Source organism: Drosophila suzukii, chromosome Y (genome assembly GCF_043229965.1).
Source record: "Drosophila suzukii chromosome Y, CBGP_Dsuzu_IsoJpt1.0, whole genome shotgun sequence".
Taxonomy (NCBI): domain Eukaryota; kingdom Metazoa; phylum Arthropoda; class Insecta; order Diptera; family Drosophilidae; genus Drosophila; species Drosophila suzukii.
Window position 1 is genome coordinate 13,059,524 of NC_092085.1, and position 72,089 is coordinate 13,131,612.

Here is a 72,089-nt window from a genome sequence, read left to right on the forward strand (position 1 = left end):
AAATGTTGCAATATTTCTGAAATTTTGGTTTCTATGTTGAGTTTATTTTGAATCTCCTTTACAACTAAGTATTTTGATTATAAATCAATTCAAGTAATGAACATTAAATTCTGAGCGTAAAAAATGTCGATATGCAAATTTTCTCCTTCTTTATTTGGGATGGGTGCTTGACCAATAGGAATTAGTACAGGGTGTCTATTATATTTGTTACTGTTACAAATTGTACAGTTCTTTATGTACTCCTGAAGTTTTTTGTTCAAATTTGGCCAATAGTATAGTCCTTTAATTTGCTTGTAATTTTCGTCCAGTCCCCTGTGTGCTCTACAATGAGTTTCTTCTATTATTAATGCTCTGTCTTCAGGGTTTTCTACATCTTGGACGAATATTTTTGTATATAGGAATTTATTCGTGAAATTTTCTTTAAGTGGATTTTGAATTTTATATAAGTCTTCTAAAGTACAGTGAATACCTATTGTTATGTTAGGAGGGATATATTCCCTTAAGATTGATACCAAATTTTCCGGGGTATCAAATTCTATTATATGTCTGGTATTTCCGAATATATTGACCATCTCATGTATTGTATACCTCCCCGTTGGAATTAGCAATTGTTGCTTAAACCAATTTAGGGGTTTTGCGGGTTTCTTGTATAACATTCTCAAAACTACTCTCTGCAGAATGGTGAGTGTTTTGATCTGAGACCGACTCGTTACTGTCCGTTATGTTGTTAATTTGAATTCTTGATAGGGCGTCAGCAACTACGTTGGTAGATCCTGGTTTATAAATTATTTTGGGAGAGTAGCTTTCAATGAATGAGTACCATCTTTTCATCTCGATGTTTGGATTTTTTTGAGATATCGAGAAAGACACTGGTTGGTGATCTGTATAGATTTCTATGTTATTAACGCCGTATAAATAGTTTCGCAAATTTTTAAATGCCCAAACTATTGCTAAAAGTTCTTTCTTATTGGTGGCATATACTTGTTCGGCTTTAGTTAGAGTTTTTGAAATGAAGGTTATTGGTTTTCCTTCCTGAGAAAGAACAGCACCAATAGCTAGATCGGACGCATCGGTCGTTAAAGTGAATTTTTTATTATAATCAGGTTGTACCAATTCGATTTGTGCAATTAAATTATCTTTGAGCTCGTTAAAAGCTCTTACAGCCGAATCGTCCAACTGTATGGACGTTTTACGGGACATTTTTTTGGATACTTTACCATTTTGACCTTCCAAATACTTTGTTAACGCTTTTGCAATTTTTGCGTAGCTTTGTAAAAATTTTCTGTAATAGCCGTTAAGGCCTAGGAAGCTTCTAAGCTCTCGAAAGTTTTTTGGAATTGGATACTTTACTTTTGTAGATATTTTTTCGTGTTCTGTTTTGATTACATTGTGGGAAACAACGTAACCAAGAAAAGTGGTTTCTAATTTGAAGAACTTTTTTTCAATTGAAATTTTCATATTTGCGTTCAGCATTATATTAATTATGACGATTAAGTCCTTGTAGTGTTGTTCTATTGTTTTAGAAAATATAATAATGTCATCCATATATACGTGACATGTTTTACCTACTTGTTCTCTCAAAATATCATCCATTGCACGTTGGAATATTCTGGGAGCGTTCATTAGTCCAAATGGCATTTTCAAGAATTCATATTTCCCGTTATTTATAGATAATGAGGTTTTTTTATTGTCTGTTTCTTTCATAAGAATCTGGTGAAACCCAGACTCCAAGTCGATCGTGGAAAAGTACTTAGCCTTTCCAAGATTTGACAAAATCACTGAAGGATCTTGCATTGGATATCTGTCGGGAATGGTGTTTTCATTTAGTTTCTTATAGTCTATAACTAATCTTAGTTTTGCAGTACCATCTTCATTAAATCCCTTTTTTGGTACCACTAAAACTGGGGATTTATAAGGGCTCTTGCTCGGTCTTATAATTTGGTTTGGAATTAATTCGCTCATATTGTTTATTTCATTGTTGTCGGATAAATCAACGAAGGCTTGTTCAGGACTCTTTAATCCCAAACTTGAATTTTTGTCGGATACTTCAACGACGGCGCGCTCAGGATTTTTGAATCCCAAACTAGAATTTTTGTCGGATACTTCAACGACGGCGTGTACAGGATATTTGAATCCCGAACTTGTTTTGCTTTGATTTGCCTCTTCAGACTCAGTTCTGATTTTGGCTTTTTCATCAAAGTATTTTCGTATAATAAATTCCTTTAATGGAAGAATTGTTTCTTTCTTCAGATAAGGAAAGTTGGTTAAAAGAACTGTCATTATCATATATTAATTTTTCTTCTTTGCCCCCATATTTTATTACTCCTTTTTCTGTGTCTATTACAGCTTCTATATTTTTTAGTAGGTTGTAACCTATTAGAAAATCTGATTTTAACCCGTCTATTTCATAAAATGTGTAACGCGTGTCAAAGATCGTTACCATGTGATAATGTTTAATTATAGAGTATCCATTAACCGTAGATACTCTTTTATATTGTAAAGAAGTCTCGTAGGCTGGGATATACTCAGTCCCGCCAGGGTCTCTTTACCGAAAATATTTGTAAGGATATGGGACAAAAAGGTCTAAGACGAAAATCGGTTGGCTGGCGTGAGATGTAGAGTGCCAGCCACCGGGGTACGGAGTGAGAGAAACAGTTTATTCGGTGTCTGTAGCAGAGTGAAAAGCGTCAGCGGTAACGCGCATTTGAGCCTGGCTCATAGCATTCGCTACGAGAAGGCCGAGAGAGAGGGGATCGATTATGAGGACAACTTTCCCCTAGGGCAGAATTTATGGCCTAAAATCTAGGCATTTGTCTGGAAATATTCATATTTATGCGTGGCCAGCTTGATTGGATTTTTTAATATCTGAGAAATATTTTTATTTAATTAATGAGCAACAGGTTTCCAAAAGTTGGGTCCACCCCTTTCTCTCGGTGTAGTCAGCTCGGAAATCAAATCAGAAATCAAAGTAGTCAAAGGGAAAAAAGAACAACATGGCAGCGGCAAATTTTGTGTTCAGATATGTAAGAAAATAATCTTTATTTAAATTCTTGGTTCATGTTTTTTTTCCCTCAGTGCTCGCAATTAACGGGTTAGGTTAGGTCATGGTTTATAAATTCTAGCCTACTCTGGGCGAAGCCGCATGGAGGCCTTCGAGAAATTTCTCATTGCACGGGACTCTCGCGGGCCAAAATGCGGTTCCCTCCACTCACTCACCCGTCTCGCTCTCACGCACACACACACGCGTGACTCCGGGTGCTCCGCCGCTGGTCCTGGGCCGGCACACTCTCCTCGAGGTCGTCTAGGTAAACTCCTTCCTGGGTCACTTGGCATCAGCCCGAAGGCAAACGATTCCTGTTGTCCACACAAATTTGCTCTGCTCGCACTTCTGATCCCGTGCGCCGCGTTTTCCAAAAGTCACCTGCTCGCACTTCTGGTCCGGTGCGCTACGTTTTCCAAAAGTCCCCTCCTCGCACTTCTGGTCCGGTGCGCTGCGTTTTCCAAAAAGAAGACCCCTGTTTCTGCTCCCGTGCACCGCCTTTGCAAAAATCACTTCTTATTCCGCGCACCGCCTTTTCCAAAAGAGAACTAGTCAAGCTTTGCCGCCGCGTTTTGTTCAAGTTTTCGGCTGCTCTGGGTTTTTTCCACTTGTCGAAGTTTCGGTACTCCTTTTCTCTCGCTCTTCCCTTGGCGCGTGCCAATTTTCGGGGGTTGTTTTCCTCCTCGATCGCATGTCCTCTCTCGCTTGCTCCTGTGCGGCGCTGCACTTATCGTAGTGAATATTTCGTTGCTCTCCTGGTGTGTGTGTGTGTGGCTACTGCTGATGCGAGAGCGGAGGGGGAAAGCTTAGCTTAAGATAATTCTTGGGTACTAATATAACTACAAATCTTACAATTATTGTTTAAGCTTACATATTAAGTGAACTGTACAAAGTTTTTACAAAGTTATGCGCGAGGGTTTTGTTTTGTTGTTAGCTGTTATTGTTGTTGTCGCTGGCTGCTGAGGTTGCTGGCGCTGGCGATGTTGTAACTGCTGGCTGGCGATGTTGTTGGCGCTAACTGGCGTTGTTGTTGGCGCTGGCGACCGATGTTGTTGGCGCTGTCGATGTTGTAGATGCTAGCTGGCGTTGTTGTTGGCGCTGGCGGCCGATGTTGTTGTCGCTGGCTGCCGATGCTGTTGGCGCTGTCGATGTTGTAGATGCTAGCTGGCGTTGTTGTTGGCGCTGGCGGCCGATGTTGTTGTCGCTGGCTGCCGATGTTGGGGGCGCTATTTGTTGTAGATGCTAGCTGGCGTTGTTGTTGGCGCTGGCGGCCGATGTTGTTGTCGCTGGCTGCCGATGTTGGGGGCGCTATTTGTTGTAGATGCTAGCTGGCGTTGTTGTTGGCGCAGGCGGCCGATGTTGTTGTCGCTGGCTGCCGATGTTGGGGGCGCTATTTGTGAGGGGTCAAACGACTCCTCACATCCCCCTCCTACTTCGGGGGGCGTTGAGAAATGTGGGTGGCCGTGGCTTGCGTGTTGTCATGCGCCACAGGTGGGACGGGTTGTGCGACGCCATGTCTGTAGGGGAGAACAAAAGGGTATTAGTGTTTCGTTTTAACGATTACTAACTGGGTTTTAATTGTTTAGTTAGTAATCATGGGGAAAATGGTTCGCTGCAGTGGCACTGGGAGCGTTGAGTTCCCACTAGGGGAAGTGGGACGTTGGGAAGGCGCACCCTCCAGCAAGTGGCCCCACTGACTCAAACATTGGCTCCTGTCGCAGTGTTCCTGGTTGGCTCTCGCCTCGGCCAGATCGAGTGTTACTCTCCGGCTTGTTTGTGGCAAGTTCGTTGCTATTGTGCCGTCTTCGTACGGGCTTTTGGCGCTGCTGCTGCGCTACTATCATCGTGTATGCTTCCGCCGTCTGCGGGCATCCTTGGATGTTTCTCTGCTGCTCTCGTCTTGATGTGTACATGTCTTCGTGTATGCTTCTCCGTTGCTTCCGCCTTGATGCGGGTATTCCTTGGTTTCTCTGCTGCTTTTGCTGTTGCTCTGCTACGGGTTTTTAGCGTCAATCGATCGCTAAACTTGCTCCGCCATCTGAATGTCTTCGTTGTCGTCCAGTCGTCTGGGTACCAGATTCTGGGTTTCTGGCTCGTTGACTGCCTCCTTTAAATCTCTAAGGGATGCCGTTCTGCGTTGCCTGCTCTGGGTATGTTGCAAACGCACTATGGTGGGAGAAAAGAACTTAATTACTTTGTACGGGCCCTCGTACTTGGGTGCTAGCTTAGCGGCAAAGTTATCCGCTGCCCTGGACAAATGATGCTGTTTTACGAAGACCAGCGATCCTATGGTCGGTCTCCACGCACGTCGCCTGAGATCGTAATGCTTCCGCTGCTCCAACGAAGCTCTCTGAGTGTTCTCCTTACTACCTTGAAAATGTCCCGTAGCAATTCCGCTTTCGCTTCGGGTGAACGTGGCGCTTGGCTTGGTCCTGGAGTCTCTTCATCATACAAGGCTCCTGGGAGTCGTGGCTCTCTGCCTTGGACGATGAACGCTGGACTGAATCCGGTTGAGTCTGAGATGCTGCTATTAATTGCCAGATTCAGTTCGGGCAGAAGTTCGTCCCACGTCGTCTGCTTGTCCTCGATATACTGGGCGACCATCGTTTTAATGGTGCGATTGGCCCTTTCTGTCGGGTTCTGCTGCGGAGTATAAGGTGCTGTATTTTGGATCTCCATTCCCGCCTGCTTGCAGAAGGCTTTGAATGAACGACTCGTAAACTGTGTCCCATTATCGCAGACAAATGTTCGGGGAATACCAAAGTGATTCAAAATCCTCTCCCGAAAGGATTTTTCTAAATGCGCCGTAGTAGCTTTTCTTAAGGGGACCAACTCAACCCATTTCGAAAAGGCGTCGAAGAATACAAGCAGCATCCTTTTCCCACTCTTGGATCGCGGAAGGGGCCCAATAAAATCGGCGCAGACAGTATCGAACGGCTCCTTAATCTGTCTGGTGAACATTTTACCCGCCGGTTTGGTTTGGCTGACTTTGAACCGTTGGCAAGTGTCACACTTGCGGACATACCTGGCAATATCGCGGAAAAGACCTGGCCAGTAATATCTCTGGGCGATCCGGGTGGTTGTCTTCCTGATTCCGAGATGTCCTGCCGTGGGCTGGTCATGGTATTCCGACAGTACTCGCTGTCGGTGTTTTTTGGCTATGCACAGTTTCCAGGGCACGGAGTCTTCGTCGTCAGGTCGGGATCCGATATGCCGATAGAGCTGTTGGTTCTCGTAAGCGTAGTCCGGGTAATCTTCAGGCCTGTCCTGAACAAGTTTCAGCATCCGCTGGTACCATGTGCATCCCGGCTTATCCTCCTGGATCATCTGAAGTACTTCCAAAGGCTGTCGAGAAAGTGCATATGCAACAATGTTCTGGCTCCCACGTCGATAGGTGACGTCGCGCTATGCGGCCGGTGGGATTATCAATCGAGTTGAGCCACTTCAAGGCGAGGTGGTCCGTTATCACCTCAAATCGATAACCTCCCAAGTAGCATCTGAGTTTCCTGATGGCCCATATGATAGCCAGACACTCCTTTTCCGTGGCGAAGTAGTTTTCCTCAGCGGCGATGAGGCGTCTGCTGGCGAATGCGATGACTCGTTCTTCTCCCTGGATTTTTTGCGTTAAAACTGCTCCTAGGCCGATATCGCTGGCGTCTGTTTGCAACACGAACTTCTCGTTGAAGTCGGGGCAGGCGAGAACCGGCGCCTCCGTGAGTTTTCTTTTGAGTTCCTCGAACGCATCTTGCTGCTCCCATTGCCATTTCTTTCCTTTCTTGAGTAGCAAAGACATGGGCTGCACTACGCTGGCAAAGTTGGGTACAAATCTCCTGTACCATGACGCGATCCCTAGACATCTCCTCAACTCCTTGCATGTGGTGGGCGGACTCAGTCGCCGTACTGCCGAAATCTTGTCGGGATCCGTGTGAATTCCCTCCTCACTGATGACGTGTCCCAAGTACACCAGGCTGCGCTTAAAGAAACTGCATTTCTTCGCGTTGAGACGAAGGTTCGCCTTTCGTAGCCGTCGAAATACTTCTTGTAGATGCTGCACATGCTCCTCCAGAGTGCGGCCGATGATGATGATGTCATCCAAATACGCAAACGCGTTGGGCTCCATGTCCGGTCCTATGACGCTGTCGAGCGCCCGCTGGAATGTGGCTGGTGCTGAGTGGAGGCCAAACGGCATCACTTTCCAGTGGTACAAGCCCCTCCCGGGGACTGTAAATGCTGTGCACTCGCGGCTGGACTCTGCTTCAGGGATTTGCCAATATCCGCTCTTCAAATCGAGCGTCGATATGTACTTGGCATGGCGCAGACGTTCCAAGATGTGTGTTATCCTTGGCAGCGGGTATGCATCTGGAATAGAATGGGCATTTAGATTTCTCCAGATTTCTTGCCCACGAGTACAATAGGGGCGCTGTGGGGGCTCCGTGAAGGCTCTATACAGTCGTTGCGTAGCAGTTCGTTGATCTCCTCATCGATAATCCTCTGCATCGCGGGATTCTTAGGAAAATACCTCTGTTTGATGGGCTTATCATCTCGCTCGTGATCGTATGCTCAGCGATATTTGACACTCCCGTCAATCCTTCGAATTTGGCCAATTCCTCCTGTAGGAATTTGTTTACCCAGGGTTCTAATTCTTCTTGCTCGGCGTTTGCGGTGATTGCGGCTAGTGCTCCTCCAGTGTCAGGCGTGTATCCTGGTCTGACTGGGAAAGGCGCTCGCCCTTCCTCTACTGGTTCCGCTGAAACAGTAGCATGATTCCGTCGAAATGGATTATTTCGCACGGCGTTGTCGTCTCGAGACCCTAAAATACTGCTGGTCGGGGTGGTTTGCACCTCGTTATCTTGAGCGTTGTTTGCTGGAGTGAACGCATTTGTCAAGAGAGGAGGCATAGCTAAGTCGTTAGTGGGGCTGCTTATTAGGAGAGGGTTCAGCTGCAGCGTAGCGCGGCCGCATTGGAGTGGCAGACACGCCACAGAGGAAGTCCATGCCCAATAGCACGTCTTCCATGATCGAAGGGAAAACTAGCAGTGGAAAGGTGACCCAACGTTGGTCCAACCGGACTTTGGCTACCAGAGACTTGGTTATCTCCTTGCGTGAGCCTTCCGCCAGGCTGACATGAGTGTGTACCGACCGTACGTTATGTGGCGTCCCTACACGTTGAACAACTCGTTCGCTCACGAAGCTTCTGCGATAATTCTGCTCGACTGAACCTGTAAGATTTCTCCTAATTCCGGGGATTCCTGTAGGCAGTCTCCGTCCGCTCCCCGAGGGGGCGAAGACTCCACTCGAGAGTGCGTACTCCTCTGCGACCACAATCCCAACAAAAGAGGACTCTGGGATTGCGACATGTAGCTAAACGGTGACCCTCCTGGGCACAATTCCTGCAAGCAAGACTGAAATTCGGCACCATTGACCTGTTCCCTACTCGAGGAACTGATTGTAAAACTGTGGCTTGTTGTGGTTCGGCCAACATTCTGGCATGGCTTCCTGTGCTCTGATCGCGGGTGACCTCGTAGTTTACCGCTAAAGTGGTAAGTTGCTCCAAAGTGGTGAAGTCGTGCCTCCTTGCGTACATCTGATACTCCGGTTGGAGATTTTCATAGATCCGGTCTAACTCCTGCTCCGCATTATACCCCGCTCTGTGCATCATGAGTCTGATGTTGACTAGGTATTGTTTGAAAGTCTCTCCCCGTCGCTGATCTCTGGTGCGGATCTCATCCTCGAGTCGCTGAAAGTACCTGGGTGGCAGAAAGAAGTCAAGAAACGCCTTCTTGAAGTTCGTCCAAGATTTTCCTAGCAGCTGGCTTGTCCGAAACCAGTGCTCAGCTGTATCCGTCAAAAGACCAGGGATGGCCTGCGTCATCTTCTCCACGTCAACTTCGTATGCGGTGGCTCGTTCCTCGAGTTGTTGGATGAAGGTTATGGGGTCCGTGGTCCCGTCAAAAGTGATTCCCCAATTCTTCAGCTTTTCCGCTAGCGTGGCTGCGGACATCTCTGATTTCCTGGGAAAAATATCCCGCTTGACCGGATGGATCTCCGTGTCTCCGACTACATCAGCAGCACCTCTGCCTTCCAGTGCTGGCACCTGAAGCTGTGTTGGACCCGGTGGGTGTGGGTTCGGAGTCGGTGAACGCTGCTTCCTATCCGTTAGGGCGGCTGTAATTTCCGCCTCGCATTCCTGCAGCCGCTCGGCTATCTCCAGCACGTGGTCGTCCCGATTATTAAAAGCAGCCAGCCGGCTCCTCATTTCCTCAACTGTTCCGGTTGCTTCCAAGGAAAACTCCTTCAGAATCGCCTCCAATTCCCGCTTTCGGAGATACGAAATCCAACGTGCCCCCCATATTGCTGTGAAATAATAGTTAACTGGCAAACGACAGGAAAAGTTTCGATAGGACGAGAGAAATTCTTGGACGAGGGTCAAACGATGTTCGAACTGGTTAAAATCTTCATTGAAAATTTTATTTTATTTGTCACCAAGAATTCACTGCACGTGGGAACGATGGTGACCACAATCCGATGTCAAACGACGATTTAATTCCTAAATTTCCTCGACGGTGATTGAATTTTGTTCGACGACGATGTAGTTTTAAATTTTCCCACGACGATGTTCTTGAGAGCTGCCGATGCACGTGTTGACTCGGCGATGGTTATCTGAGAAGCCCCCAACGATGTGATCCCGTTGCCTGTACTTGATCGACTCCTGCTCGTGTGAGAGGGACGACGATGAGAGTGAAAACAAAAAAACAAAATGGCTGCGCTGTGGGGAGTATACGTTAGCTTTTCCCTACCTCGTGCTTTCGAAACTCTCGTGACCTGAGTTGGCTAGCCTAGAGGGCTCTCGCTCTCTCTCTCTTTCCGATTATCTGCCTGTATGTGTTTCGTCCTCACTTGATTTGCTGGCCACGTGAGCTTGGAACAAAGAATCTCTGATTTTAGGTTATGTACTTTGCTCTGCCTAGAAATACATGTATGTGTGTCTGCGTGCGTTAGAAATTTCTCGCTGTGTGTGGGTATACTTTTGTATAAGTTCTCCCGAATGCCATGTGCTCAACTTAAATGCTTAGTTTTTTTTTCTTTTTTTTTTCTGAGGTTATGTTCGATGCATTGGTATATTTTTAAATATATATATATTTCCCTGTTTCCTGCCCTAGAAGTTTTTGTGTCCCTCGATATATGACTCTCCTTACGTTCCGACTTAAAAATTTCGCTTCTAAGTGACTGAACCGAAAATTTTCAAACTCTCTGTACACAGATGGGTCTTTAGGCCATATTTAGGTCGTCTAAAATTTCGTAAACCCCACGTCCCTGTTCGGGCGCCATTCTGTAAAGAAGTCTCGTAGGCTGGAATATACTCAGTCCCGCCAGGGTCTCTTTACCGAAAATATTTGTAAAGATATGGGACAAAAAAGTCTAAGACGAAAATCGGTTGGCTGGCGTGAGATGTAGAGTGCCAGCCACCGGGGTACGGAGTGAGAGAAACAGTTTATTCGGTGTCTGTAGCAGAGTGAAAAGCGTCAGCGGTAACGCGCATTTGAGCCTGGCTCATAGCATTCGCTACGAGAAGGCCGAGAGAGAGGGGATCGATTATGAGGACAACTTTCCCTTAGGGCAGAATTTATGGCCTAAAATCTAGGCATTTGTCTGGAAATATTCATATTTATGCGTGGCCAGCTTGATTGGATTTTTTAATATCTGAGAAATATTTTTATTTAATTAATGAGCAACAGGTTTCCAAAAGTTGGGTCCACCCCTTTCTCTCGGTGTAGTCAGCTCGGAAATCAAATCAGAAATCAAAGTAGTCAAAGGGAAAAAAGAACAACATGGCAGCGGCAAATTTTGTGTTCAGATATGTAAGAAAATATTCTTTTTTTTAATTCTTGGTTCATGTTTTTTTTTCCCTCAGTGCTCGCAATTAACGGGTTAGGTTAGGTCATGGTTTATAAATTCTAGCCTACTCTGGGCGAAGCCGCATGGAGGCCTTCGAGAAATTTCTCATTGCACGGGACTCTCGCGGGCCAAAATGCGGTTCCCTCCACTCACTCACCCGTCTCGCTCTCACGCACACACACACGCGTGACTCCGGGTGCTCCGCCGCTGGTCCTGGGCCGGCACACTCTTCTCGAGGTCGTCTAGGTAAACTCCTTCCTGGGTCACTTGGCATCAGCCCGAAGGCAAAAGATTCCTGTTGTCCACACAAATTTGCTCTGCTCGCACTTCTGATCCCGTGCGCTGCGTTTTCCAAAAGTCCCCTCCTCGCACTTCTGGTCCGGTGCGCTGCGTTTTCCAAAAAGAAGAGACCTGTTTCTGCTCCCGTGCACCGCCTTTGCAAAAATCACTTCTTATTCCGCGCACCGCCTTTTCCAAAAGAGAAGTAATCAAACTTTGCCGCCGCGATTTGTTCAAGTTTTCGGCTGCTCTGGGTTTTTTCCACTTGTCGAAGTTTCGGTACTCCTTTTCTCTCGCTCTTCCCTTGGTGCGTGCCAATTTTCGGGGGTTGTTTTCCTCCTCGATCGCATGTCCTCTCTCGCTTGCTCCTGTGCGGCGCTGCACTTATCGTGGTGAATATTTCGTTGCTCTCCTGGTGTGTGTGTGTGGCTACTGCTGATGCGAGAGCGGAGGGGGAAAGCTTAGCTTAAGATAATTCTTGGGTACTAATATAACTACAAATCTTACAATTATTGGTTAAGCTTACATATTAAGTGAACTGTACAAAGTTTTTACAAAGTTATGCGCGAGGGTTTTGTTTTGTTGTTAGCTGTTATTGTTGTTGTCGCTGGCTGCTGAGGTTGCTGGCGCTGGCAATGTTGTAACTGCTGGCTGGCGATGTTGTTGGCGCTAACTGGCGTTGTTGTTGGCGCTGGCGACCGATGTTGTTGGCGCTGTCGATGTTGTAGATGCTAGCTGGCGTTGTTGTTGGCGCTGGCGGCCGATGTTGTTGTCGCTGGCTGCCGATGCTGTTGGCGCTGTCGATGTTGTAGATGCTAGCTGGCGTTGTTGTTGGCGCTGGCGGCCGATGTTGTTGTCGCTGGCTGCCGATGTTGGGGGCGCTATTTGTTGTAGATGCTAGCTGGCGTTGTTGTTGGCGCTGGCGGCCGATGTTGTTGTCGCTGGCTGCCGATGTTGGGGGCGATATTTTTTGTAGATGCTAGCTGGCGTTGTTGTTGGCGCTGGCGGCCGATGTTGTTGTCGCTGGCTGCCGATGTTGGGGGCGCTATTTGTGAGGGGTCAAACGACTCCTCACATCCCCCTCCTACTTCGGGGGGCGTTGAGAAATGTGGGTGGCCGTGGCTTGCGTGTTGTCATGCGCCACAGGTGGGACGGGTTGTCCGACGCCATGTCTGTAGGGGAGAACAAAAGGGTATTAGTGTTTCGTTTTAACGATTACTAACTGGGTTTTAATTGTTTAGTTAGTAATCATGGGGAAAATGGTTCGCTGCAGTGGCACTGGGAGCGTTGAGTTCCCACTAGGGGAAGTGGGACGTTGGGAAGGCGCAAAAAAAAAAACGACTCCTCACAATATATAGGAAGCTCGTTTTTGTTTTTGTAAATTCCTGTTTTGATATAGCAGGAGGTTGCTCCTGTGTCAATTAAGATTTTAAGCTTTTTATTTATTTTGCTATCATATCGGATTAGGTAAGGTCATCCTACTCCGGATTCTGGCCTAAAAAATGGTCTTCCTCGATGTTATTTAATCGCATAGTTTTGTTTGCCGGTTGGTTAACCGTACCTGTTGGTTCTCTTTTGTTCTGAGGATTAGGATGCTTGTGTTTACATTAGCTGGAACCAGCTTAGTTTATGTTAGGAGGACTGCGGCGCAATTGAATCTTAATAATGAACTTTGATTGAAGTGGGGGAGCTAATTGGGATTCTGTGGGAACGCTGAGTAAGGGGATCCCAGCTAAGAATTGTTTATAAGAAATTGTTAACGACTTGGGTAAGGCGGCTGGGCGCCCGAGCTGGAAAGCGTTCTCAGCTAAGAATTGTATATGAAGAGTTTGTTTATAAATTGGGTAAAGAGGCTGGGATCATGAGCTGGATAACTTGCATGTGCTCCTCGAAACTTGCTAAGCTCACGCTATCCTTGTGGGAACAGTACCTGCACAACAAGGCCGAGATTCCGACGAGCCCGTCAGGCTCGAGTCAATCTCTGCCAAAAACATCCGTCCCCAGTGCAGGGCCTCGAAGAATAAATTCGTACGAGAGGGGTAGCGCACCCAAGCGCAAAAGATGTGACCTTCGTAAGAAGGAAAACTATCCTGTCAGCACATGTGCACGATTTCTCCAGATGACGGTCGACGAGCAGTCGGCATATAAAGAGAAAGAAGCTCTGTCTGAACTGCTTCGCACGAGGGAATCAGCTGCGTGATTGTGAAAGCACTCATAGTTGCTTTACGTGCCGCGGCCGCCATCACACCTTACTACACAGAGGCTACTCCTCCCCATCGCCATCGAATCCAGGCACCAGGCCGAACATTTGTGGCTCTCTCCTCGGTCAAGAAACCATTTCCGGGTAGATCCTAACAGGATCCGTTCCTTCTCCAAGGGAAAATCAGATTTCCGTGTTTTCCACGCGAATCTCTCACACTGTTGACACGTCCCTGGATAGGCCTCTCACCAAATTTCCGGACGACTATGAGAGACGATAACGGCAGGTATGTCGTAAGTCTTCCTTTTTCTTAATCCTGAAAACGTTAAACCCGCCCTCGGTCACTCCAGAGCCTCCGCGTTGTCGCAGTTCCTAAGAACCGAGCAACGCCTAAAGAGGGACAGTCAGCTGAAAACCAAATACGACTCCGTGGTTCAAGGGTATCTCGACCTCCATCACATGAGAGAAGTCCGTCCTACCCATAATTCTGCCAGTTATTATCTTCCCCATCAATCTGGAAAGTACAACTACCAAGCTGCGTGTGGTTTTAAATGCCTCCAGTCCTGCAGAGAGTGGGGTCAGTTTAAACGTTATCCTTCATGCTGGCCCAGTCTTGCAGTCCGATCTAACTATCCCGATCCTGAAGTGGCGATATTTCCAATACGTCTACAGTGCCGATATCGAGAAAATGTATCGACAGATGTGGGTAGATCCGAAGCATTCCCCGTTCCAGCGCATTTTATTGCGCAACAGCGAGGGGCACATTCGAGATTTCGAATTACAGATGGTGACTATTGGAGTCAATTGCGCGCCATTCCTGGCGATTCGATTCCTGCAACAGCTGGCAACTGACGTGCAGCTCAACAATCCAAGGCTGACGCCAGTTGAAAAACTGTATTACCTAAATGAAAAACAATGCGCGATGCACACACTATAGTTTCGAACTCCCCCCTTACTAACGATGGCTTTCGCTCAGCTTGGGCTAACCTAACTGAGCGTTTCGAAAACAAGCGGTTGTTAGTAGATAGCCAATTAAAAATACTTTTCAGTGTGCAGTCCGATCATGAAGTGGTGATATTTCCGATACGTCTACAGTGCCGATATCGAGAAAATGTATCGACAGATGTGGGTAGATCCGAAGCATTCCCCGTTCCAGCGCATTTTATTCCGCAATAGGGAGGGGCACATTCGATTGAAGTCAATTGCGCGCCATTCCTGGCGATTCGAGTCCTGCAACAGCTGGCAACTGACGTCCTTTCGGGAGCTGACTCCGCCGAGGACGCAAAATTCTCTAAATTCCGCGGGGTTTCCATTGAGTAACCACAACCACAACCAACCACAAAGAAATCTTAGCTCATATCCAAAGCGATCATCTTCTGACAACAGAGTTCCTCGAGATCGACACTGAGCACAGCCAAAACTCTCGGCGTACGATGGAAGGCGACGGGCGATAAGTTCTTCTTCGTCCCACCATATTCAGCAACGGAAATCTCCCCCACGAAACGCCAAGTCCTTTCCCAAATTGCTAAGCTGTTTCATCCAGAAGGCTGGCTCGCTCCATTTGTTGTGTGTGCCAAAATCTTTATGCAAGAGATTTGGCTTCAGGATCTAGGTTGGGACGATAACTTGCCAACTGAGCTGTGCCAAAGGTGGAACAGCTTTCTCCAGAGCTATTCGGTCATAGACCAGGTCAGAATACCCAAATGGGTTTCCTTCCGTCCAGAGATCCGCGTAGAGCATCACGGATTCTGTGACGCCTCGCCAATGGCATACGGAGCTTCGATTTATGTGCGCGTAGAGGTGGGGCATAAGACGATGGTGCACTTGCTCACGGCCAACACGCGTGTGGCGCCAGTCAAAACGGTGTCCCTTCCCAGGATGAAGTTATGAGGGGCTCTCCTTTTGTCCGAGATGGCCGAAGCCATCAGCCGAGGCTGACATCAAAACTCCATTGTTGGACCGATTCCACGATTGTGCTAGCATGGTTAGCCAAACCAGCGTGTCATTGGACAACGTTCATCGCCAACAGAGTGAAGAAGATCACCGAGTCCACAGAGGCAGCCAATTGGTCACACATTTGGCTAGTCGAGGTGTTCCCCTTCAAGAGCTTATGGATAACCCGCTTTGGTGGCATGGACCCACTTGGCTGCAACGGCCACGCGATCATTGGCTCAGACAGGGAACCGACCTGCCGGTGACCGAGATCGAAAAGCGTGCCGTCAAAGCCCATGTTGCGTCTTTGCCGTCCCTTCTAGAACAGAGAGGGCTAACTAGGGTATGCGGACGCGTAAGGTCCTCCGCTTAATCCTACCGTACGAATTGGCACTCTCGCGGCTTCTGGTAAAATTTACGCATCTGATTTCATTACATGTTGGTAATCAGATAGTGGTGCGTCTCACCCGTTCCAGTACTGGGCTCCGAAGGTAAAGAACTTGGTAAGGGCAGTTCTTAGCTCCTGCGTACACATGGATGGACCACGCCCTTTTGGCAAAGAATAACACTGGAAAAGCTTGATTCATCACGAAAACGTATTTGCTGGTTTTCGTCTGTTTCTCTACAAAGGCCATCCATCTAGAACCTACATCAGATTTGACGAGTCAAATTCTGTCTGACAATGGGAAAACCTTCGTCGGCAAGAAAGAGTCTGTAACTGTTGCGTATAGTCACCAACAGCTCAACGGGCAATTCCCTTTTCCTGGGGCACCCCATATGGAAGGCCTATGGTAAGGAGGTATCAAGAGCTTCAAAACCTTGAAACGCAAGTTCAACGCTACGCGGAAGTACACCTTTGAAGAGCTGTACACCCTCCTAGCGAAAATCGAAGCTTTTCTAAATTCCAGACCACTATCTCCCATATCCGAGGACCCAATTGACCTCTTGGCGTTGACACCAGCGCACTTTCTTGTCGGCGGAACCCGAATAAAAGGGAGAATCCGTGTCTATTTTGAACCGGTGGCAGCCCTTAAAGCCTCTCTATCACCAATTCCGTACTCGATGGAAGGATGAGTACCTTAAAGAGCTCCACTAAGAACGACAATTTGCTCTCAAATGAGTGGCGATTCGGGATAATAGACTCCTTTTTTCCGGGAGCCGATGGCAATGTCCGCTTAGTCGACATTGGTACGGCACACGGATTTGTCAAACGGCCAAAGTCCAAGGTGGTTGATCTTTCAGGAAAGCCTTCCAAAACTCCTTAGTAACGAGCCGAACTTCCCATAGTCCTCAGTCCGTAACCAATATCGACGTCAGTCTTAGCTAGCCCTGTTTATCTCTTTTATTATCCAGACTCTGATTAGAAAAATGGCTGGAAGGATGCGTAACAGAGCTCCACAAGCGCCACAACTGGCAATTTTCAACGGAAAGTCTCCGCGTCGGTAACAGGGTCATCAAGGACGATATTCTGCCCTCAAATGAGTGGGGACTATGCAGAATCGACTGTCTTTCCAGGAGCCAATGGCAACGTCCGCGTAGTCAACTAACCGGGATAACCTTCAACATCTCCTACCTAGTATTCCATAGCATGCACCAATCCAGTATAAACAAGGAAGAACGCTATAGTCGACTATCAAATACCCGTTGCTCAGCTAAAGGAACCATAGGGAAATGGAGATATGCAAGCAGTAAGGAGAGATTGACATGCGCCACCTACCCGCGATCTCAATATATGGTTATGTGGGCGGTAGGCAGATTTAAGCGTTATGGGCGTTCAAGTGGGCGTGGCAATCGTTTTTGTGTGGGGCGTGGCACGTAAGAAGCTCAGAAATCTGAAACCCAAATCTCAATAGCCTAGCTCTTATAGTTTCCGAGATCTCAGTGTTCATCCGGACGGATCCATATATACTTTATGGGGTCGGAAACGTTTCCTTCTGCATGTTACATATTTTCCGACGAATCTAGTATACCCTTTTACTAACGAATTCCCCTCCACAACTTTGTCAACTCTTGTAACCTGGTGAAGGCAGTGGTTACCTTCTGCAACGTCTGCGTTATCCACAAAAATAGATTGCAAGTTCAGATGATGGGAAGTTTTCCAAAAGAGCGAGGGTCTTTTTCTTGTCCGTTCACTTACACAGGGATGGACTTCGCTGGCCCGTTTTAACACGGAAGTACACCTTTGAAGAGCTGTCCACCCGCCTAGCGAGAATCGAAGCTTGTCTGAATTCCAGACCGCTATCTCCCATGTCCGAGGATCCAACTGATCTCTTAGCGTTGACACCAGGGCACTTTCTTGTTGGTGGACCTCTTCTATCCATAGTGGAACCTGAAGTAAAGGGCGAATCCAAGTCCATTCTGAACCGGTGGCAGCACTTAAAGTCTCTCCATCAACAATTCCGCTCTCGATGGAAGGATAAGTACCTTAAGGAGCTCCACAAGCGCAACGAGTGGAAAGTTCCTACAGACAATCTGCGCATCGGCGACATAGTAGTCATTAAGGATGACAACTTATCCTCAAACGAGTGGCGACTCGGAAGAATAGACTCCGTTTTTCCGGAAACCGATGGTAATGTCCGCGTAGTCGACATTCGTGCGACACGCGGCATTGTCAAACGTCCAGTAACCAAGGTGGTTCTTCTTCCAAGAGAGTCGAAAATTACATAGTAACGAGCCGCGTTTGCCAAAGTCCTCAGTCCGTCACCATTATCCACGTCATTGTTAATCAGCCCTGTTGGTTTTTTTCTTATCCACACTCTAACCGGGAAAATGGCTCCCCGTCCATGTAGCGCTCAGGCATTGAATAGCAGACGTACGTGAGGTACGCAGTCCTACCGATGCCTAGTCTGACGCGGAATCTATCGTCTTCGGAAGTGTCAGAGGTTCCTAAAGCTGAGCGCAGAGAAGCGGCTGCGGGCAGTTCCCATAAACAAGTACTGCGCAAACTGTCTCGCACACGAGCTCCCCACTGGAAGCTGTCGTCGGAAGTTGAGAGCATCTGCACGGCGAAGATTCGGTCGAAGGTCGACGAGGCGATCATGCTGGAGGTGGTCCTTAAGATCGAACCGAACGTGCGCATCCGCACCCCCGTCCGTGCGCTCAGTGAGAGAAGTTTAGGGAGCTACCGCTCGCGAATGATCGGTTCCATCGGCCAGCCACCATTTCCCTGATCCTGGGCGCGGACGTTTACCCGCAGGTGATACAGCCGGGCTTCCAGTCGCCAGTAGCCCAGAAGACGGTTTCGGTTGGATCCTCTCCGGCCGGGTTTCCATCTCTTTTTGCAACGCTAGCGATTGTTAGGGGGGCGGAATGTTTAGGGCCACACCTGCACCGCTGTCCAATTGCACCGCTCTCCAAGTGCACAGCTCTCCTAGTGCACCGCTCTTCTAGTGCACCGCTGTTCCTATCCTCCTTCGTGGAGTCTAAACTGCGCATTGGAGCGCGGAACTCTGATTAGCCTTAAGTAGTACGATTCTGTCACTCATATGAATAAGCCGCTAACGCACCGGACGCCAGCCGCACCAGCAGCAATCTGCCGCACCCGCCGAAGCCCAGCCCAGCAGCACCCGACGCCGCATGTTCCCGCCGCCTCTTCTCACGCCATCTACCAGCGCCAGCGTTCCCCCGCTGCCGCCGGCGTACACTACATAAGATGAAAGAATAAGAAAGAAGGAAATAGGAAAAGAATATACTAGGTAAAGTGGATGATATTATTATATGTTCTTAATATCTGTTAACATGAATTGAAATTTTCATCGAAACAGCTTCTAACAGCTCGTAAACAGCTATTGGGATTCGTTTGATTTCTTAATTAGTTTGTCAATCACAGGATACATCTTCCCCAACATAACATGTTCCTCTAAGATATCAATCTTCAGATATTTTGGTTGTGCGATCTGACATTGAAAATCAGAGTGTAAGTTTTTAGTTCACATCAAAAGTCTTCTAGAGGTCCAAAATTTTAGATCATTCTTAACAAAAGACGTAGAAGGTAATAACAGCTAGTAACCAGCTAATAACAACAAGTAGACATCTACTAAAAAGATAGTAACCATTTAATAACAGCTAGTATGCAGCTAGTAAACCGCTACTAAACATGTCGTAACCATCATGTAATAAAACAAGTACCTCGACTATCAGACACCCGTTACTCAGCTAAGGGAACCAAAGGGAAATGGAGATATTTAAGCAGCAAAGCGAGATTGAAATGCGCCACCTACCGGCGGTAGACTGATTAAAGCGTTATGGTCGTTAGAGTGGGTGTGGCAAATTTTTTTTGGATCAATCGATAGGTATTGACAAAACCAATACATTTTAGTTAAAATTTGTTATCTAGCATGAAAGTTGTGGGCGCCACAGGCTTTGGCGGTTTGTGGGCGTTAGAGTGGGCGTGGCAAACTTTTTTTGGTCAATCGATAGGTATTGACGAGAACAACACATTTCAGTTAAAATTTTTTATCTAGCATGAAAATTGTGGGCGTCACAGGTTTAGGCGGTTTGTGGGCGTGGCTTCCTGCTAAAACAAAATTGCGTTGCGTAAGAAGCTCTGGAATCTGCATGCATATAGTTTCCAAGATCTCAGCGTTCATCCGGACGGACGAACAAACGGACGAGACCAATACATTTCAGTTAAAATTTGATTTAAGATTTAAGCGTTATGGGCGTTATTTTCAGTTAAATTTTTTATCTAGCATGACAGCGCCACAGGTTTGGGCGGTTTGTGGGCGTTAGAGTGCGCGTGGCATATTCGCGTAACAAACTTGCACTTGCAAGGCTACGAAATCCAAATCTGAGATCCCAATTCTCTATCTTTGATAGTTACCGAGATATATACGTTCATACTTACGATTCTTTGACGTTTGTTGGCGTTAAAGTGGGCGTTAAAGTGGTCGTTAAAGTGGACGTGGCAATCTTTGTTTGGGTCAATCGATAGGTATTGACTAGAACAATAAATTTAAGTTAAAATTTTTATTCTAGCATTAAATCTGTATGAGCCACAGTTTTGGGCGGCTTGTGGGCGTGGCACATTGTTGAAACAAACTTGCGCTGCGTAAGAAGCTCAGGAATCTGCACGCCAAATCTCAATAGCCTAGCTCCCATAGTTTGTGGGCGTTAGAGTGGGCGTGGCATTATTGCGTAACAAACTTGCACTGCGTCAAGGCTGCGGAATCTAAATCTAAAATCCCAATTCTCTAACTCCTATAGTGGGCGTGGCAAACTTTTTTTTGGGTTAATCGATATTGATGAGGACAAAACATTTCAGTTAAAATTTTTATTCTAGCATCAAAACAGTAGGATCCACCGTTTTGGGCGGTTTGTGGGCGTTAGAGTGGGCGTGGCACATTGCTGAAACAAACTCAATAGCATAGCTCTTATAGTTTCCGAGATCTCAGCGTTCATCCGGACAGACAGACCGACAGACGGTCAGACGGACAGACGGTCAGACGGACATGGCTAGATTGACTCGGCTAGTGATCCTGATCAAGAACATATATACTTTATGGGGTCGGAAACGCTTCCTTCCGACTGTTACATACTTTCCGACGAATCTAGTATACCCTTTTACTCTACGAGTAAAAGCTAGTAGCCAGCAAACAACTAGTAAGTATCGACTAAACAGCTAGTAACCATCTAATAACAGCTATTGACCATTTAACAATTAGTAAAAAACTAGTAAACAGCTACAAAACGGATAGTAACCATATAATAATAGCTCACTACAGCTAATAACAGGTAGTAACCAATGTCTAAGCAGCTCAATCCCCATCAATCAGGAAAACCAGACAAATTTCGGCTGGTCCGTTATTTTTTTTGCGTCTCTCCGTTATGTTCGGCTAGCGACTAATATTTCGGCGGAAAAATTTTCGTGGAGCAGCGACATGTGAATGCCCTAATATTTTAGGAGCATTATTGTGTATCGAAAAAATCAACTAATATTGTTTTATAAAAGTAAACTATTTGATTATAGTAAAATTTAGTATATTGAATTTACTTATAATGTTATATTTACTTATTATACATTTTTATTACAATATAATTTTTTAGTTAAGTTATAGAAATTTAGTACGTTAAAATTTATTTAAGTATATAAAACATTTAAGTATTAACATTTAAAAAAAAATTCGTATTGTACTTTTTACTCAAGAAGTAAAAACTATATAGTCGGATATATAATTCACTTTAGAAAGGGTATAGGTGCAGTGGCACGCGCCAACAGCGAAGAGAAAACAAAAGAAATCTAGTAAAGGGGTGAGAAGACTTGGTGCATTCTGTTTGAGTGATTGAAAGGGAAGCATCCATTTTAACGGTGCGCAGCAGTGTTACTTTAATCGTTTAGTTAATATAATAAAGTCAGGTAAGTGCTACATTAAGTTTAAGATGTTGTGCATTGATCTTAGTTTAAAGTTTATTTTAAAGGTGTTCAATGGGTTCCGTTAGCCGAAAGTGGATGACGAAATGTTTTGTGCCAATAAAAATCCTGCAAAGGGTTAAACACAGCTATAAAAGGTAAATATACAAATAAACAAATAAAACGCATTTTTGAAACATGTTTTTTCAGGAGCGTTGGCCAAGGATTCAGATGACCCTGACAAAGGTTTAAGAACGGCGATGACTAACGTTAAAAATAAGCTTACGAAGCATAAAAACAGAAACAATAATTGTACAATTTTTGAAAATCTAAATAATACCATATAATTAAAATTAATTAAAATGAAATTAAATATGTATGTATTTTAAATTTTATATTTTTATAATTGAAAACTCAAGGAAAAATTCTGATTTTCACAAGTGATTCACTTGGGACGTGTCCCTTGCAAGTGATTTCACAAAAAAAAAATTCTGATTTTCCCAAGTGATTCACTTGGGACGAGTCACCGGCCCGTGACAGGCCATACGAAAAATGAGTATAAGGAACAAGTGAAATCCCGTAGGACTTCGAAAAATTTTCATTTGAATTTTCACTTGTGAAAATGCGGACATCCCATACAATTTTCATATGAAACTTTTTTTTTGGAACTGAAGGGTTGGTTCAAAGATCCGGCTTGAAGGACCAAAGTGTACACAGAGGGGCTGCGGGGGCTGCTCGTGCTCAGTGGTGACGCTGTAGGGCGGCGGCGTTGAGTTGCGCTGGCGTCTGGGCGATGCGGCTGGCTTCGTGATGGGTACGGCGGACTGCTGCTGTGCTGTATAAGAGAACGCACTCGACGCGCAAACTTCGATTAAGTAAATAGTGAGAAAAACGATAATAAAGAAAAAAATGAAGTAGACACACCTTTCGTCTTTTATTAATGTTGCTACTAAGACAATAAAAAAACGAAAACCTTTTGACACTATGAGTGCAATTAAAGTTGCACGTAAATCAATTCTTCAATCAATGGGTTCTAAGAAAAATGTTAAAATAACTAGTGTAATAAATGTACCCAAAATTTGAGGTTTTCTACCAATTGTGCCGATCCTGACGGCCCTCAGCGCTCTTGGTAGTTTAGTTAATAATGCGAGGAGGAGAAGAAACTTTACAACATGAAAATTTCAAGTGGTGCTGTAGGAGAAGGATTATATTACGAGTCTGTTCATGCCCACTATCCGGCGAATCGGGAACCCGGCTCCGATGTCCCATTGCACCGCTCTGCTACTGCACCGCTCTCTCCCTCTCTCGCTCTCCCGCTCTGTTTCCAGCTCCCCTCCGTGAAATTTCCGCTGCGCTTTGGAGCGCGGAACTCAGCTTAGTCTTAGGCAGTTTGATTCTGGCAGTACATGAGAATAAACCGCGGTTGCTCCCCCGCCTATTTCGTAAAGTTAACATTTTGCGTAATTACTTTCGGTCAGAGGGGCACTTCGAAACAGACGTACGCCAGCCGCACCAGCAGCAATCCGCCGAAGCCCAGCGCACCAGCCCGACGACGCCGCCTCCCACGCCATTCTACTACCCGGCGTACATTTTGGTCCTTCGAGCCGGATCTTGAAACAAAATAAGAAAAGCTTTTTCATCTTATTAGATGCGAGTCTGGAGTCAGCTACTCGAAAATAAATTTCGATTGACATCCTCTCCGATTTGTTTAAAATCCAAGTCCGATTAAATCCGTCAACGGAAATTAGTAAATTACTTCGCCATTTTTTCATCGAATTTCCTTTTGCTTCGTGCGGCCATATTGCCTATTTGCCCGACTCCTTTTTTAATTGCATTTGGCCGCTCATCCATACACTTATATAAAATCGAGAAAAAAATTCTAAGCTTAGAAAAGATGTTGTGCAAATATACGCCAAGCATACAGTGAGAATTATTTAATTTCCAGTGTTCTGCCAATTCAGGACCCCAAAACTTTCCCAGATTTTCTCACTGTATATCCGCAGCCGCTAAAATACTTGCACATATTTTTTCGTTTTTCCAAATACAGTCCACATACAATAAATCGAAAACGTCCACCATGTGTTTGATCGTTGCTATCATTGTAGACTCGAAGCCTGTCTCTTTAAATGGACCCTCGTATTTTGGTGCTAGCTTGGCTGCGAACCTAATAGCTGCTTTGGATAATGGTCTCCTATCTTAGGCCTTAACTGGAAAGCAACTAAAGCCATAGGCTTGTGCTATATGTGGTTAGAAAAGTATTTCTAAATTCCGTTCGCGTTTCGAGTGGTTTTCACCCCTACAGCCTAGACGATTTTAACCGCACCAGCAGCAAACCACGCCATTCTACCAGCGCCGACGTACCCCGCTACCCCCCGGCTCACATTTTGATCCATTCGAGCCGATAAGTTAAATAAAGCTTTTCTTCTTATTAATTGCTGAAGTGCAGTCAGCCACTCGAAAATATAGTTCGTTTGATTTTCTGTACGATTTGTCCAAAACCCAAGTCCGATTAAATCCGACAACGGCAATTAATAAATTACTTCGCCATTATTTTCTTCGATTTTCCTTTTGCTACGTGCGGCCATATTGCCAAATTTTCAGACTCCTTTTATAACTGCATTTGGCCGCTCATCCATACTTACATACACATATATAAAATCAAGAAAAAAAATTCCAAGCTTAGGAAATATATTGTGCAAATATAAGCCAAGCATACAGTGAGAACTATTTAATTTCCAGTGTTCTGCCAATTCAGGCCCCCAAAACTTTCCAAGATTTTCTCACTGTATATCCGCAGCCGCTAAAATACTTGCACATATTTTTTCGTTTTTCCAAATACAGTCCACATACAATAAATCGAAAACGTCCACCACAACACATATCCCACCGGCAATAATTATTTAATAAATTTGAAACCTGCGAACATTACATACACACATATCATACATACGAATATCTACATACATATGCAAATCTACATATACAAATATCTACATACATATCCAAATCTACATACACAAATATCTAAATACATATCCAAATCTACATACACAAATATCTACGTACACTCACATATAATTTTAACTCTACTATCCCGTTCCGACTAATTAAAGTTTTTTTTTTTTGGGCATTGTAATTACATTGTGTAATTACATTGTAATGACCTGCAAATTGCATTACATACTTACATTGTAATGACCTGCAAATTGCCCAATAATTACAATCCAACTGCACGCAATTACTAAGATATACAAACAATATTTATTATTTCTTCGGTGCGATCCGCACTTTACAAGTGTATAAAGAATACCAATACGAAATATAAAACCGGTTGAATAACTTGTAACTGGAGTAAAACTTACCGAAATTTCCTTCAGGAGAACCCGAGTATAAAATTGATGCAGGCAGTTCCATCTTTTTACGCAGTTCGACTTCAGAATATCAAAATATTCAAGCACTATATTTTCGTGAAAATGTAGCTTAAATAAAGTATTTGGTTTTAGGTAAGAAATATAGGTATGTTCTATCTTACGCTCATAAGCTTATCAAAAAGTTTCATAAAACGATCATTGGTCAGCGCAACATATCCATCCAAATCACGGGCTATTTCAACGCAAGAGGCACAAGTCCACGAAAAACCAACACGCAGATCAATAAAATCTTTTACTCTGCCAACAAGTCCAGTACATTTTGGATGAATGACTGTATTGCAGAGACGACAGTAAATAAAACAAGGAAGAACGCTATAGTCGAGTACCTCGACTATCAGATACCCGTTACTCAAAGGGAAATGGAGATATGCAAGCAGCAAAGCGAAATTAAAATGCGCCACCTACCGGCGGTAGACAGATTTAAGCGTTATGGGCGTTAGAGTGAGCGTGGAAAATTATTTTTGGATCAATCGATAGGTATTGACGACACCAATACATTTCAGTTAAATTTTTTTATCTAGCATGCAAAGTGTGGGCGTCACAGGTTTTCGCGGTTTGTGGGCGTTTAAGTAAGTAGCTACCTGCAATAAGTACATTATTGAAATCATTATCTGTAATTTGAAACAAATTATTTAATATTATCTTTATGAATCGTACGGTTTCTGTTATTTATAATAACTTTATTGGGGAGATTTTCCTTAACTACTTGTTTTGTATATCTAGAATTAAGCTTGTTTTTTCCCCGTGTTTCTTTTCGTAAATTACCACTCCTACGTGATAATTATTATTTGTCTATCTTTATTGTGGAAATGCATATGTTTGTCAAAAGGTCGTTGGTTGGTTATTGAGTGAATTGTTAAATTATATGTTTGTCCTGCTTTAATTATATTTTCGGAATAATCAATTAGATTAAGCTCATCTTTACTGCAGCGAGCAATTTATGTTAAATTAGAGTGTTCCCTTTCTTCGAGGATCTGAAAAGAATAGAGATATCCCATTTCTTTGAGAAAAAGACTTGAATTGGGATGAAGAGATACTTGGTATGTTATCTATCATCAAAGATTTGGCTAATGGAAATTGTTGTAAAATTAAAATTAAAATAAAGACATGCTTGGGAGTATTTGTACAGTCTGATGAAACTGAGCAAGCCTATTAAGCTAGAGGAAGAGAGTTTGGTATCTTACTTTATTGAAGGAGTCTTTGACATCAAATTAAACAAAGCTGGCTTGTATAGAGCCCGAGTATAAATTTGATGCAGGCAGTTCCATCTTTTTACGCAGTTCGACTTCACAATATCAAAATATTCAAGCACTATATTGTCGTGAAAATGTAGCTTAAATAAAGTATTTGGTTTTAGGTAAGAAATATAGGTATGTTCTGTAGCGCCGTTCGAGCTCTGGGGCCCTTGACAATTCGGGGTCCAAGGCTTAAGCAAGTCTTATTTCCAAGTGTACAAGTACTCCCGTGTTTTTTTGGGTACCATTCGATCTTGGGGCTTCAACTATTTTCAACGATCAAGCCACCCCGCCCCAACAGTGCTGATATACTTTATTTTATTCCTTATGTATAGCATTGCCTATAACTTTCACATAGATTTCAATCTAATCTAATCTAATCTTTTAAAAAACCCATGGATAAGATGAACACTGGTTCCACCTTCCATACCAGCACGGTCCAGAAAGGGCCGCATCCCAAGCTGGGGATGATGGGTAGCAAAAAGCCAGTCGCAAACGCCTCCGTCACGTGCGCATCTGCGCCGAAAGCAGCGGTAGGCACTGCCAAGCGGGCCACCCGCTGGTGCTAAATACACATACGCAGAAAGGCGGACTGCTGCCCATACTCTGCGCTCACACACTAGGAGCACCGTTGCCACACCTTCGCCTGAATGGATAAAGAAGGTAGAGTGGGCAAGGAAGGTGCTTCCAAACTACGGGCAGAAAAAGCCCACTCAAGAAGGGACTCAGCCGAAAAGGCAGCGATCCCTCGAACTACCCGGGCCATCGGCGAAGAGATCTAAGATCCAGCCATCGGTCTCTTTCGCCGAAATCACGAAGAATCGTGTATTACTTGGCCTGATTGACAGGGGAAATCCGGAGGGCAGGATCCCCAGAAACAAGTGGAAGGCAGTGGCGTCCCACCTTTCCCTCATTTGCCTGCGCATGGTATGAGAGAAGTCAGGCACCTCGCCCTGCTGCATGGCTACGGCTACTCTACCGATTCGTCGCTAAGCAGGGAGATGCGAGCGCTCGGACCGGCAATCGAGGACGTAGACCTCAGCGACACAGAGGAGGCCGACGTCACTGTGGTGGAGGTTGAAGCTGTAGATGTCATTAAGACTTCTACAAATAAGCCTTCACCACAGTAAAGCAGCGTCTGCTGCACTTCTGCTTCGCCTGACAGAAGGCGGAGCCGACCTAGTCCTCGTACAGTAACCTTGGGTAGTAGGAGGCAAGGTTGCTGGACTAGGAACAAAGGAATACAAGCTTCTGCTTGACCCCAAAGAAGGTAAAATTCGAACCTGCATATTAGCCAAAAGGCATCTTAGTATATTTCTACTTCGCCATTACAGCAACGGAGACAACACCGCAGTAAGCCTGGAGCTGCAGAGTGGCTCTATAAGGGTTCTATCGGCCTATTTGGCCTTTGAGAAGGAAAGCCCCCCAGATGCGCTGGTCAGAGGACTAGCAGAGGAATGCGAAAAGCTCAAGAACGGATTGGTAATAGGCTGTGACACCAACGCCCATCACACCCAACGACAGAGGTGAGTCTCTTTTTGATTTTATTCTAAATTCGAACCTATTCTTATGCAATAGGGGCAATGCCCCTACTTTCATAACTAAAGCTTGCCAAACGATCATAGATCAAACTTTGGTATCAGATTTACTCGTAGGCGCAGTCAAAAACTGGGCAGTCTCTGACGAGCCCTCCTTTTCGGACCATAGATTCATAGAAACCGTATTGTGCCTTGATTCGCCCTTGCCGGTCAGCTTCGCCAACCCCAGACGAGCGGACTGTCACAGGTACAAAGAAGTTCTGACAAATATCCTCCCCATGGAACCGTCAGAAAGCATCACAAATCCACATGAGCTGGACGAAACAGTATACAAATTCACAGAGGCATGCAACACTGCCTTCAAAGTGGCATGCCCCACAGAGAAACCAAGAGGAAGGAAAAAACCCCCCTGGTGGACCCAACAACTATCAATCCTCAGAACCAACTGCAGATGCCTGTTTAACAGAGCAAAGGCGGGAAATGAGGACACCAATTGGCTGAACTACAAGTTTGAACTAGCCTCCTACAAAAGGCCATTAGAAGATCAAAACGAACGGCATGGCAGACCTTCTGCTCTGACATAGAAAAAACAACTGATGCCGAAAGGCTCAGAAAAATACTCTCTAAGACAGCCGGCCTTTGGGCTATCTTCAAAAAGCAGTTGGATCATGGTCAGACTCCAGTAAAGAGTCCTTGGACCTGCTCCTAGACGATCACTTCCCGGGGAGCCAACAAGCAGGTCATCCACCTGAAAGAGGAGCAGGAGAGGGAATCGAAATAGGTCCACTCCTATCAGACCGCAACATGAAATTGTCCATTCACAGTTTCAAACCATACAAATAGCCGGGACACCGTCTCACATCCAGCAAGCAGGACAAATAGCCATAAACTGGTTGAAAAAAATCTTCCAATCCATCCTGGCGGTAGGAGAACTACCAACAGCATGGCAAGAAACAAAGGTGGTTTTCATTCCCAAGGCAGGGAAGGCCACTCACTCCACAGCAAAGGATTTTAGGCCAATAATAATATAAATATAAAACATTTTCGAATTTAATCCATTCGGACTCCCTATTAAACTTAGCATATTATTAGTTTTACCACAATTCGAAGGCCCAAAAATTAGAGCTCTTATTGTGTTCGGTAAGAGAGCACATTGTCGTGGCGGTAAATTTTTCTCGTTTTCATCGTTCATATTTGTAACTAAAATTTTTTTCTTTTTGACTTTTTAAACGCAACTTTCAATCTAATGTACCTCATTTAATGAGAAATCTTTGTTGATTAAACATTAATAAAATGGGGAAACGTTTTTATAATCGCATCAAACGTATTTTTAATTGTAAACACGGTGGTGGTCTTGTCGATAAGCTAATCAGTACATTACTGTTAGAAGCCCTTATTCCGAGATATAATTTTTGTGGACAAAAACCATTAGACATTATAAGTGCAATTAAAGTTGCACGTAAATTAATTCATTAAGCAATGGGTTATAGGAAAAATGTACATCGTGTAATAAATGTACCCAAAATTGGAGGTTTTCTACCAATCGTGCCGATCCTGACGGCCCTCAGAGCTCTTGGTAGCTTAGCAAGTGGTAACGCAGCAATTGCAAAAACAATTAATAATGCGAGAATGGCTAAAGAAGATATGGAGGAGAAGAAACTTCACAACATGAAAATTTTAAGTGGTGCTGTAGGAGAAGGATTATATATCGAGTCTGTTCAGGCCCACTATCCGGCGAATCGGGACCCCAGCCGCGCTATCCAATTGCACCGCTCTGCTACTGCACCGCTCTCTCCCTCTCTCGCTCTCCCGCTCTGTTTCCAGCTTCCCTCCGTAATAATTCCGCTGCCCATTGGAGCGCGGAACTAGCTTAGACTTAGGCAGTTTGATTCTGGCAGTACATGACAATAAACCGCGGTTGCTCCCCCGCCTATTTTGTAAAGTGAGCATTTTGCGTAATTACTTTTGGTCAAAGGGGCACTTCGCAACCGACGTACGCCAGCCGCACCAGCAGCAAACCGCCGAAGCCCGGCGCACCCGCCCGACGATGCTACCAGTTCCCGCCGCCGCCTCACACGCCATTCTACCAGCGCCGACGGTACCCCGCTACCCACTCGGCGTACATTTTGGTCCTTCGGGCCGGATCTTGAAACAAAATAAGAAAAGATTTTTGATCTTATTAATTGCACGTCTGGAGTCAGCTACTCGAAACTCCTCTCCGATCTGTTCAAAATCCAAGTCCGATTAAATCCGACAACGGCAATTAGTAAATTACTTCGCCATTTTTTCATCGAATTTCCTTTTGCTACGTGCGGCCATATTGCCCATTTCTCCGACTCCTTTTTATACCCGTTACTCGTAGAGTAAAAGGGTATACTAGATTCGTCGGAAAGTATGTAACAGGCAGAAGGAAGCGTTTCCGACCCCATAAAGTATATATATTCTTGATCAGGATCACTAGCCGAGTCGATCTAGCCATGTCCGTCTGTCCGTCTGTCCGTCTGCCCGTCTGACCGTCTGTCCGTCTGTCCGTCTGTCCGTCTGTCTGTCCGGATGAACGCTGAGATCTCGGAAACTATGAGAGTTAGGCTATTGAGATTTGGCGTACAGATTCCTGAGCTTCTTACGCAGCGCAAGTTTGTTTCAGTAGACTGCCACGCCCACTCTAACGCCCACAAACCGCCCAAAACTGTAACTCCTACAGTTTTGATGCTAGATAGAAAATTTTAACTGAAATGTATTGTTCTCAACAATACCTATCGATTGACCTAAAAAAAAGTTTGCCACGCCCACTTAAACGCCCACAAACCGCGAAAACCTGTGACGCCCACAATTTGCATGCTAGATAAGAAATTTTAACTGAAATGTATTGGTGTCGTCAATACCTATCGATTGATCCAAAAATAAATTCCACGCCCACTCTAACGCCTATAACGCTTAAATCTGTCTACAGCCGGTAGGTGGCGCATTCTAATCTCGCTTTGCTGCTTGCATATCTCCATTTCCCTTTGAGTAACGGGTATCTGATAGTCGAGGTACTCGACTATAGCGTTCTTCCTTGTTTTAATTACATATGGCCGCTCATCTCGGCTGAGGAACTTGTGAGATGGTTCCAAAGTCGACTAGCTGGGGCAACCGAGCGTGTCGCAGGTTGCGGATAGCGGACGACCTCTCTCGAGGTCAACTGTTAATAAGCTGGTGGGATAAGTCAAACACGGTATCGTGGACGGGAACCCCAGTAAATAAACAGTCCCGGACAGCCAGCGGGTATTTTGCAACGAAGCAATACCGACAATGCGAGTTGTTCAGCCGCATCTAAATAGTTGCTTTACACAAACCCACTTCCAACACAACACCTACCCGACTCCCCTCCCAAACAACATCTCACTCCGGGCCGGACTACGGTGTAATACGGACCGTGCCAAGAGTCAGCCTGGCTGGGGGCCCGGATCAAAACAAGCCCAGTCTCAAACGGTGCGCTCAGGGACATGGCAACCCCCTGTTCTAACTATCCCGGGCGGACTTTTCCCCTTCTCCGCAACTCGTGGGACCAAATTATGGAACAGAAAACAGAAGACAACAAAAAAAAACATAGAGACGGGTACTTTTAAAAAACCCATGGATAAGATGAACACTGGTTCCACCTTCCATACCAGCACGGTCCAGAAAGGGCCGCATCCCAAACTGGGGATGATGGGTAGCAGAAAGCCAGTCGCAAACACCTCCGCCACGTGCGCATCTGCGCCGAAAGCAGCGGTAGGCACTGCCAAGGCGCTCTGGCCACCCGCTGGTGCTAAATACACATACGCAGAAAGGCGGAGTGCTGCCCAGACTCTGCGCTCACACACTAGGAGCACCGTTGCCACACCTTCGCCTGAATGGCTAAAGAAGGTAGAGTGGGCAAGGAAGGTGCTTCCAAACTACGGGCAGAAAAAGCCCACTCAAGAAGGGACTCAGGCGAAAAGGCAGCGATCCCTCGAACTACCCGGGCCATCGGCGAAGAGATCTAAGATCCAGCCATCGGTCTCTTTCGCCGAAATCACGAAGAATCGTGTATTACTTGGCCTGATCGACAGGGGAAATCCGGAGGGCAGGATCCCCAGAAACAAGTGGACGGCAGTGGCGTCCCACCTTTCCCTCATTTGCCTGCGCATGGTATGAGAGAAGTCAGGCACCTCGCCCTGCTGCATGGACGCGGACTGGTACCAGGGCAGCGTCAAGGTGGTAGCATGCGACAGTCAGCGGTCGGCTGATATGTACAAAGAGGCGACAATCAAGCTCGGCGAGGTTTACGAAGGGGCGAACATCGTTGCGCTTGACTGGTGCGATGTCCCCAGTAGACCCCGAGCCAGGATCTGGCTTCCAGCAGCGATCAAGGCGCCGGAGGACATCCTCTTCATGTTGAAAGAATGCAACCCGCACCTCCCCACGAAGGACTGGAAAGTCGTCAAGGTGGAGGAGCATGAAGGGGATGTCAACCAGGTGGTTTTGGTCCTGAACAAGGAGTCAGTAGCTCCGATCGAGACTGCTCGAGGAGTGCTGAACTTCGGGTTCAGTGCGATACACATCAAAGTGTATAAGGGAGACTCCAACGCCGCTAGCAGCTCTGCCGGCAACCCAGCCGAGCAGGTGCTTGCTGAGGAGTTGGAGGCACCTGGTGGGCCGGAGGACGGCTACTCTACCGATTCGTCGCTAAGCTGAGAGATGCGAGCGCTCGGACCGGCAATCGAGGACGTAGACCTCAGCAACACAGAGGAGGCCGAAGTCACTGTGGTGGAGGTTCAAGCTGTAGATGTCATTGACTTCTACAAATAAGCCTTCACCACAGTAAAGCAGCGTCTGCTGCACTTCTGCTTCGCCTGACAGAAGGCGGAGCCGACCTAGTCCTCGTACAGGAACCTCGGGTAGTAGGAGGCAAGGTTGCTGGACTAGGAACAAAGGAATACAAGCTTATGCTTGACCCCAAAGAAGGTAAAATTCGAACCTGCATATTAGCCAAAAGGCATCTTAGTATATTTCTACTTCGCCATTACAGCAACGGAGACAACACCGCAGTAAGCCTGGAGCTGCAGAGTGGCTCTATAAGGGTTCTATCGGCCTATTTGGCCTTTGAGAAGGAAAGCCCCCCAGATGCGCTGGTCAGAGGACTAGCAGAGGAATGCGAAAAGCTAAAGAACGGATTGGTAATAGGCTGTGACACCAACGCCCATCACACCCAACGACAGAGGTGAGTCTCTTTTTGATTTTACTCTAAATTCGAACCTATTCTTATGCAATAGGGGCAATGCCCCTACTTTCATAACTAAAGCTTGCCAAACGATCATATATCTAACTTTGGTATCAGATTCACTCGTAGGCGCAGTCAAAAACTGGGCAGTCTCTGACGAGCCCTCCTTTTCGGACCATAGATTCATAGAAACCGTATTGTCCCTTGATTCGCCCTTGCCGGTCAGCTTCGCCAACCCCAAAGGAGCGGACTGGCACAGGTACAAAGAAGTTCTGACAAATATCCTCCCCATGGAACCGTCAGAAAGCATCACAAACCCACATGAGCTGGACGAAACAGTATACAAATTCACAGAGGCATGCAACACTGCCTTCAAAGTGGCATGCCCCACAGAGAAACCAAGAGGAAGGAAAAAACCCCCCTGGTGGACCCAACAACTATCTATCCTCAGAACAAACTGCAGATGCCTGTTTAACAGAGCAAAGGCGGGAAATGAGGACACCAATTGGCTGAACTACAAGTTTGACCTAGCCTCCTACAAAAGGCCATTAGAAGATCAAAACGAACGGCATGGCAGACCTTCTGCTCTGACATAGAAAAAACAACTGATGCCGCAAGGCTCAGAAAAATACTCTCTAAGACAGCCGCGACTTTGGGCTATCTTCAAAAAGCAGTTGGATCATGGTCAGACTCCAGTAAAGAGTCCTTGGACCTGCTCCTAGACGCTCACTTCCCGGGGAGCCAACAAGCAGGTCATCCACCTGAAAGAGGAGCAGGAGAGGGAATCGAAATAGGTCCACTCCTATCAGACCGCAACATGAAATGGTCCATTCACAGTTTCAAACCATACAAATAGCCGGGACACCGGCTCACATCCAGCAAGCAGGACAAATAGCCATAAACTGGTTGAAAAAAATCTTCCAATCCATCCTGGCGGTAGGAGAACTACCAACAGCATGGCAAGAAACAAAGGTGGTTTTCATTCCCAAGGCAGGGAAGGCCACTCACACCACAGCAAAGGATTTTAGGCCAATAATAATATAAATATAAAACATTTTCGAATTTAATCCATTCGGACTCCCTATTAAACTTAGCATATTATTAGTTTTACCACAACTCGAAGGCCCAAAAATTAGAGCTCTTATTGTGTTCGGTAAGAGAGCACATTGTCGTGGCGGTAAATTTTTCTCGTTTTCAACGTTCATATTTGTAACTAAAATTTTTTTCTTTTTGACTTTTTAAACACAACTTTCAATCTAATGTACCTCATTTAATGAGAAGTCTTTGTTGATTAAACATCAATAAAATGGGGAAACGTTTTTATAATCGCATCAGTCGTATTTTTAATTGTAAACACGGTGGTGGTCTTGTCGATAAGCTAATCAGTACATTACTGTTAGAAGCCCTTATTCCGAGATATAATTTTTGTGGACAAAAACCATTAGACATTATGAGTGCAATTAAAGTTGCACGTAAATTAATTCATTAATCAATGGGTTATAGGAAAAATGTACATCGTGTAATTAATGTACCCAAAATTGGAGGTTTTCTACCAATCGTGCCGATCCTGACGGCCCTCAGCGCTCTTGGTAGCTTAGCAAGTGGTAACGCAGCAATTGCAAAAACAATTAATAATGCGAGAATGGCTAAAGAAGATACGGAGGAGAAGAAACTTCACAACATGAAAATTTTAAGTGGTGCTGTAGGAGAAGGATTATATATCGAGTCTGTTCAGGCCCACTATCCGGCGAATAGGGACCCCAGCCGCGCTATCCAATTGCACCGCTCTGCTACTGCACCGCTCTCTCCCTCTGTCGCTCTCCCGACCTGTTTCCAGCTTCCCTCCGTAATAATTCCGCTGCGCTTTGGAGCGCGGAACTAGCTTAGACTTAGGCAGTTTGATTCTGGCATTACATGACAATAAACCGCGGTTGCTCCCCCGCCTATTTTGTAAAGTGAGCATTTTGCGTAATTACTTTAGGTCAAAGGGGCACTTCGCAACCGACGTACGCCAGCCGCACCAGCAGCAAACCGCCGAAGCCCGGCGCACCCGCCCGACGATGCTACCAGTTCCCGCCGCCGCCTCACACGCCATTCTACCAGCGCCGACGGTACCCCGCTACCCACCCGGCGTACATTTTGGTCCTTCGGACCGGATCTTGAAACAAAATAATGGCATGGCAGACCTTCTGCTCTGACATAGAAAAATCAACTGATGCCGCAAGGCTCAGAAAAATACTCTCTAAGACAGCCACGCCTTTGGGCTATCTTCAAAAAGCAGTTGGATCATGGTCAGACTCCAGTAAAGAGTCCTTGGACCTGCTCCTAGACGCTCACTTCCCGGGGAGCCAACAAGCAGGTCATCCTCCTGAAAGAGGAGCAGGAGAGGGAATCGAAATAGATCCACTCCTATCAGACCGCAACATGAAATTGTCCATTTACAGTTTCAAACCATACAAATAGCCGGGACACCGGCTCACATCCAGCAAGCAGGAAAAATAGCCATAAACTGGTTGAAAAAAATCTTCCAATCCATCCTGGCGGTAGGAGAACTACCAACAGCATGGCAAGAAACAAAGGTCGTTTTCATTCCCAAGGCAGGGAAGGCCAAAGGATTTTAGGCCAATAAGCCTAACATCATTCCTGCTTAAGAGCTTTGAAAGAATGATAAGCCTACACATAAGGGCCACCGAAAACCCGACACAAATATCAGAAGCACAACACGCTTACACCAAAGGTAAGTCAACCGAATCGGCGCTACACTTGGTGGTAAACAGCATCGAGGAATACAAACTGATCGCCTTCCTGGATATAGAGGGAGCCTTTAATAACGTGCTTCCCACCGCTATAACAGAATTTCTCACAGAACTAGGGGTTGAGCCGCCAATGGTGAGGCTAATCCATAAATTGCTGATAAGCAGAATGGTCACAGCCACACTAGGAACCTCAACCCAGACTAGACTAGTGAACAGAGGCACCCCGCAAGGAGGTGTACTATCACCCCTGTTGTGGAATATCGCAGTAAATAAACTACTGCGGATTCTGGAATAAGGAGGTTGTAAGGTCGTGGCATACGCAGACGACGTCGCCATCATCTTTAATGGAAAATATCCACAAACACTTTGCGATCTTATGACCGCTAAACTTAAAATACTATCGGAATGGACGATAGCGAACGGACTCGGGGTAAATCCCTCGAAAACAGAACTTGTTCTATTTACAAATAGGTGCAAAATTCCACAACTTAACCCACCCATTTTAAACAATTGTAATCTCTCCTTTAGCGACCACGCCAGGTACTTGGGGTTAGTACTACATAAACGCCTCAAATGGGGCTTAAACAACCAAGAGAGAACCAAAAAAGCGACCATTGCAATTTACTCCTGTAAAAAAGCAATCGGGCTAAGATGGGACATGTCCCCAAGAATAGTTAACTGGATATACACAGCGGTAGTCAAGCCAATCCTACTGTACGGAGTGGCTCTGTGGTGGACCGCCTTACACAAACAATGCATACTGACTCCTCTAAAAAAAGTACAGCGAATGGCGGCTTTGTGTATTAGTGGAGCCCTTCGAACCACCCCGAATGAAGCGCTGAATGCTATCTTGAACCTCCCTAGCCTGGACTTAGCAGGCATGGAAAGGGCCAAATCGGCAGCTATTCGACTGAGGGACACAGGGCAGTGGAAAGCCCATTTTAATGGCCATGCTAAAATTCTCCAGCATGATAAATCGATTCCGAAGATCACGGATCTATGCAAATCTATTGAATATAGTCACACAACCTTTGAGGCCCTGATTCCAGATAAGGAGGAATGGGAACAGGGTCGAACGGGCTCCAAATTAGAAAGAAACGTTGGCGGAGGTGTGTACTCCGAACAATTAGATATCAGGAAGTCTTTCAGACTCCGGACCACTATAGCGTCTTCCTAGCGGAGGTCCACGCTATAAAGGAATCACTTAACTGTTTAGGGAACACAAGCCTCCAGAGAGGACACCTAAAAATATATAGTGACAGCCAAGCGGCTATTAAGTCGATCTACGCGACAAACACCAACTCCCGTACAATAGCAGACTGTCGCAGATCTCTCCACGAGATTGCAAATCAGTTTACTATCAGCCTAATATGGGTTCCGGGTCGCCGGGACATCGTAGGCAACTGCATAGCGGACGAATTAGCCAGGCAGGGCACCACCAAGCCTGTCCTACCAGGAGAGGAAAATGTCGGTATGCCCATGGCTACTTGCAAGCTAAACATAAAAAACCACTAGCCAACACCCATTGGCAAAACGCACCACAGTGTCGCATCTCTCACCAGACATGGCCTGTGATAAACAACAAAAAAACCTCGGAGATACTCAAACTCAGCCGCACAGAGTGTGGCATGTTGATCCGAGCTCTTACAGGCCACTGGCTTGTTGGCGCACATGCCGGCAGGCTAAAAGCCCCGCAAAATGATTTCTGCAGAAGCTGTAGGGATGAGGAAGAAGTGGAAACGGTAGAACACCTTCTCTGCTTCTGCCCAGCCCTATGCAGACTCCGACTGAAACACTTAGGAAGCCCCTTCATCGACGATCTCACCGAAATGTCGGAGATTAATCTCAAAAACATAAGTGCCTTTATTAAATCTTCCGGGTGGAAGACATGCCGATCAGCTCAACACAGGCTGAAACTACTAGAAACTGGACCCTAGAGAAGGAAAAACGGGATCATGCGGTATCACAATGGACCCATTGAGGTCTAAGTGTGTCGGACTATAGTCCGACAGCAGCCCTAACCTAACCTAACCTAACCTTGGCCGCTCATCCATACATACATACACTTATATAAAATGGAGAAAAAAATTCCAAGTTTAGAAAAGATATTGTGCAAATATATGCCAAGGATACAGTGAGAATTATTTAATTTCCAGTGTTCTGCCAATTCAGGACCCCAAAACTTTCCCAGATTTTCTCACTGTATATCCGCAGCCGCTAAAATACTTGCACGTTTTTTCGTTTTTCCAAATACCGTCCACATACAAAAAAATCGAAAACGTCCACCAAAACACATAATTAACTAATAAATTTTAAACCTTGGAACATTACATACCTACAATCCGGCAATCCGGTTAAATATAATAAAATAAAAAAATTACATAAACCGACGTGAAATTTTTTTTGATCATTGTGTTTTATTTAAAATAACCAAACTTTTTGGTATTTTTTCGGTATTTGGTATTTACTCCGTAAAAATTATTTTATCCAGGGAAAATAATACTAGCACTCCACCGCATGCGTAGCATCTTCGGTCCACCAATTTTGTTCAGTTGTGAGGATGCGTGAAACACACCCTCCACATTTCGCCACTTTTATTCTATACGCCACGAAGGCGTACCATTGGATATTACGGCACGACGGCCATTTATTTATAAGTTAAGTTAGCCATAAGTCGTTACGCCACGAAGGCAATATATTTAAGTTCAAACTAGAAGCTAAGCTTATCAGATTTAAATATCGCGCGCACCAGGGCTGGAAAACCACCCAGTGTTGGTCAACCGGGGGCCAACAGCTGATAGTGCCGATAGCGATAGGCGGGGGATCGATAAGAAACTGTGTTGGGAAACGGAAAAACCCGGCAAACCGAGCTTACATGCGGCCGCAAGGGCGGAAGCTCGACCTCATTCTCGAATGGCAGCCAAGGCGATCAGACCTAGGAGCGGACTTCAACCCGGAGTGGTACAGCGGCACGAGCGTCGGCACGCCGGATCCAAGGAGTAAGTGGGACAGACAATAGCGATCAGACTGAGTGCGAGTAGAGGTAGTAGTAGTATTACTAGCGAATAATAAAGACAAGAGAGAATGAGAAAGTATGTGTCCGTGTGAATTTGTGCATTTTTCGGGAACCCACGTGCAGTGATTTGTGCTGGTCGGGAATCGTGTTGCGCCAGAGAAGCTTACTCAGTGCAAACGACCACCCGATCGCCCACAAGGAGCATAGGAAAGGATCGCCTCTGGCCACTTTCTCCTGGGAACCCCGCCCCAAATACGGTTTAGGTAGTCGCGAGCCACGTGCAGTGATCTGTGCCGGTCGGGAATCGTGTTGCGCCAGAGAAGCTTACTCAGTGCAAACGACCACCCGATCGCCCACAAGGAGCATAGGAAAGGATCGCCTCTGGCCACCCTCTCCTGGGAACCCCGCCCCAAATACGGTTTAGGTAGTCGCGAGCCACGTGCAGTGATCTGTGCCGGTCGGGAATCGTGTTGCGCCAGAGAAGCTTACTCAGTGCAAACGACCACTCGATCGACCACAGGGAGCACAGGGAAGGGTCGCCTCCGGCCATCCTCCCCTCGGATCCCTACCCCCTACCCCAGTAGCTTGTGAGTCGCACATCCAGGGGGAACGGCCACGCCGTCCAGTTTTGTTGGTATTTTCTCAGGGATCGGCTACGCCGCTCGTTTCGTTAGTATTTTCGCCGGGAGCAGCCCTCCTTCACTATACCTTTCGGGTGCCGTGTTGCGCTAGAGCTGCTTACTCGGTGCAACGCGGATACTCTGGCTTCCTTTCCCCACAAATCCGCGCGGCAACTCCCCGTCCAGTTTCGTTCCAATATTTTTCTACAAATTTAACTGTAGAGGACCCTGGCCGGACTGAGTTTTATCCCAGCCTATGAAAAATGTCCTTACAGTTTGGCGCCCGAACAGGGACGAATAAGGACGACTAGATATCCTTCAGGAGAATTGGGTTTTTACCACCAACAGCATGGCCTAAAGACCCATGTCCAGTAGACGAGATTTAGAGAAAGATAGGAGACCGCAGGAATAGTTAGAGTAGGGGATCCCGTAACGCTGCGCCCGCCAACGCCAACCCACTCCCGGAGCGCCACATAGCCTTCCACGAAGCCGTCAAGCGCATACCGCGCCCCGAGCAGCGCCCACAGAGCGGCCCAGCAGCGCCCAGCGAGCGACGTCAGTGCACCACCAGCGGCACCCACTCACGTGCCCACCAGGAGCACGCACAGCGCGGCCACCGCGCCCTCAGCAGCGTCACCCGCGCCGCCAGCCGCGTTATCAGCAGCGCAGACCCAGCAGCGTCCCGCGCCGTGCAGTGCCACCCACGTGGCCATCAGGTGCCCACAGAGCGCCACCAGCAGCGCCAACAGCAGCGCCAACCGCGCCGGACACGTGGTCACCAGCCACACAACGAGCGTCACCAGGAGCGCGCAACGAGCGGCCCCGCGCCCTCAGCAGCGTTCAGCGTCCATCGGGCGGCGTCATTTGCACCACCGAGCGCCACCAGCAGCGCCCACAGCAGCGTCCTCAGCGGCATCCGCGCCCAACGCACAGCCCCACGAGCGGCTACCACCGAGCGCCATCAAGCAGGGCAACAGCCGTGCCCACCGAGCGCTCACCACACCGATCAGCGCTGCCGCGCATCAGTCGCGCCACGGGAAGCGCCCACCACGTGCTCACCAGGAGTGCCCAACAGGCGCCCTCAGCAGCGCCAACCGAGCGCCAATCGCCGCTCACCAGCAGCGCCCACAGCAGCGCCCTCAGCGGCATCCGCGTCCAACGCACAGCCCTACGAGCGGCTACCACCGAGCGCCAACGATCAGCGCCGCCGCTCACCAGCCGCACTCACCGAGCGCCATCAGGAACGCCAGCCCAACAGTGCCCAACAGGCGCCCTCAGCAGCGCCAACCGAGCGCCAATCACCGCGCCCACAGCTGCGCCCATCAGCAGCGCCAACCGCGCCGGATACGTGGTCACTAGCCACGCTACGAGCGCCACCAGGAGCGCCCAACGATCAGCGCCGCCGCTCACGAGCCGCACTCACCGAGCGCCAACGGGAGCGCCAGCCGCAACCACATCGGTCAGCCACTGCCGCACGTCAGCAGCACCTGTCGTGCGCCCGCCGCATCACGCCCATGGTAGCGCCCAGCGCCCAGACACGCCACTAGGAGCGCTCACCGAGTGATCCCCAGCAGAGCCATCGGCAGCGCCACCGCTCGTATGCCCAGTAACTCGGGAAAGAAAACGTCAGAGGACGCAGAATCAAAGCCAGATCCGGCAGCTGCCGGACTGGAAGAGGACAGGTTTCTCACCGCATCCGGGGGTGATTCCACGACCGCAAACATGGGGGTCAGGTGGATCGCCTACCGCCGGAAGGACGAGCTGCAGGCTCTACTAAAAGAGTTTGGACTTGACCCGAACGGCCAAGTGGGCGAACTACGACCACGATTGGCATCCTTCATCGGAGGAGGAGACCACAGCCCGGCTCTACGAGAGCGCTTTGCCGCACTGGAGGCAATATACCCGGAAGCACCCACCCAGAGGACGTCCACCAGTCGGGCCACCTCACTGATGCCCGGAATTGAGGATCACACGCTTCCTGTGCCCTGCTTAGGGAAACTACGGAAAAGCCCTGGACGGGAGATACCGGCCGCCAACCCAGCCGCCCATCTTCCGCACAGCCCTATATCCGCGGCCGTGTTCGCCGAGAAACTGCGAGGATGGGGCGTACTGTTTGACGGACAGTCAGACCCCGTTCATTTTATAGAACGCATCGAGGAAGCTGCCACTGCCTACAATGTGAGAACGAGTGACATACCGAGGGCCGAAGGCTGGCACCGGGCATACCAAATGCACACCGAGCCATGGGAAACTTTCCGGAGAGAGTTTCTGGAGTTTTTCTTGCCTCCGCGGTACTACCAGAGCCTAGAAGATGCCATCAGGACCAGGCAACAACAAGTGGGCGAGCTCTTCAAAATATACGTAGTGGAATTACGCCTGATGATGCAACGCGCCAAGTACTCACTAGACCAGGAGCTCGAGCGGATCTACGAGAATTTGATGCCGGAGTACCAGCTTTTCATACGGCGACATGAGTTCTCCTCACTAGAGGGGCTTACCCAACTGGCAACTGCGTTCGAAATCGCACGGGATCGAGACCCTGTTCGACATGCAGCCCTAATTCCAACCGCAAGCTGGAATTCCGGCAGGAAGAGCAGCGAAAGACCCATACCTCAACCCCGGAACTTTCTCGCTCCAACGCCCTCTGGACCTAGGAGGCCGGCGATATCCAACGGGATGATCGCCCAGGAAGCGGAACCACCGGTTGACATCGGCCGAGCTTGTCACCGCTGCGGAGAAATTGGACACTTCACACGAGAATGCCGAAATCCACCGCTGATGTACTGCTGGGACTGTGGGAAACGAAGCATCCGCACCATCGCCTGCTGCCGCCGGACGGAAAACGGCCAGGGTCGCCGCCCACGACGGGAGCCCGCGGTGACCCACTCGGTGCTCCCCCATCACTAGATTCCCAACTCCGCCTGGCGGGGCGGATTGTTGCCAATGTTGCCATCGAGGGACAACCTTTCTCGGCAACAATTGACACAGGAGCCTCGCGAAGCTTTGTCAGCGAAGCGATCGCCAAGCGCCTAGACTCAGGAAGAAACAGCAGAGAAGTCCGCTCCCGCATCTCTCTGGCGGATGGATCCCAGGAAGAGGTGACCAAGGCCCTCCCGGCGCAAGTCGGCCTAAACGACCGACCGATCGGGCTGACGCTACTAGTCCTGCCAACGATCCTGGATGAAGTGATTTTGGGCATTGACTTTCTCTGCGCCATCAGCGCAACTCTAATCTGCGGGCAAGTCTGCTTGCAACTAGCCCCACCTGCCACCCGGAAGGTAGAACCAACCCCAGATACGCGGGCGGCTCCTACGGCCGCAACCGCGCAATCCCCAAGCAATCCCCAAAGCCTGCTCCGACGACTCACATAAAGCCAAACGCGCCAGTGCGGAAGACAAGTCCTGACCCCTCGGGACCCCCGTTGTCAAGGAACACGTCAGGCGACACCGCGGGAACCTGCAACACCACGGAGAAAAGGTACGGCCTACAGCCGCAGGCGGACGCCGCCACGGCAAAGGAGAAGAACCCGTTTCGACGCCCCTCCACGAGCGCCCTGCTGTCCACCACAACGGTGGAAACTCACACGCGCAAACCAGCCACCTCACCTGGGCCTCGGGAACCACAACGGAAAATCGGTGTATATCAGCTGCCAGCCCAGTCGGACGCAGACAGCGCACGGAAGCACAACCCGTTCCGGAGCCACTGTCCCCACGGACACCTGGCCACTGTAGCGAAGGACCCAACCAGGCTACAGGCGACCGAAGAAACTCACGCCGAGGAAACCGCCCACTTTCTGCAGGAGGAGCTACAGCTTTTCGACGAGCTAAGCGGGCCAACGGAGATCGCCGAGCATACCATCACTCTCCGGGATAATTAGCCACTAAAGCAGCGGTATTACCCAAAGAACCCCGCCATGCAGAGCATAATTAATCAGCAGTTGGACGAGCTACTACGAGACGACCGAGTCGAGCCCTCCCGTAGCCCGCCCAGTGCCCCGCTGGTGCTCGTGCGGAAGAAGACAGGGGATATGCGGATGTGCGTCGACTATCGACAACTCAACGCACATTCCATACCCGATGCGTACCCACTCCCACGAATCAACCACATATTGGAGCGGCTACGGAACGCCCGGTTCATCTCAACGCTGGATCTTAAGAATGGATACTGGCAGATCCCTATGGCGGAAGGAAGCCGCGAATGCACGGCTTTCACCGTCCCTGGGCGTGGACTCTTCCACTGGAAAGTCATGCCCTTTGGACTGCATTCTGCCCCAGCAACGTTCCAGCTAGCCCTTGACAGTGTCATCGGGCCGGATATGTAAACCCACGCCTTCGCCTACTTGGATGACATCATCGTCATCGGGGCGACGTGGGAGGAACATGCCAGGAATCTCAGGGAAGTCTTCCGACGACTGCGGGAAGCAAAGTTTCGGCTGAATCAAATCAAATGCAAGTTTTTCCAGAAAAAGCTGGTATACTTAGGCCACTTGATCAGCGAAGAAGGCATCTGGACGGACCCAGATAAGATAGCTGCTATCCAGGGCCTACGCCCGACTCCTCAGGAAGGGGGTCAAGTGGAGCTGGGAGGAGCCCCAACAGCAGGCATTTGAGGCACTCAAAGCCAGACTAACGGCCGCACCGGTACTGGCCTGCCCAAATTTTGAATACAAGTTCCACCTGGGCATCCGGAAGACTCGCAGACGGATTGCCCAACGATATTTCTGGCCGGGATTACATCGAGAAGTTGTGCGGTACGTCACCAGCAGCTTGGTCTGCCAACAATACAAGGTGAGTCAACGCAAACCGGCGGGCAAAATGCTCACCCGCCATCCCACGGAGCCATTCGCGCTCGTCGGAGCCGACTTCATTGGACCTCTACCTCGGACCCGACGAGGGAATACCATGCTGCTCGTATTTATAGATGTCTTTTCCAAATGGGTCGAGATCATCCCCCTAAAGAAGGCCACAGCCGCCCAACTGGAGTTTGGATTTCGGAAAAGGATAATATCCCGCTTTGATCTGCGACAACGGCACGCAGTTCACCAGCCGCGGTTTCAAGACATTCTGTCGCACTAACGGCATCAAACTGGAATACACAGCTCCCTATTCCCCGCAGCAGAACCCCACCGAACGGGCAAACCGGACCATCAAGACAATGATAGCCCAGTACGTGGACCAGGATCACAGGACATGGGATCAGCTACTGCCAGAGATCTCGCTGGCCATAAACACGAGCATCTCAGATAGCACCGGTTTCAGCCCCGCCTATCTGGTGCAGGGTAGGGAACCCAGATTGCCAGGAGCCCTCTTTGATGTGGTCACGCCTAGTCTACACTCGTCGCCGTTGGACCCCACTGAGCGAGCTAAACGACTTTAGGAAGCTTTCCGCACTGCGCTGGAAACCAACCAGGTGGCTTCTCAGGAACAAGGCCGCCACTACAATTTGCTACGTCGCGAGTGGAGACCCCAGCTCGGATCACAGGTTATGGTCCGCCTTCACCACCTGTCAAAGGCCAGCGAAGGCTTTAACGCGAAGCTTGCTCCTAAGTACTCGGGGCCATTTAAGGGAACGTTCTCTTTGTTTTGGTCGAAATGAAGGCAAAGTTCGTCAATTTTTTGTGGGATAATGAAAAGGCGTACGAACTTCGGGTTTTGCTTTTTGAATTCGTTTATTATTCAAGATTTTTTTAAAATTTATTTGATGGTGAAATTCAAAATGGCGGCTGCAAAATGGCGGCTTTCGTCTGCCTCCGCGCGGCAAACATCGTCCAAAAATTCCGAGCCTGCAGCCTCTTGTAGTCAACTCAAATAGAAAATTGTTATCATTAGTTAAAGTTAATATACTTTTGTAAGGCACTAACCTAATGGCATCAAATTGCGGCCATAAATTGACCGCGTAATGAATGTTCGAATTTTAAAGTTCGATTCTCGTACATTTTTTTTCAGTTAAACCACGTTGATGGATGGAGCCCTACTACCCAAACTTCGTCGCAGGGGTCTACCCAACGACGGCGCACCCCCCAGCCGAAACTCGGCCCTGTCAGACCGGAGCCCCACACCACCCAGCTTCAGCCCAATCCTCAGCCTCCAGTCACGCGAAGCTCGTAACGGCGACTCCATCTCCACCGTGCCGTGGTCGCCGGACGCAAGCACCGCAGTTAGCGCCGAGCCACCTGCGGCGTTTGCACCTGGAGCATGGGGGGACGAGCGAGGAACCGGACCTTCAATTATTCCTTAGCGGGGAAGAGGAGGAGGAGGTCCTGCAAGCCCTCCGGGAGTGTCCGGACGCTGGACAAGTCATGGAGGAGGCCCAGTGGATCGTCGCCCTAATCGGCTGGAGGGTAGACACCCACCAGCGACGACTGCCTACAGCCCTAGTCGCATCCATCGAGGAGCAGGATCGACGGAGGGTGCGCTACCTCCGCCAGATCGAGGGTCATCGGTTCCGAGTCACCATCACCGCCGGCTGGGAGGTGATCGTTTCCCTCCGCCATAATCACGCCGAAAAAAGGGGGGGGGGGGTGTCAGGATGCGTGAAACACACCCTCCACATTTCGCGACTTTTATTCTTTCCGCCAAGAAGGCATACAATTGGATATTACGGCACGATGGCCATTTATTTATAAGTTAAGTTAGCCATAAGTCGTTACGCCACGAAGGCAATTTATTTAAGTTCAAACTAGTAGGGGTAGTAGTAGTAGTACTAGCGAATAATAAAGACAAGAGAGAATGAGGAAGTATGTGTCCGTGTGAATTTGTGCATTTTTCGGGAACCCACGTGCAGTGATTTGTGCTGGTCGGGAATCGTGTTGCGCCAGAGAAGCTTACTCAGTGCAAACGACCACCCGATCGCCCACAAGGAGCATAGGAAAGGATCGCCTCTGGCCACTTTCTCCTGGGAACCCCGCCCCAAATACGGTTTAGGTAGTCGCGAGCCACGTGCAGTGATCTGTGCCGGTCGGGAATCGTGTTGCGCCAGAGAAGCTTACTCAGTGCAAACGACCACCCGATCGCCCACAAGGAGCATAGGAAAGGATCGCCTCTGGCCACCCTCTCCTGGGAACCCCGCCCCAAATACGGTTTAGGTAGTCCAGGGGAACGGCCACGCCGTCCAGTTTTGTTGGTATTTTCTCAGGGATCGGCTACGCCGCTCGTTTCGTTAGTATTTTCGCCGGGAGCAGCCCCGCCCTCCACTATACCCTTCGGGTGCCGTGTTGCGCTTGAGCTGCTTACTCGGTGCAACGCGGATACTCTGGCCTCCTTTCCCCACAAATCCCCGCGGCAACTCCCCGTGCACTTATATCGAATATCTACTGTACCAAGAGTACTTGAAACAAACACACTGTAACACTTTGTTGCAGTGTTTATATAAACAAAAGGCTCGGTCAAAAGCCCTAAGTGGCCGAAACATGAGTCGATCGGCGCGCTCAAAGAAAGTGCAAGTGTCAGCATTCTGTTGCACACGCCGGCCGCTCAGCCAAACTCAAGTACATACACATGCCCTCGCGCTCCAGCCAAAGAGAGCATAATTAAATACACTTTATATACATAAGGTATACATAGCCATCTCTCTGCCGCCCAACTGTAAGCAGCGCAGCTACGAGAATTAGGCTTACTTAGATCCTAAGGCAAATTGTAAAATCAGAAACAACTTGACGTTGGAAGCGGCATTAACGCTGCTCCTGCCAAGCAAACCAAATAAATAAAGAGTATAACAAAACAACCAAAGAGATGCGTTATCAATAAAAATGGATAAAGATTATTAACATTTCCAACACAAGGAGTTTCACACAACATGGCGACCGTGACATTGGTCCTAAAGGATCTGGACCTGGATCTGGACATGGATCGGGACTTCGAAAAATAAGAAGACAGCAACCAAGGCGACAGCAACAATCAACAGCAACAAAGACGACAGCAACAACAAAGGCAACAACAGCAAAAACGGCAACAACAACAAGAACAAGAGAAGAAACGCAGTGAGTAGAGTGTGATGTGTGCCAAAAGAAGTGGCGTGGTCAAAAGATTAAAAGCCAGAAAGGCTCATCTACTGAAGCTGCTCAACAGCGGCGAAGCAATACAGTGGAACGACTCGGTAAAAATACATGCCGAAGTCGAATACCTAAAAAATTTGCTATCAGAACGAAAAAATCAGACCACAGCTACAGCCACATCCACCTACCCTGTAATCCAAAATATTTCAAAAAATAAAAACACATTGCCTCCTCCAGATAAAGTTGCCATACAAAAACTAAAGAAGACGTGCCCAGATGACTGCGAGGGACCACTGTGCTCCCCGTTCTGCGAGTACACCTGTGTAGCCAGCACCGGTGCCCCAACATAAAGTACACCTGTGCAGCCAGCACCGGTACCAAGGAAGTGTGAACCGACAGCGCTACCAAGAGCGCATAATTTTTTTTATCTTTGCACTGCGTTGCAAAAATTTTTTTAATTGCACTGCGATGTATATTTTTTCATTTATATTATAAAAACAATTGTAAAAATTGAGCGACATAAAAGTTGCCCGATTAGAGTATGGCCTGAAAACCATACACAAAATAGGCAGGAAATTATATGTAAAATATGATAATAATTGGTCAAAAAGTAAAAGTAAAGTAAGATCAAAATTAATAATATTAAACTAGTTGTTTATGAATAACATTAACAACATTTACGAATTGATTCAAAAATCCAAAGAATTTAACAGACCAAGATATATTTTAAGAATACCAACCCCAAAGATGGGTTTAATTGATACAAAAACAGTGGATTCCACTGCAAATGTTATTAATAAGGTAGAATCAAACCCCATAGACTTAGAATTAATTCATACATTGCTTATAATAATTGTTGTAATAATGTGCGCAAACTGTTTTTATAAACTTTATAAATTGCACAATAAATGTCTTAAGAAAAAATATATGAGCCAGGCAAATGATCTGGACAAAATTTAAACATTTTGGCACAAACAACATTATTATAAAAATATTGCTGTATTTAAATTTAAAAAAAAAAAGTTAAAGAAAATGGAATAAAAAAAAAAAAAACAAATAAATAAATAAAAACAAATTAATTAAAAATGGCTACGCCAAAAGCAATTGCAAACACATTTGATAGGGACATCTATTTTAGAGAAAGAATTCTGCAATTAGTTGCACCAACTTCAGTAAGCATTTACGAGTTAGAAAACTTATATATTGAAACATTTAATTTAGATGCCTCTCCACTTATTCATTGCACAAGCACCCAAAAGGCAATTGTCCTATCAACCATCCCAGGGGTACAGGTTAGATCAGTAGTAGACGAACACCCAATACTAGGTAAAACAATAGTAATGATGGTCTCCAAGAAATAATTCATCTCCACAATATAATGGAATGGAATGAATTATATAAGCAGCTAAATAATATAAAAGTTGACTTTGACAAATCATACAAGTCACTTACTCAAAACAGGCCAATTCAAAAGAATACCATTAAAAAACATGTGGAAATTCTAGTAAAATGCTTTAATGAAGCACGAATACTAATATATGGCCAGAAGGAAAAATTAAATCAAGATCATTGGTCCCAAGTATCAAAATTTTTGATCAGACTACGATATAATTTAATATCAATTAAACAAAAGTTTAAGTTGGACATATCGGTACCAACTATACTTAACACCTCCCTAGCAGTTGAAACTGGTGATGAATCGGAATCAACAAAACAAACTGACAGTGACCAAATAGAATCAGAAGACCTTACAGAAACAAATCCTAAAATAGAAGAGCAAGATTTAAATAATCTTACTATTCCAGCTGTTTTAATGTCAGATCTGGATGATTCTACAGATTCTGATGATAATTCCTTAATAGAAAATAAAATAAGAAACAATATCACAATGGCACAATCTAATATTGATTTCATTAACACAGCATCCAAGCTTATACCAGTTTTCGATGGTAAATCTGAAAACTTAACAAGTTTTATGGATGCATTAGAAATAGTAGAATCAATAAAAGGCGAACACGAACAATTAGCAGTTTCAATTATAAAAACAAAGCTAAAAGGTGTCGCCAGAAATCTAATCGGAGATGAAACAACAATAGCTGAAGTCATTTCCAGATTAAAAAACAACGTCAAAGGCGAATCTGTAGAAGTGTTGTCAGCAAAACTGATGAGCCTACAACAACGCAATAAGACTGCCAACCAGTACACACAAGAGGTTGAGCAGATGACGAAATCCTTAGAAGGTGCATTTATAACAGATGGCTTATCCCTAGAGTTAGCCAAACGTTATTCCACTCAACATGCAGTGAAAGCAATGACTAAAAATTGCCAAATAGATAAGGTAAAAACTATAATGCAAGCCGGTACCTTCAATACAATGAATGAAGCCATATCCAAATTTGTAAGCAGTTGCACAGAAGCAACCGGACAGCCAAACACTGTCCTATATTACAAAAATTACCCGCAGCGCGGTGGAAATCGCGGACGAGGTAATAATCGAGGTAATAATCGAGGTAATTATAACAATACCAGATATTATCAGAATAACGGATATAATCAAAACAATGGTTATAACAGAAATAACCAAAATAACAATTATAACAGAAATAACAACCGTGGTGGAAACACCAGCGGCGGAAACAGCCGTGGGGGAAACAACAACCACAATAACAATGTTAGAGTGGCACAAACAAATTCGGGAAACTCCCAAACACCTTTACATACACGACAGTAAACAACATCAAAATTCACACTTTAAATCTCAGTCAAAATACATTTGTCACTTTCACGAACGTAGCAACAGGAAAAGAATTAGTTCTCTTACTAGACACAGGTGCGGAAATATCCTTATTGAAGGAGAATTCTGATAATTTTCAAAACATTCAAGATAATTACATCATAAACATACAGGGTATAAGTCAGGAAGTTACCAAATCAAAAGGCTTAACTTCTATTGAAATTCAAACTTCTAAGTACATAATTCAACATGATTTCCATATCGTAAATATGCAATTCGCTATTCCATGTGATGGAATACTAGGAATCGATTTTATCAAAAGATACAACTGTCAATTAGACTTCAAGCCGTCTGAGGACTGGCTTATAATAAGACCAAATAACCTAAAATATCCAATTTATGTTCCAATAGCATACAGTTCTGGCAACTCCCTAATTCTGCCAGCAAGATCCCAAGTCGTCCGAAAAATCGAAATAAATTCAGAAGAAGACAGTGTATTAATTCCGAATCAAGAAATTCAGCATGGTATCTATATCGCAAATACCATAGCAACAGTCCAAAATGCATATATAAGATTACTAAATACTACAAACACAGATCAAGTAGTCTATATCAAAAACATTCATCATGAACCACTTTCAAACTACGACATAGTAAAAACGGACTTAGAAGACAGACAAAAAATTGTATTATCCCAACTTGCAAAAAACATCCCGCCTCAATTCAATAAACAACTTACAGCATTATGCACCCAGTATAGTGATGTGTTCGGACTAGAAACCGAATCGATCACTACCAATAATTTTTATAAACAAAAGCTGAGATTAATTGATGATGAACCCGTATATATAAAAAAGACGAAATTCAAAAACAAGTCCAAAAACTCATCAATGATGAAATAGTGGAACCCTCTGTATCACCTTATAATAGCCCACTTCTGTTAGTACCAAAAAAGTCACTTCCAAATACGGAAAATAAAAAATGGCGATTAGTAATTGACTATCGTCAAATTAATAAAAAACTCTTGTCTGATAAATTTCCACTGCCTAGAATCGATGATATTTTAGATCAACTAGGTAGAGCAAAATACTTCTCATGCCTTGACTTAATGTCAGGTTTCCATCAAATTGAACTGGAAAAAAGTTCACGGGATATAACATCTTTTTCAACAAACAATGGTTCGTACCGCTTCACGCGATTACCATTCGGTTTAAAAATAGCGCCAAACTCTTTTCAAAGAATGATGACTATAGCTTTCTCTGGATTAGAACCTTCGCAAGCATTTCTTTATATGGATGACTTAATAGTCATAGGTTGTTCCGAAAAACATATGCTCAAGAACTTAACTGATGTTTTCGAGAAATGTAGGAAACACAACCTGAAGTTACATCCTGAAAAATGTTCATTTTTCATGCATGAAGTCACTTTCTTAGGACATAAATGCACAGATAAAGGAATCTTGCCCGACGACAAAAAATACGACGTCCTTCAAAATTATCCAGTCCCACATGATGCGGACGGCGCTAGAAGATTCGTTGCATTTTGCAATTATTACCGACGTTTTATAAAGAATTTTGCTGAATACTCCCGTCACATAACAAGATTATGTAAGAAAGATGTAAAATTCGAATGGACAACACAATGTCAAAACGCCTTCGAACATCTTAAATCAGCATTAATAAATCCTACTCTGTTGCAATATCCAGATTTTAGCAAAGAATTTTGCATAATCACAGATGCTAGCAAATACGCTTGTGGAGCAGTCCTAACTCAAAACAAAAATGGACTACAGCTTCCAGTGGCATACGCATCAAGATCCTTTACGAAAGGTGAAAGCAACAAGAGCACCACAGAACAAGAACTAGCAGCCATTCATTGGGCAATAACACACTTCAGACCATATATTTATGGTAGACACTTCACTGTCAAAACAGACCATAGAGCACTGACATACTTATTTTCAATGGTAAATCCAAGTTCCAAACTAACACGAATGAGACTTGAATTAGAGGAATATAATTTTACGGTGGAGTATCTAAAGGGTAAAGACAACTATGTAGCCGATGCGCTCTCCAGAATAACAATCACAGACCTAACAAATATACAAACAAGTAATAAAATTCTGAAAGTCACTACCAGAAACCAAAGTAGACAGAAATCCTGCGCAGGAAAAGATCAAATAGAATTGCATAAGCAACCTATAGAAAAAGCTTCAAAGCCCAACGTATATGAAGTCATAAACAATGATGAAGTACGTAAAGTAGTGACCTTGCATGTAAATAATAAAATGTGTTTATTTAAGCACGGAAAGAAAATTACAGCAAGTTATGATGTAAGCGATTTGTATACTAATGGAACCATTGACTTAGGTCAATTCTTTCAAAGGCTTGAAAAGCAGGCCGGTATTCACAAAGTCAGCCAACTCAAAGTGGCACCGTGGGAAAATATCTTTGAACTTGTTTCAATTGATAATTTTAAAATTATGGGCAATAAAATATTGAAATCATTGAGAGTAGCGCTACTCAACCCGGTGACCGTAATAAAACATAATAAAGAAAAAGAAGCTATATTGTCTACATTCCATGATGATCCAATACAAGGTGGTCATACAGGCATTACAAAAACCTTGGCCAAGGTCCAGAGACACTATTACTGGAAAAATATGTCCAAAGACATAAAAGAGTACATAAAGAAATGTTCTAAATGCCAAAAGTCGAAAACGACTAAACATACAAAGACCCCACTAACTATAACCGAAACTCCACAACGAGCTTTTGATAGAGTAATTGTAGATACTATTGGTCCACTTCCAAAATCGAATAATGGAAACGAATACGCAGTAAAACTCATCTGCGATTTAACTAAATACCTAGTAGCTATACCTATACCAAATAAAAGCGCAAATACAGTAGCAAAAGCTATATTTGAAGATTTTATTCTAAAGTACGGTCCAATGAAGACGTTCATTACGGACATGGGAACAGAATATAAAAATTCAATTATTGAAGATCTATGTAAATATTTACATATTAAAAACATAACTTCAACTGCACACCACCACCAGACAGTAGGTACCGTGGAGCGAAGCCACAGAACACTAAATGAGTTCATTCGTTCATACATCTCAGTTGACAAAACAGATTGGGATGTATGGCTACGATACTTCGTATATTCTTTTAATACAACCCCATCCATGGCACATGACTATTGTCCATATGAGCTAGTTTTCGGTAAAACTTCAAATCTACCAAAACACTTTAATAGCATAGATAAAATAAAACCCCTTTATAATATAGAAGATTATGCTAAGGAATCCAAATTTAGATTAGAACAGGCAATTAAGAGAGCTAGACTAATGCTAGAATCTCATAAGCTGAAACAGAAAATTAGTTACGACAAAACTAGTTTAGATTTCGATTTAAAAATAGGAGATCAGGTTTTATTGAAAAATGAAACAGGACATAAGTTAGATTCGAAATATACAGGTCCTTATAGGGTAGAACAAATAGGAGATAGAGATAACATAACTATAATAAATAACAAAAATAAAAAACAAATAGTACATAAAGATAGATTAAAAATGTTTATTTCATAATTGCATTTAACATAGCCATGTTTAGAAATACTTATGAGTGTAACCATGTTTAGAAATTCTTTTACACTCCATGTTAAAAAATACTTTTTCTTTTAATACATATATTATTACCAATTCCATTCTCTTTAAAAAAAAAAAGAAATTAAAAAAAAAAAAAAATTTTTTTAAACAAAAATAAATATTTCTTTAAGTAAAATATATTAACAAAATAACTTCATAATATTACGTTATTTTTCAAAAGGAGGGAGATGTAGTATGCACTTATATCGAATATCTACTGTACCAAGAGTACTTGAAACAAACACACTGTAACACTTTGTTGCAGTGTTTATATAAACAAAAGGCTCGGTCAAAAGCCCTAAGTGGCCGAAACATGAGTCGATCGGCGCGCTCAAAGAAAGTGCAAGTGTCAGCATTCTGTTGCACACGCCGGCCGCTCAGCCAAACTCAAGTACATACACATGCCCTCGCGCTCCAGCCAAAGAGAGCATAATTAAATACACTTTATATACATAAGGTATACATAGCCATCTCTCTGCCGCCCAACTGTAAGCAGCGCAGCTACGAGAATTAGGCTTACTTAGATCCTAAGGCAAATTGTAAAATCAGAAACAACTTGACGTTGGAAGCGGCATTAACGCTGCTCCTGCCAAGCAAACCAAATAAATAAAGAGTATAACAAAACAACCAAAGAGATGCGTTATCAATAAAAATGGATAAAGATTATTAACATTTCCAACACAAGGAGTTTCACACAACACATCCTCCGGCCAACAACAACATATTTTGGTATTTTTCTTCACTCAGATGTTTAATTAAAGGCGAAATAATACTATTACTCCACCGGGGACTATACACATATTTGGAATTTTCCCCCTCAAATTATTTCAAAGGCAAAATTAATACCAGCAAAAAATAATACCAAACTTGATCCCAATTACAAATTACAATATACATAGGTTAAATACCATAGTATTCTTTCTCCACGGGTGATACACGAACTCCTCACTCACTGTTCCTAATCCTAATTCTAATCCGGTTTTACTTCCGCAAAGTAACCAGGTCGGTACGTGCTCCAATTTTCACCTGCGGTAGTCCCAGGTCTATCCGTAGATCCGCTCCCCGAGTACAAGCTGTTCCTAGCCAGACTTACATTTCCTCTGGCTGTCGGCTGCCTCCGTGAGATACCTAGGTTTTCACCGGAGACTATCTGCGGTGGCCGACCTTCAGGGATCTGTTTATGTTTTGTTTTAAATAAACAATCCAAGGCTAACGCCAGTCGAAAAACTGTATCACCTAAATGCAAAAACAAGTGGCGATGTACACACTATAGTTTCGAACCCCCCCTTACTAACGATGGCACTCGCTCAGCTTGGGCTAACCTAACTGAGCTTTTCGAAAACAATTAAAAATACTTTTCAGTGTGCAGTCCGTTAATCAGAAATCTGTGCCAGCTATCCGTGAACTTCAACGCACCATCCAGGGTTGGCTCACGGCTTTAAAAATGTCCGAAATTCACCTAAATGCAAAAACAAGTGGCGATGCACACACTATAGTTTTTTATTTTTTATTCACTAAGTTAAAACTTCACAACATTTCCTTAGTATCGACTTTTATTTTTGGCGGTTCACAATTAAGTTCTTATACAACCGATCTTCTCGGATGCAAAAACGGACTGACTGGTCAAGGGCCGCTTATCTGATAATCAAACCTCGGTTTACGAGAATTGGGGAAAACGGATGATCTAATTCTTTGCTCAATTGTCAAACGGATTACGCTGCAGTTTTGGGGCTCGCCGGGTGTTGACCGGATGCTTGTGTTTACATTAGCTGGACCCAGCTTAGTTTATGTTAGAAGGACTGCGGCGCAATTGAATCTTAATAATGAACTAATTGGGATTCTGTGGGAACGCTGAGTAAGGGGATCCCAGCTAAAAATTGTTTATAAGAAATTGTTTACGACTTGGGTAAGGAGGCTGGACGCCCGAGCTGGAAAGCGTTCTCAGAGAAGAATTGTATATGAAGAGTTCGTTTATAAATTGGGTAAAGAGGCAGGGATCATGAGCTGGATAACTCTCCCCCTTCTAAATTGAATCATCCCGATTCATTGGAAGTTTCGGATAAACTGAATTTAGATGATTTGTCAATTCGACTATACTTTCATCCTCAGTGGTATTTTCATTTTCGGACATATTATTTTCGGGTATTTGCCGTGGTTTGAATATTAGATATTTTTTGAATTTAAGTACAAGCGTGATAATTACATATATTAAAATTAACATGATCAGTATAAATGTTATTGGGATTTGAGTTTGTTTAATTTTAATAAATGGGTTTAATATGTTAATGTTATCGAATGAAAGTTCCGAATCATTTGACATAAGATATTTGGATACTAAAAAATCATTATACTGTTTAGCAGTGACATATTCTATTATCTTATGGTCCAAATTAGAGTAGGGTATATTATTTATTGTAGTAGTACTATAAAAAGTAATTAAAAATGACCCATTTACATGAGTATCATTAACAGTATTATAACCATTTACAAAAATGGCTCCTTCTTGGATTACATCAATTTTTTTTATTATATTCCCTGATTTTATTACAAAGTGTGAGGAGTTGAATAACTCCCCACAAATAGAAGCAGCAGATGGCCGGCCGCTTACCAGATACGCGGCGAATTCGCGTAGTAACGGCGCGGCGAGGAGAACGAGAGAGTTTGGAGACCAAGGGTGGAGATCGAGAGAGTTTGGAGACCAACGAAGGAGAGCGAGAGAGTTTGGAGACCAATGAAGGAGAGCGAGAGAGATTGGAGACCATGGATGGAGATCGAGAGAGAATGGAGACTTCGCGTGCAGAGCAAGAGTGCCGTATGCAAAAGGGGATAACGGAACTCCACCGGACTTTGGACTCGCCCGTGAACTTTGGACCGGGAGAGGAAGTACCACATCTCGGCAGTGGAGCGGCACACAGGCATGCCACAAGCGGCACGGGAATCAGCGGAGTGGCAGCAGTGGGCGGAGCATCTATGGGAAGCGGTACGTGAAGGAGAAGTGGGTCATCCAGGAGGCACGGACTTTGGACCCAGAGTGGAGAGACCCAGCGGGCCGTGCCCGAGGAGTCAAACCTGCAAGATCAGTTAAAGTACCAAATAAACAGTCAGTCAAGCAAATAATCTACGAGGGAGCTACAACCAAGCGAGTCGTCGGAAGCAGCGCCGTGGGAAGCATACGAGGAGCCAGATCGCCACGTCGAGACGTTCGGGATTAGGACTTCAGGAATCTCCGAATTGAGACACAGGTGGCTGAGTTCTGGAAGGCATCACGCGGCTAATTCAAGGCGTTTGTTTTCTAACTTTGTCACGACCACACGCTGGCGAGTCGCCCGGCGGGTTTGTCAGAGACAAGCAAAAGAGTCCTACGACGAAGAGCCGTCAGCTTGGGGAGGAAAGTTGCCTGCGACCCAGCGTACCTTGCCCGACCAAGCAGGACCTGGCGTGACGGACGAGCGGTAGATCGATTTGCGGTTTCAAGAGGCGGCAGCCTGGAGAGCCCTGCGATTACCGGCAAGTCCCCGAGCAGCGACCGCCCAGCTCCCCGAGCGCCAGAACGACGAGATACTGGTCAGAAGACAGCGCAGAGGACATAGACAGCGACGCCAGCAGACAATTCCGGCAGCCACGTTACCATCGCCGCGCGGAGCTCATTGGGGAGCGCAGGAGCGTTGCGGACGTCACGCATTAGGGTGAAGCCGGGTGAAACGTTCGTCTGCGCTAGGCGTAAAGCGAAGTGAACCGCTAGACAGCCTCCTGGCGGCAGCCTTGACTGTCAGCGCGAACTGAGCAAGAACCTAGCGGGACCGTCCGGAAAGAGCAAGGGACAGGTATTGCCTCGAAAGGCGTCGGCCTGGAGAGCAAGGCTTGTTCACCCTAGTCTGAGAACGGTGACGCTTCCCTAAGACCACAAGGCCTAACTCTCTGCGGGTCTAAGGCGCAACAAGCGACCCCGAGGCAACGCGTCGGCAAGCAAGCAGAGGCGGCCACTACGAGCGTCCCGAGACCCAGGATCCAGAGGAAGACGAGTCAACGCGTCGAGGAGCCAGCAAGAGGAGCGCCAGCAGCCGGCTGAACCACAGCCAAGAAATACCGAAGCCAGCCCAGCCACACACCCGCTGTACTAATATAACGAGAATAAATCCCACTGTTACCATTTGAACACTTTGTTTTCTCACTGATCTCCGGGCAATCACGTCATATAAATTTGGTGGGAGCAGACACACAAAATCAGTTCGTTACAGCTGATGAAAAACTAGGCTCGTTATCCATTATTAAAGTTTTAGCAAGTGGAAAATGTTGCAATATTTCTGAAATTTTGGTTTCTATGTTGAGTTTATTTTGAATCTCCATTACAACTAAGTATTTTGATTATAAATCAATTCAAGTAATGAACATTAAATTCTGAGCGTAAAAAATGTCGATATGCAAATTTTCTCCTTCTTTATTTGGGATGGGTGCTTGACCAATAGGAATTAGTACAGGGTGTCTATTATATTTGTTACTATTACAAATTGTACAGTTCTTTATGTACTCCTGAAGTTTTTTGTTCAAATTTGGCAATAGTATAGTCTGTTAATTTGCTTGTAATTTTCGTCCAGTCCCCTGTGTGCTCTACAATGAGTTTCTTCTATTATTAATGCTCTGTCTTCAGGGTTTTCTACATCTTGGACGAATATTTTTGTATATAGGAATTTATTCGTGAAATTTTCTTTAAGTGGATTTTGAATTTTATATAAGTCTTCTAAAGTACAGTGAATACCTATTGTTATGTTAGCAGTGATATATTCCCTTAAGATTGATACCAAATTTTCCGGGGTATCAAATTCTATTATATGTCTGGTATTTCCGAATATATTGACCATCTCATGTATTGTATACCTCCCCGTTGGTATTAGCAATTGTTGCTTAAACCAATTTAAGGGTTTTGCGGGTTTCTTGTATAACATTCTCAAAACTACTCTCTGCAGAATGCTGAGTGTTTTGATCTGAGACCGACTCGTTACTGTCCGTTATGTTGTTAATTTGAATTCTTGATAGGGCGTCAGCAACTACGTTGGTAGATCCTGGTTTATAAATTATTTTGGGAGAGTAGCTTTCAATGAATGAGTACCATCTTTTCATCTCGATGTTTGGATTTTTTTGAGATATCGAGAAAGACACTGGTTGGTGATCTGTATAGATTTCTATGTTATTAACGCCGTATAAATAGTTTCGCAAATTTTTAAATGCCCAAACTATTGCTAAAAGTTCTTTCTTATTGGTGGCATATACTTGTTCGGCTTTAGTTAGAGTTTTTGAAATGAAGGTTATTGGTTTTCCTTCCTGAGAAAGAACAGCACCAATAGCTAGATCGGACGCATCGGTCGTTAAAGTGAATTTTTTATTATAATCAGGTTGTACCAATTCGATTTGTGCAATTAAATTATCTTTGAGCTCGTTAAAAACTCTTACAGCCGAATCGTCCAACTGTATGGAAGTTTTACGGGACATTTTTTTGGATACTTTACCATTTTGACCTTCCAAATACTTTGTTAGCGCTTTTGCAATTTTTGCGTAGCTTTGTAAAAATTTTCTGTAATAGCCGTTAAGGCCTAGGAAGCTTCTAAGCTCTCGAAAGTCTTTTGGAATTGGATACTTTACTTTTGTAGATATTTTTTCGTGCTCTGTTTTGATTACATTGTGAGAAACAACGTAACCAAGAAAAGTGGTTTCTAATTTGAAGAACTTTTTTTCAATTGAAATTTTCATATTTGCGTTCAGCATTATATTAATTATGACGATTAAGTCCTTGTAGTGTTGTTCTATTGTTTTAGAAAATATAATAATGTCATCCATATATACGTGACATGTTTTACCTACTTGTTCTCTCAAAATATCATCCATTGCACGTTGGAATAATCTGGGAGCGTTCATTAGTCCAAATGGCATTTTCAAGAATTCATATTTCCCGTTATTTATAGATAATGAGGTTTTTTTATTGTCTGTTTCTTTCATAAGAATCTGGTGAAACCCAGACTCCAAGTCGATCGTGGAAAAGTACTTAGCCTTTCCAAGATTTGACAAAATCACTGAAGGATCTTGCATTGGATATCTGTCGGGAATGGTGTTTTCATTTAGTTTCTTATAGTCTATAACTAATCTTAGTTTTGCAGTACCATCTTCATTAAATCCCTTTTTTGGTACCACTAAAACTGGGGAAATTATAAGGGCTCTTGCTCGGTCTTATAATTTGGTTTGGAATTAATTCGCTCATATTGTTTATTTCATTGTTGTCGGATAAATCAACGAAGGCTTGTTCAGGACTCTTTAATCCCAAACTTGAATTTTTGTCGGATACTTCAACGACGGCGCGCTCAGGATTTTTGAATCCCAAACTAGAATTTTTGTCGGATACTTCAACGACGGCGTGTACAGGATATTTGAATCCCGAACTTGTTTTGCTTTGATTTGCATCTTCAGACTCAGTTCTGAGTTTGGCTTTTTCATCAAAGTATTTTCGTATAATAAATTCCTTTAATGGAAGAATTGTTTCTTTCTTCAGATAAGAAAAGTTGGTTAAAAGAACTGTCATTATCATATATTAATTTTTCTTCTTTGCCCCCATATTTTATTACTCCTTTTTCTGTGTCTATTACAGCTTCTATATTTTTTAGTAGGTTGTAACCTATTAGAAAATCTGATTTTAACCCGTCTATTTCATAAAATGTGTAACGCGTGTCAAAGATCGTTACCATGTGATAATGTTTAATTATAGAATATCCATTAACCGTAGATACTCTTTTATATTGTAAAGAAGTCTCGTAGGCTGGGATATACTCAGTCCCGCCAGGGTCTCTTTACCGAAAATATTTGTAAGGATATGGGACAAAAAGGTCTAAGACGAAAATCGGTTGGCTGGCGTGAGATGTAGAGTGCCAGCCACCGGGGTACGGAGTGAGAGAAACAGTTTATTCGGTGTCTGTAGCAGAGTGAAAAGCGTCAGCGGTAACGCGCATTTGGGCCTGGCTCATAGCATTCGCTACGAGAAGGCCGAGAGAGAGGGGATCGATTATGAGGACAACTTTCCCCTAGGGCAGAATTTATGGCCTAAAATCTAGGCATTTGTCTGGAAATATTCATATTTATGCGTGGCCAGCTTGATTGGATTTTTTAATATCTGAGAAATATTTTTATTTAATTAATGAGCAACAGGTTTCCAAAAGTTGGGTCCACCCCTTTCTCTCGGTGTAGTCAGCTCGGAAATCAAATCAGAAATCAAAGTAGTCAAAGGGAAAAAAGAACAACATGGCAGCGGCAAATCTTGTGTTCAGATATGTAAGAAAATATTCTTTATTTAAATTCTTGGTTCATGTTTTTTTTTCCCTCAGTGCTCGCAATTATCGGGTTAGGTTAGGTCATGGTTTATAAATTCTAGCCTACTCTGGGCGAAGCCGCATGGAGGCCTTCGAGAAATTTCTCATTGCACGGGACTCTCGCGGGCCAAAATGCGGTTCCCTCCACTCACTCACCCGTCTCGCTCTCACGCACACACACACGCGAGACTCCGGGTGCTCCGCCGCTGGTCCTGGGCCGGCACACTCTCCTCGAGGTCGTCTAGGTAAACTCCTTCCTGGGTCACTTGGCATCAGCCCGAAGGCAAAAGATTCCTGTTGTCCACACAAATTTGCTCTGCTCGCACTTCTGATCCCGTGCGCCGCGTTTTCCAAAAGTCACCTGCTCGCACTTCTGGTCCGGTGCGCTGCGTTTTCCAAAAGTCCCCTCCTCGCACTTCTGGTCCGGTGCGCTGCGTTTTCCAAAAAGAAGACCCCTGTTTCTGCTCCCGTGCACCGCCTTTGCAAAAATCACTTCTTAATCCGCGCACCGCCTTTTCCAAAAGAGAACTAGTCAAGCTTTGCCGCCGCGTTTTGTTCAAATTTTCGGCTGCTCTGGGTTCGGTACTCCTTTTCTCTCGCTCTTCCCTTGGCGCGTGCCAATTTTCGGGGGTTGTTTTCCTCCTCGATCGCATGTCCTCTCTCGCTTGCTCCTGTGCGGCGCTTCACTTATCGTGGTGAATATTTCGTTGCTCTCCTGGTGTGTGTGTGTGTGTGGCTACTGCTGATGCGAGAGCGGAGGGGAAAAGCTTAGCTTAAGATAATTCTTAATTCTTAATTCTTAATTCTTGTATAACTACAAATCTTACAATTATTGGTTAAGCTTACATATTAAGTGAACTGTACAAAGTTTTTACAAAGTTATGCGCGAGGGTTTTGTTTTGTTGTTAGCTGCTATGGTTGTTGTCGCTGGCTGCTGAGGTTGCTGGCGCTGGCGATGTTGTAACTGCTGGCTGGCGATGTTGTTGGCGCTAACTGGCGTTGTAGTTGGCGCTGGCGACCGATGTTGTTGGCGCTATCGATGTTGTAGATGCTAGCTGGCGTTGTTGTTGGCGCTGGCGGCCGATGTTGTTGTCGCTGGCTGCCGATGCTGTTGGCGCTGTCGATGTTGTAGATGCTAGCTGGCGTTGTTGTTGGCGCTGGCGGCCGATGTTGTTGTCGCTGGCTGCCGATGTTGGGGGCGCTATTTGTTGTAGATGCTAGCTGGCGTTGTTGTTGGCGCTGGCGGCCGATGTTGTTGTCGCTGGCGGCCGATGTTGTTGTCGCTGGCTGCCGATGTTGGGGGCGCTATTTGTGAGGGGTCAAACGACTCCTCACATCCCCCTCCTACTTCGGGGGGCGTTGAGAAATGTGGGTGGCCGTGGCTTGCGTGTTGTCATGCGCCACAGGTGGGACGGGTTGTCCGACGCCATGTCTGTAGGGGAGAACAAAAGGGTATTAGTGTTTCGTTTTAACGATTACTAACTGGGTTTTAATTGTTTAGTTAGTAATCATGGGGAAAATGGTTCGCTGCAGTGGCACTGGGAGCGTTGAGTTCCCACTAGGGGAAGTGGGACGTTGGGAAGGCGCACCCTCCAGCAAGTGGCCCCACTGACTCAAACATTGGCTCCTGTCGCAGTGTTCCTGGTTGGCTCTCGCCTCGGCCAGATCGAGTGTTACTCGCCGGCTTGTTTGTGGCAAGTTCGTTGCTATTGTGCCGTCTTCGTACGGGCTTCTGGCGCTGCTGCTGCGCTACTATCATCGTGTATGCTTCCGCCGTCTGCGGGCATCCTTGGATGTTTCTCTGCTGCTCTCGTCTTGATGTGTACATTTCTTCGTGTATGCTTCTCCGTTGCTTCCGCCTTGATGCGGGTATTCCTTGGTTTCTCTGCTGCTTTTGCTGTTGCTCTGCTACGGGTTTTTAGCGTCAATCGATCGCTAAACTTGCTCCGCCATCTGAATGTCTTCGTTGTCGTCCAGTCGTCTGGGTACCAGATTCTGGGTTTCTGGCTCGTTGACTGCCTCCTTTAAATCTCTAAGGGATGCCGTTCTGCGTTGCCTGCTCTGGGTATGTTGCAAGCGCACTATGGTGGGAGAAAAGAACTTAATTACTTTGTACGGGCCCTCGTACTTGGGTGCTAGCTTAGCGGCAAAGTTATCCGCTGCCCTGGACAAATGATGCTGTTTTACGAAGACCAGCGATCCTATGGTCGGTCTCCACGCACGTCGCCTGAGATCGTAATGCTTCCGCTGCTCCAACGAAGTTCTCTGAGTGTTCTCCTTACTACCTTGAAAATGTCCCGTAGCAATTCCGCTTTCGCTTCGGGTGAACGTGGCGCTTGGCTTGGTCCTGGAGTCACTTCATCATACAAGGCTCCTGGGAGTCGTGGCTCTCTGCCTTGGACGATGAACGCTGGACTGAATCCGGTTGAGTCTGAGATGCTGCTATTAATTGCCAGATTCAGTTCGGGCAGAAGTTCGTCCCACGTCGTCTGCTTGTCCTCGATATACTGGGCGACCATCGTTTTAATGGTGCGATTGGCCCTTTCTGTCCAAAGTGATTCAAAATCCTCTCCCGAAAGGATTTTTCGAGATGCGCCGAAGTAGCTTTTCTCAAGGGGACCAACTCAACCCATTTCGAAAAGGCGTCGAAGAATACGAGCAGCATCCTATTCCCACTCTTGGATCGCGGAAGGGGCCCAATAAAATCGGCGCAGACAGTATCGAACGGCTCCTTAATCTGTCTGGTGAACATTTTACCCGCCGGTTTGGTTTGGCTGACTTTGAACCGTTGGCAAGTGTCACACTTGCGGACATACCTGGCAATATCGCGGAAAAGACCTGGCCAGTAATATCTCTGGGCGATCCGGGTGGTTGTCTTCCTGATTCCGAGATGTCCTGCCGTGGGCTGGTCATGGCATTCCGACAGTACTCGCTGTCGGTGTTTTTTGGCTACGCACAGTTTCCAGGGCACGGAGTCTTCGTCGTCAAATCGGGATCCGATATGCCGATAGAGCTGTTGGTTCTCGTACGCGTAGTCCGGGTAATCTTCAGGCCTGTCCTGAACAAGTTTCAGCATCCGCTGGTACCATGTGCATCCCGGCTTATCCTCCTGGATCATCTGATGTACTTCCAAAGGCTGTCGAGAAAGTGCATCTGCAACAATGTTCTGGCTCCCGCGTCGATAGGTGACGTCAAACTGGTACTGCTGCAGTTCCAACGCCCAGCGCGCTATGCGGCCGGTGGGATTATCAATCGAGTTGAGCCACTTCAAGGCGAGGTGGTCCGTTATCACCTCAAATCGATAACCTCCCAAGTAGCATCTGAGTTTCCTGATGGCCCATATGATAGCCAGACACTCCTTTTCCGTGGCGGAGTAGTTTTCCTCAGCGGCGATGAGGCGTCTGCTGGCGAATGCGATGACTCGTTCTTCTCCCTGGATTTTTTGCGTTAAAACTGCTCCTAGGCCGATATCGCTGGCGTCTGTTTGCAACACGAACTTCTCGTTGAAGTCGGGGCAGGCGAGAACCGGCGCCTCCGTGAGTTTTCTTTTGAGTTCCTCGAACGCATCTTGCTGCTCCTGCTCCCATTGCCATTTCTTTCCTTTCTTGAGTAGCAAAGACATGGGCTGCACTACGCTGGCAAAGTTGGGTACAAATCTCCTGTACCATGACGCGATCCCTAGACATCTCCTCAACTCCTTGCATGTGGTGGGCGGACTCAGTCGCCGTACTGCCGAAATCTTGTCGGGATCCGTGTGAATTCCCTCCTCACTGATGACGTGTCCCAAGTACACCAGGCTGCGCTTAAAGAAACTGCATTTCTTCGCGTTGAGACGAAGGTTCGCCTTTCGTAGCCGTCGAAATACTTCTTGTAGATGCTGCACATGCTCCTCCAGAGTGCGGCCGATGATGATGATGTCATCCAAATACGCAAACGCGTTGGGCTCCATGTCCGGTCCTATGACGCTGTCGAGCGCCCGCTGGAATGTGGCTGGTGCTGAGTGGAGGCCAAACGGCATCACTTTCCAGTGGTACAAGCCCCTCCCGGGGACTGTAAATGCTGTGCACTCGCGGCTGGACTCTGCTACAGGGATTTGCCAATATCCGCTCTTCAAATCGAGCGTCGATATGTACTTGGCATGGCGCAGACGTTCCAAGATGTGTGTTATCCTTGGCAGCGGGTATGCATCTGGAATAGAATGGGCATTTAGTTGTCGGAAATCTACACATAGTCACATCTCTCCAGATTTCTTGCCCACGAGTACAATAGGGGCGCTGTGGGGGCTCCGTGAAGGCTCTATACAGTCGTTGCGTAGCAGTTCGTCGATCTCCTCATCGATAATCCTCTGCATCGCGGGATTCTTAGGAAAATACCTCTGTTTGATGGGCTTATCATCTCGCATCGTGATCGTATGCTCAGCGATATTTGACACTCCCGTCAATCCTTCGAATTTGGCCAATTCCTCCTGTAGGAATTTGTGTACCCAGGGTTCTAATTCTTCTTGCTCGGCGTTTGCGGTGATTGCGGCTAGTGCTCCTCCAGTGTCAGGCGTTTATCCTGGTCTGACTGGGAAAGGCGCTCGCCCTTCCTCTACTGGTTCCGCTGAAACAGTAGCATGATTCCGTCGAAATGGATTATTTCGCACGGCGTTGTCGTCTCGAGACCCTAAAATACTGCTGGTCGGGGTGGTTTGCACCTCGTTATCTTGATCGTTGTTTGCTGGAGTGAACGCATTTGTCAAGAGAGGAGGCATAGCTAAGTCGTTAGTGGGGCTGCTTATTAGGAGAGGGTTCAGCTGCAGCGTAGCGCGGCCGCATTGGAGAGTGGCAGACACGCCACAGAGGAAGTCCATGCCCAATAGCACGTCTTCCATGATCAAAGGGAAAACTAGCAGTGGAAAGGTGACCCAACGTTGGTCCAACCGGACTTTGGCTACCAGAGACTTGGTTATCTCCTTGCGTGAGCCTTCCGCCAGGCTGACATGAGTGTGTACCGACCGTACGTTATGTGGCGTCCCTACACGTTGAACAACTCGTTCGCTCACGAAGCTTCTGCTAGCTCCGGTGTCTATGGTAGCGTTAAACTCCTGACCCTCGATTTGCACCTGCGCGATAATTCTGCTCGACTGAACCTGTAAGATTTCTCCTAATTCCGGGAATTCCTGTAGGCAGTCTCCGTCCGCTCCCCGAGGGGGCGAAGACTCCTCTCGTTTCCCGGCTGGGTACGACGGCAACACTCGAGAGTGCGTACTCCTCTGCGACCACAATCCCAACAAAAGAGGACTCTGGGATTGCGACATGTAGCTGAACGGTGACCCTCCTGGGCACAATTCCTGCAAGCAAGACTGAAATTCGGCACCATTGACCTGTTCCCTACTCGAGGAACTGATTGTAAAACTGTGGCTGGGGTGGGTGGTCGTCTGGCCGGTCGTGTGAAATTCTGTTGACCTATTGGTGATGCTCCTGCATACGCTGGGATCTCGTACTCGTTCCTTCTAGGCGCTTGTTGTGGTTCGGCCAACATTCTGGCATGGCTTCCTGTGCTCTGATCGCGGGTGACCTCGTAGTTTACCGCTAAAGTGGTAAGTTGCTCCAAAGTGGTGAAGTCGTGCCTCCTTGCGTACATCTGATACTCCGGTTGGAGATTTTCATAGATCCGGTCCAACTCCTGCTCCGCATTATACCCCGCTCTGTGCATCATGAGTCTGATGTTGACTAGGTATTGTTTGAAAGTCTCTCCCCGTCGCTGATCTCTGGTGCGGATCTCATCCTCGAGTCGCTGAAAGTACCTGGGTGGCAGAAAGAAGTCAAGAAACGCCTTCTTGAAGTTCGTCCAAGATTTTCCTAGCAGCTGGCTTGTCCGAAACCAGTGCTCAGCTGTATCCGTCAAAAGACCAGGGATGGCCTGCGTCATCTTCTCCACGTCAACTTCGTATGCGGTGGCTCGTTCCTCGAGTTGTTGGATGAAGGTTATGGGGTCCGTGGTCCCGTCAAAAGTGATTCCCCAATTCTTCAGCTTTTCCGCTAGCGTGGCTGCGGACATCTCTGATTTCCTGGGAAAAATATCCCGCTTGACCGGATGGATCTCCGTGTCTCCGACTACATCAGCAGCACCTCTGCCTTCCAGTGCTGGCACCTGAAGCTATGTTGGACCCGGTGGGTGTGGGTTCGGAGTCGGTGAACGCTGCTTCCTATCCGTTAGGGCGGCTGTAATTTCCGCCTCGCATTCCTGTAGCCGCTCGGCTATCTCCAGCACGTGGTCGTCCCGATTATTAAAAGCAGCCAGCCGGCTCCTCATTTTCTCAACTGTTCCGGTTGCTTCCAAGGAAAACTCCTTCAGAATCGCCTCCAATTCCCGCTTTCGGAGATACGAAATCCAACGCGCCTCCCATATTGCTGTGAAATAATAGTTAACTGGCAAACGACAGGAAAAGTTTCGATAGGATGTTCGAACTGGTTAAAATCTTCATTGAAAATTTTATTTTATTTGTCACCAAGAATTCACTGCACGTGGGAACGATGGTGACCACAATCCGATGTCAAACGACGATTTAATTCCTAAATTTCCTCGACGGTGATTGAATTTTGTTCGACGACGATGTAGTTTTAAATTTTCCCACGACGATGTTCTTGAGAGCTGCCGATGCACGTGTTGACTCGGCGATGGTTATCTGAGAAGCCCCCAACGATGTGATCCTGTTGCCTGTACTTGATCGACTCCTGCTCGTGTGAGAGGGACGACGATGAGAGTGAAAACAAAAAAACAAAATGGCTGAGCTGTGGGGAGTATACGTTAGCTTTTCCCTACCTCGTGCTTTCGAAACTCTCGTGACCTGAGTTGGCTAGCCTAGAGGGCTCTCGCTCTCTCTCTCTTTCCGATTATCTGCCTGTATGTGTTTCGTCCTCACTTGATTTGCTGGCCACGTGAGCTTGGAACAAAGAATCTCTGATTTTAGGTTATGTACTTTGCTCTGACTAGAAATACATGTATGTGTGTCTGCGTGCGTTAGAAATTTCTCGCTGTGTGTGGGTATACTTTTGTATAAGTTCTCCCGAATGCCATGTGCTCAACTTAAATTCTAAGTTTTTTTTTCTTTTTTTTCTGAGGTTATGTTCGATGCATTGGTATATTTTTAAATATATATATATTTCCCTGTTTCCTGCCCTAGAAATTTTTGTGTGCCTCGATATATGACTCTCCTTACGTTCCGACTTAAAAATTTCGCTTCTAAGTGACTGAACCGAAAATTTTCAAACTCTCTGTACACAGATGGGTCTTTAGGCCATATTTAGGTCGTCTAAAATTTCGTAAACCGCACGTCCCTGTTCGGGCGCCATTCTGTAAAGAAGTCTCGTAGGCTGGAATATACTCAGTCCCGCCAGGGTCTCTTTACCGAAAATATTTGTAAAGATATGGGACAAAAAGGTCTAAGACGAAAATCGGTTGGCTGGCGTGAGATGTAGAGTGCCAGCCACCGGGGTACGGAGTGAGAGAAACAGTTTATTCGGTGTCTGTAGCAGAGTGAAAAGCGTCAGCGGTAACGCGCATTTGAGCCTGGCTCATAGCATTCGCTACGAGAAGGCCGAGAGAGAGGGGATCGATTATGAGGACAACTTTCCCCTAGGGCAGAATTTATGGCCTAAAATCTAGGCATTTGTCTGGAAATATTCATATTTATGCGTGGCCAGCTTGATTGGATTTTTTAATATCTGAGAAATATTTTTATTTAATTAATGAGCAACAGGTTTCCAAAAGTTGGGTCCACCCCTTTCTCTCGGTGTAGTCAGCTCGGAAATCAAATCAGAAATCAAAGTAGTCAAAGGGAAAAAAGAACAACATGGCAGCGGCAAATTTTGTGTTCAGATATGTAAGAAAATATTCTTTATTTAAATTCTTGGTTCATGTTTTTTTTTCCCTCAGTGCTCGCAATTATCGGGTTAGGTTAGGTCATGGTTTATAAATTCTAGCCTACTCTGGGCGAAGCCGCATCGAGGCCTTCGAGAAATTTCTCATTGCACGGGACTCTCGCGGGCCAAAATGCGGTTCCCTCCACTCACTCACCCGTCTCGCTCTCACGCACACACACACGCGTGACTCCGGGTGCTCCGCCGCTGGTCCTGGGCCGGCACACTCTCCTCGAGGTCGTCTAGGTAAACTCCTTCCTGGGTCACTTGGCATCAGCCCGAAGGCAAAAGATTCCTGTTGTCCACACAAATTTGCTCTGCTCGCACTTCTGATCCCGTGCGCTGCGTTTTCCAAAAGTCCCCTCCTCGCACTTCTGGTCCGGTGCGCTGCGTTTTCCAAAAAGAAGAGACCTGTTTCTGCTCCCGTGCACCGCCTTTGCAAAAATCACTTCTTATTCCGCGCACCGCCTTTTCCAAAAGAGAACTAGTCAAGCTTTGCCGCCGCGTTTTGTTCAAGTTTTCGGCTGCTCTGGGTTTTTTCCACTTGTCGAAGTTTCGGTACTCCTTTTCTCTCGCTCTTCCCTTGGCGCGTGCCAATTTTCGGGGGTTGTTTTCCTCCTCGATCGCATGTCCTCTCTCGCTTGCTCCTGTGCGGCGCTGCACTTATCGTTGCTCTCCTGGTGTGTGTGTGTGTGGCTACTGCTGATGCGAGAGCGGAGGGGGAAAGCTTAGCTTAAGATAATTCTTGGGTACTAATATAACTACAAATCTTACAATTATTGGTTAAGCTGTACAAAGTTTTTACAAAGTTATGCGCGAGGGTTTTGTTTTGTTGTTAGCTGCTATTGTTGTTTTCGCTGGCTGCTGAGGTTGCTGGCGCTGGCGATGTTGTAACTGCTGGCTGGCGATGTTGTTGGCGCTAACTGGCGTTGTTGTTGGCGCTGGCGACCGATGTTGTTGGCGCTGTCGATGTTGTAGATGCTAGCTGGCGTTGTTGTTGGCGCTGGCGGCCGACGTTGTTGTCGCTGGCTGCCGATGTTGTTGGCGCTGTCGATGTTGTAGATGCTAGCTGGCGTTGTTGTTGGCGCTGGCGGCCTATGTTGTTGTCGCTGGCGGCCGATGTTGTTGTCGCTGGCTGCCGATGTTGGGGGCGCTATTTGTTGTAGATGCTAGCTGACGTTGTTGTTGGCGCTGGCGGCCGATGTTGTTGTCGCTGGCTGCCGATGTTGGGGGCGCTATTTGTTGTAGATGCTGGCTGCCGATGTTGGGGGCGCTATTTGTTGTAGATGCTAGCTGGCGTTGTTGTTGGCGCTGGCGGCCGATGTTGTTGTCGCTGGCTGCCGATGTTGGGGGCGCTATTTGTGAGGGGTCAAACGACTCCTCACAATATATAGGAAGCTCGTTTTTGTTTTTGTAAATTCCTGTTTTGATATAGCAGGAGGTTGCTCCTGTGTCAATTAAGATTTTAAGCTTTTTATTTATTTTGCTATCATATCGGATTAGGTAGGGTAATCCTACTCCGGATTCTGGCCTAAAAAATGGTCTTCCTCGATGTTATTTAATCGCATAGTTTTGTTTGCCGGTTGGTTAACCGTACCTGTTGGTTCTCTTTTGTTCTGAGGATTAGGATGCTTGTGTTTACATTAGCTGGACCCAGCTTAGTTTATGTTAGGAGGACTGCGGCGCAATTGAATAATGAACTTCTATTGAAGTGGGGGAGCTAATTGGGATTCTGTGGGAACGCTGAGTAAGGGGATCCCAGCTAAGAATTGTTTATAAGAAATTGTTTACGACTTGGGTAAGGCGGCTGGGCGCCAAAGCTGGAAAGCGTTCTCAGCTAAGAATTGTTTATGAAGAGTTTGTTTATAAATTGGGTAAAGAGGCTGGGATCATGAGATAACTTGCATGTGCTCCTCCAAACTTGCTAAGCTCACGCTATCCTTGTGGGAACAGTACCTGCACAACAAGGCCGAGATTCCGACGTGGCAGGACCTGAACGCATTCCTTATGGAGCGTCACCGGACCTTAGAAGACGTACGCCCGTCAGGCTCGAGTCAATCTCTGCCAAAAACATCCGCCCCCAGTGCAGGGCCTCGAAGAATAAATTCGTACGAGACAAGGGTAGCACCCAAGCGCAAAAGATGTGACCTTCGTAAGAAGGAAAACTATCCTGTCAGCACATGTGCACGATTTCTCCAGATGACAGTCGACGAGCAGTCGGCGTATAAAGAGAAAGAAGCTCTGTCTGAACTGCTTCGCACGAGGGCATCAGCTGCGTGATTGTGAAAGCACTCATAGTTGCTTTACGTGCCGCGGCCGCCATCACACCTTACTACACAGAGGCTACTCCTCCCCATCGCCATCGAATCCAGGCACCAGGCCGAACATTTGTGGCTCTCTCCTCGGTCAAGAAACCATTTCCGGGTAGATCCTAACAGGATCCGTTCCTTCTCCAAGGAAAAATCAGATTTCCGTGTTTTCCACGCGAATCTCTCACACTGTTGACACGTCCCTGGATAGGCCTCTCACCAAATTTCCGGACGACTATGAGAGACGATAACGGCAGGTATGTCGTAAGTCTTCCTTTTTCTTAATCCTGAAAACGTTAAACCCGCCCTCGGTCACTCCAGAGCCTCCGCGTTGTCGCAGTTCCTAAGAACCGAGCAACGCCTAAAGAGGGACAGTCAGCTGAAAACCAAATACGACTCCGTGGTTCAAGGGTATCTCGACCTCCATCACATGAGAGAAGTCCGTCCTACCCATAATTCTGCCAGTTATTATCTTCCGCATCAATCCGGAAAGTACAACTACCAAGCTGCGTGTGGTTTTAAATGCCTCCAGTCCTGCAGAGAGTGGGGTCAGTTTAAATGTTATCCTTCATGCTGGCCCAGTCTTACAGTCCGATCTAACTATCCCGATCCTGAAGTGGCGATAT

The 72,089-nt window shown here is 46.1% G+C and overlaps 1 protein-coding gene across 1 annotated transcript; it reads left to right on the forward strand.

Moving 5' to 3' along the window:
* The first annotated feature begins 18,184 nt into the window (after positions 1-18,184).
* On the forward strand, positions 18,185-41,066 carry LOC139353759 (serine/arginine repetitive matrix protein 1-like). Its single transcript, XM_070998080.1, has 3 exons — positions 18,185-18,449; positions 18,503-18,591; positions 39,987-41,066. Exons 1-3 carry the CDS (start codon positions 18,185-18,187, stop codon positions 41,064-41,066), a joined length of 1,434 nt encoding a protein of 477 aa, XP_070854181.1.
* Positions 41,067-72,089: the final 31,023 nt, after the last annotated feature.

Bases quoted from the DNA above. Each gene is read 5' to 3' on its own strand.
- LOC139353759 (XM_070998080.1), top strand. From the start codon at position 18,185: ATGCCTAGTCTGACGCGGAATCTATCGTCTTCGGAAGTGTCAGAGGTT. The intron at 18,450-18,502 runs GTGAGAGAAGTT...TCCATCGGCCAG, and splicing joins CACCCCCGTCCGTGCGCTCA to CCACCATTTCCCTGATCCTG. The intron at 18,592-39,986 runs GTTGGATCCTCT...CCACTCCCGGAG, and splicing joins TAGCCCAGAAGACGGTTTCG to CGCCACATAGCCTTCCACGA.